We start from the raw sequence: 72,089 nt of genomic DNA, 5'->3' as shown, positions 1-72,089 counted from the left end.
AGATCAACAAACCCTTTATTATCATCTACACTACTCTCTCTCAAACACAAAAAATTAGGGTTAAGAAATATTTCCGATGGTCCTATTGTTGCCGGAACAAAAATATTAGAATCATTTCAAGAAAAATTTGAGGTTGGGAAACATGTAATTAAGTATGAAACTGGTAAAATTGCTAGGTTCGCTAATGGTTCTGTTGTTATTTCTATGGAAGAAACCAAGGTTTTATCTACTGTTACTTCTTCCAAAGGCGATGCAACCGGTGATTTCTTACCCTTAACGGTATGCATATTTCCTTATCGGCATTAGTTGTTCTAGTTTCATTTATGGTGTTTGCATAATGCATAAATTATTTGACGAAATTGCGAAAGTTGTTTATGGAGATGTCATGTTTTTTTTTTTGAAAAGGTTGATTATCAAGAGAAGCATTTTGCACAAGGGGTAATACCTACTACATTCATGAGGAGGGAGGGTGCTCCAAAAGAACGTGAACTTTTGTGTGGTCGTATAATTGATAGACCAATTAGACCGCTTTTTCCTGCTGGTTTTTTCAATGAGGTTCAGGTGTGTTCTGGCTGTCTCTCCACATTGTATCTTGTCTTTCGAGTTCTTTCAATTCTAAGCTTTCTGTGGTATGTCATTTCATTGTTGTATTCCTGTTTGTAGGTAATGGCAAGTGTTCTTTCTTCTGATGGAAAGCAAGACCCAGATGTAATGGCAGCTAATGCAACATCCGCAGCTCTTATGTTATCTGATATTCCTTGGGGTGGTCCTATTGGGGTTGTACGTATAGGGAGGGTCGATGGACAGTTAATTGTCAACCCTAGCATGGACGAGGTATCTCTCTAGATGAATCACCTTTCTTTTTTGTTGTTTCACCGGGTTGTACTCTAGGTAGTAACATGTTGGGAACTGCTTTGCATATGGATGAAGACATGTAGTGTTGCAATGTCGGTTTCAGTTTGGCCTATGCTTGCTTAAACCTTGTTTGCACAAATGTCTGTTCAGATTGTGACTTACTTCAATTGCATATATTGCAGCTTAATTTAAGTGATCTCAATTTGATTTATGCTTGCACTCAAGACAAGACTTTAATGATAGATGTACAAGCTCGTGAGATTTCAGAGAGAGACCTGGAAGCAGCTATGCGGCATGCGCATCCACAGGTAGGCCATAAGAAACTCTTATTGAGAATCACAAGAACGTCTCATCATTGTCTCTTAAGTTTTTATTAATGCATTTCTACTAAGAGGGTCGAGTTTTCAGGCGGTGAAGTATATTGAACCCCAAGTTAGATTGGCTGCAAAAGCTGGAAAGCAGAAGAAAGATTACAAATTATCCTTGGTAACGGAGAGGACACTAGAAAAAGTCAAGAACCTATCTGAAGCGCCAATCGAAGCTGTTTTTACTGATCCAAAATATGGGAAGGTGCAATCTTATCTTCTTCTTTGTCCTTCTAGAAATAAAAGTTTTGTTAGATTTTGAAGACCCTCCTGTCTTTATTTTACTTTCTGAGTAATGTTATCAGTACATAAATTGTTCAACCCGGAAATGGTAATATTTCATGGATACCTCAGTTCACAATTTTGGAAATGTTGGTAAAACAGCAGTTGTGAAAACTCATATGATTTTGCACTCAAAAGGCACCTATTGATGACCTTGAGGCATTAAAATTTTTCTTGGTTCGGCTAACTTTGTCTAGACAATTGAAGACTGTTGGATAGTCACTAGTACGTTTCATGAGAGTACATGATAGCAAACCTTATGTCAACTTGCAGTGTACTATTTGGACATCTATGACTTGTCATCTGTGTAACAACGTCATTTTGTTTTTCAAAATTTTCCTGTATCGAAACTTGTAGTCATGTCGGATGCAGCAACAGCTCTGCTAGCCGTTAAACTTTAGTATTCTTGCAGCTTAGTTCAATTAAAGCATGAAGAAATAGAAGAAAAAATATAGATAATGTTTTTTCTTGAATATAAGCCACTTTTATTTTCCTACGCACAATGTACATGACATGAACCTAACGCTAACTTCTGTGCTCCCTTATTTAGTATTTTTAGGTCGCTGTGCCAGACAACTCGTACCAGTTTCAGACCTCGACACGCTTAACCTAATCTTTGTTGTTTCTTGCAAAAGGCGCTTCTGTTGATTTCATACAGACATGTACAAAAGAGACCTTTATTCTTCAATTCGAAAGAATAGAGAATTTGGGGTTCCAATAATTTTCCCCTTACCCTATGCCCAAATGAGATGCTTTGTGGAATGCTTTTTATTTCAGTAATTGGCGCTAACTTAAAAAGTATTTACTGTTCTTCATCTCCTTAATATTACGTATTCTTACATCCAGTTTGAACGTGGAGAAGCATTGGATAAAATCACACAAGATGTGAAAAGGTTACTTCAAGAAGAATGTGACGAAGACAGCTTAAAAGTTCTTCCAAAGACAGTAGACACAGTGAGAAAGAAGGTAAGTTTTACCACCTTGTAAAGGTCACATGTGAATTAGGTTTGGTTTAATATCTTTACCACCCATTTGTTACTGGAACAATCTATCGTGAATATTTTCGCAATAATGCTGAATATTGTGTATCTGGTAATCTTATAACTTTAAGCATGTAAGTATACTTTCTCACATCTCTGGCATCCTCCTTTTGCTTTCACTTGTAACAGGGAAGCCTTTGAAACTTAATACATTGGCAAAAAGGTCTTGGGTTTGAATTAGTGTATGTGGTTCGACAAGACTTTTAGCATTATCCCCGTGCTCAAAAAGTCATGATAAGTGGACATAGAATGATCTCTCACTTGAACAACTGTATCTTAATTGCATGTCAAGTGGACCTTATTGTCAGAGTCTGATTTTTCCTGTCATCTCTGCTACTTTATTTGTCTATTTCATCCTATAGGTAGTTCGCAGACGGATTGTCAATGATGGACTTAGAGTTGATGGGAGAAATCTTGATGAAGTTAGGCCCGTTTATTGCGAAACTGGTAATTTACCAATATTACATGGATCATCAATTTTTTCTCGTGGAGATACTCAGGTGAACTACCTTCATTTCATCTCTCCTGTGTTGACATCTTAGATTGAAATTTTAATTGTAAATCAAAATCTTAGGTACTTTGCACCGTGACACTTGGAGCACCAGGAGATGCTCAACGCTTGGATTCTCTGGTTGGCCCCCCCAGAAAGCGCTTTATGCTTCACTATAGTTTTCCGCCCTTCTCTATTAATGAAGTCGGCAAACGAGGTGGCTTGAATAGGCGTGAAGTTGGGCACGGTAGGATCTTTCTTTTCTGAATACGTTTGGTATGCATAAAATTCTGTTAAACACTGCAAGACGTGGCCGAAAAGGTAACAAATTGTAGAAACTCACAACAGAGTCTGTATCTCGTCTGTTTGAAACCACTTATTGTGGTGCTTCCGACTGGGTTAACAATCTTGTTTGCGTCTGTGTGAAAACTTTTAAAATTGAGTTTTACTTTATAAGTGTGAAAGTCCCTACCCTTAGATTGTTCAATGTTCCTTTACTTTGAGACCGTAGATAATGGTTTTTGTGTCTCCTGTTTTCTCGCTGATTGGATTGTTAACAGCTAATTTAGTTTATGAAGAAAGATGGCAGAGCAAGTTTCCCGTGTTTCAGTTCCGCTGATGTTTTTGTTGCTTGTAGGAACTCTTGCGGAGAAAGCTTTGCTCGCTGTTTTACCTCCTGAAGATGAATTTCCCTATACTGTTCGTATTAATTCAGAAGTCATGGCTTCTGATGGTTCAACCTCTATGGCCACCGTGTGCGGAGGTAGTACCCTTCTCTTCTTTTTGTATGTCTCTTTTCTTTTATACATATACATGATATGTTGATATGGTTTACTGCTGTGATACATTAAAGGGAACCTGAGTTGCACTTAGTGTGGTGCTGAGTATGTATTCTCAGACTGGTTTTCTGTTCTCTGCAGGAAGCATGGCTTTAATGGATGCTGGTATACCACTACGTGAACATGTGGCAGGTGTTTCAGTGGGCCTAGTTAGTGAAGTTGACCCATCTACCGGATTGATAAAGGATTACCGCATTTTGACAGATATATTAGTAGGTGGTCTTGTTCCCAGTAAGAAGTGTTAGTTTTGTGGTTACAGCTTATCTGCAGAATGTTAAGTTTTTTAAGGATCTGTTTATGTCGACCTGAATGCTAGATATTTCAGAGTCTCTTGCTTTGGCTTTGGTTAATTTAAATTTGTTTTCCACAGAGTTGCTAATAGTGGCTTTCACATATGGGTTGATTAGGGTTTGGAAGATCATCTAGGAGATATGGACTTCAAAATTGCAGGCACACGCAAAGGAGTAACTGCAATTCAATTGGATATGAAACCTGCTGGAATTCCTTTAGATATCATCTGTGAATGCTTAGAGCCTGCATTAAAAGGTCGCCTTCAAATTCTTGACCACATGGAACGAGAGATTAATGCTCCCCGTACTCAAGATGATAGGAACTCACCGCGATTAGGTTGGTAGTTCATTTTTGAATGTATTTTTTTCAAGAAATCTATTAGAAATAGCAACATATAGTTTCAAGTTTATGTTGTAAGTGATTTGTGGATTACCACTGATTAGCTGTTGGTTGTAGTTAACCTGAAGTACGACAATGCTTCCCTTCAACGCTTAATCGGGCCGCAAGGTGCTCAAAGGAGAAAAATTGAAGAAGAGACAGGTATAATGTAATATGGCTTCTGAAGATTATCCTCGTACAAATTTGATTCGATTTTTTTATACAAAATCTTTAACCAACTTATTACAAGAGATATGGGATTTGTGATCCTTTTCTTTTGTTACTCCTCCTAGAAGGTTCTTGTTGAATTTGGTTTCAAACAAAGGGTTATATGCTTTGCCAATTTCTAATAGAATTTGGTGCATATTGTGTTTAATGTATGATTCTTGACCACATGCTGATGCTCTTTTTATTTCCTACACCGGTGATATGCATCATAAAAACACCGCCTTGTTTTATGCTGTACTTGGTATGTTAGGTGCACGGATTTCTGTCAGTGATGGAACTCTTACCATACTCGCCAAGAATCAAACAATTATGGAAAAAGCTCAAGAAAAGGTATTCCAATACTGATTATGTTCGTCGTATATGATACTAGGTTGCGGAATATGAATTTGATTTGCTGTGTTCAAATGACAAAAAATCAGCCGTGTCAATACGTATTTACACGGACACGCGTATTAATACTCCAATACTTCAAGATACAGCTCTGTTGGAAAACTGACTAAATTATTAAATATCAACAGCTGTCAAGATAAATCAATACCTTAATATTCGGGAACTTAGATATTTTACTTGATTCTATGAGAAATTTTAACTTTAGTAACAAAATATTAGTTCCAAATCTTCCACTGATCTTGCTCTAGACTTTCTCCCTTCTTATCCCGACTTCTTCTCTACAGTGAAGTTTATGTAATGCCTTTTGGACTAATCATACATATTATACGCATATATCTTTCAAATTCACTACCTTATATAGTTATATATCTATGTTAAACTATTAAATTATTATATTGTGTGTGTCGTGTCCACGTATTTTAGTTTTTAAGTTGTCGTGTCGAAGTAGCGTATTGGATACAAGACACCGACACCGACACCGTGTCCGTGTCATTGTAATACAGTTATTTATGAAAGTTAAGATGTTTATTTGATGCTTTTCTTAGAACTCTCTTTTTGTCAGGTCGATTTTATAATTGTAACACAGTTATTTATGAAAGTTAAGATGTTTATTTGATGCTTTTCTTAAAATTCTCTTTTTGTCAGGTCGATTTTATAATTGGACGCGAGATTGAAGTTGGAGGGATATATAAAGGTGTTGTAAGCTCAGTCAAAGAATATGGTGCTTTTGTTGAGTTTAATGGTGGTCAACAAGGATTGTTACATATCTCTGAGTTGTCATACGAACCGGTATGAGTTATGGAGGTTTTTCCTTCAGCTGTTCATATGGTTTTTGTGTTTTCAGTTTTTAGTTACTTCCAGTCGTCGTTCTTGCCGCCCTTTTCTCTTGTTGGAGATACACTTCTTTGCCCTTTTCTCTTGTTGGAGATACACTTCTTTCCTCGTCGTAGTTAACAATCCCTTAATACAGTTTCTGGCTTCAATGGCATTATGGCCTTCTTTTCAGCTCATATGTTTAAGTGTCTTAGCTAAGTCTGGATGTTGGCAATTTGACGTTTTTTCTTTTTTCCAGGTTACTCGGGTGTCTGATCTAGTATCTGTGGGCCAGCATCTTACATTAATGTGCATTGGTCAGGATGTCCGTGGTAATATAAAACTGTCTCTGAAGGCAACATCACCCCGAAATGAAGTGAAGAATGTAGGACTACAGGGTTCTTCAAATCCTACAAAACAAACACCTGCTGTCTGGGCTTCTGTTGGAGACATAATCGCCTGCCAAGAAAACTCAGAAATTGCCCTCGAGGATAACGAGGACCAAAATCAAGAAAGTTCTTCCTTATCGTCACCATCATTTGTAGTTCGAAGTGCCGCTGAGTGTGACGAATACGAAAGTTCATATGGTGCGGACAAAACATCTACTCTGCAAAACCAGGAGAGTTCAACAGCTCCTGATACCCAAAAATTTCTAGAGTTGGCATCGGTAAAATCTCCACAGAATCAAAATGGTGAACTTGAATCATTATTCTCCAATACATCTCTCTCCACCCTTAAAAAGCTTAACGGCTCAAAAGCCACCTCAAGAAAGCAGAAAGAGAAAACTGTTGATTCTTCTTTTGAACATAAACATGAAAATGAGAGCATAAGCAGCACCGGATCTGCAGTTAGTTCTTCTGGAAAAGGTAGTTTTTTCTCCTTAGCGTCATTATCATCTCTAATCCAAGTGGCTACAGAGCGTGACGAAGGCAGAAGTTCTTCTGGCGTGGATGAAACATCTGCACAGAAAATTGTGAATATTTCTGGAGCTCTTAAAATCCCTAAAAAGCGTAATGGCTCAAAAGTTATTTCACGAAAACTGAAAGAGAATACAGTTGGTTTGAACTCCTCCGTTAGTGCAGATTCTCTGAAGTTGGGTGACAAGGTTGCTGCCAAAGTTTTTCAGGTTCGTACACATGGGGTAATCTTTGATTTGGGAGGTGGAATTCGTGGAATGTACAAATTTGAGGTGCGTGTTTATTGGCATTTACAGCTTAGTATTTATTTGTTTGTTTTCAATATAGTTAGACCCTGATAGCTGATGCAAAATTTTGTGTGGCAAGTTGGGGTAGCACTTAGTACTCGACAGACTATTTCATAATTGGTTCTTTTTATGTGTGTATATGCACTTTATACATATGCATATTTTCTATCATGAGTACCTGAAGTTAAAAGAATAAGTTTTTTAATTTATTTTGCTGCAGTCTGATGGAAGGAAAGACTTTGAGGAAGGCCAAGAGGTGCTCGTCCAATGTTCTAGTTTCTCGGATAAGGGAATACCAGTAGTTTCTTTGTTCAAAGATGACTAACGGGACCATTTGGAACCTGGCAATTTCTTGCAGAAAATAGATTAGTTAAGCTAAGCTGTCTATGTTTATTAATAAAAGTAGTGTTGGAATCGGGCAGATAAATACATAATAAAAGTAGGGTGAATCTTGTTGACGAGGTTAATTTTTGAAAGATGTCAAGAGGAAGCTGAAAATCTAGATGGTGCTCTCTGTTGCTTTCAATTCGTTATAACGTTCATACATTATGGTTATGCATTGACATAAATCGAAGTAGAAAGACTTGTGTAAATGGTTGTTTCTCTTCTGTAAGCATGGTTTGTTATCGTCTCTTGTTGGTTGTAAAGCTTTAATTTGATCGTTACTATTGCACAATAGTTAATTAGTAAACCGTTATTTTTAGTTTATACCAGCCTCGTTTTGTAGTCTCACAGAGAAGGAAAGAAATTCAAAATGAGGTTTTCAACTAAACTATAAGATTTTACATTAAGAACCATACTGATCTGGATAATTGGTATACATGTACTTTCCATGTTTAAAATGGGGTCATAGCAGCTGGATGAAAAGAAGCATGAATAGCCTCATAAACCGTGATGCGATCATGTTATATATAGTAGCATCAAATTTTGTACAGCAGTTCCTGCATATATTTGACCTTCTTTTTGAGGTTATCTACTTATCTTGCATATAATAGGGATCCATCAAAGGCAGTCGCAACTGAATGGGAGGAGTTGGCATTGAATCGATAGCGCTGGTCTTCACTAAAATCATTCAGCTCCATCCTTTTCTCATCCATAAAAGGTGGATTTGCAGGTAACGGAAGCAGCTCATCTTTTTGTGAAAGCATATGTAGGATTGTTGACATTGACGGTCGCAACGAAGGTACTTCTTGTGAGCACAAAAGTGCCACTTGCACGACCCTCAATATACCCTCTTTGATTTCTTTTTTGTTATCATAGGCGTGCATTGTCAATTTTGGATCTATTATTTCCTCCACTCTTCCCAGCTGGAAATGCTTCCAAACCTGTCGCCAAAAAAGTTTTAATAAAAAAAAGTAGAATCGATTTTTGTTTGTCAGAACACTTCAAAGTTCAAACGCATGGCGCATGGACAGTGATGTATTTATTGTTTTTGAAACAAATGAGGAACTTACAGTTGTAACGAGGCTGTCAGAGTAGTCGGAAGTTTTGCCTCTGGTATTCTGCCTTCCAGTAACAATCTCTATCAAGAGCACCCCAAAGCTATAGACATCTGCCTTTTCTGTTAACTGCCCATGCGCTAGGTACTCTGGTGCCATATACCCACTGCAAATTCATAAGCACAACTTATACGCACCCTAAAGATCCTTTTCTTATGTGAACTCATATGAAGAAAAAAAAAATAGTTCCCTTTCTAGTTAGTTCCCTTCATAATGTACTAAAAAAAAAAATAGTTGCCTTTCTCTTTCTCTAGAATTTAAAGCTCAGTGAAAATGTGGCTCTTACAGGGTTCCTGCGATGGCAGTACTTATGTGGCGTTTATCTTCTTGGAAAGATCTTGCTAATCCAAAATCAGCAATTTTAGCTCGGAGCTTCGAATCCAACAAGATGTTGCTGCATTTTATATCTCTGTGTATGATCCTAATCTTTGCATTCTCATGAAGGTATACCAATCCTTCTGCTGTCCCAGTTATTATGTCAAATCTCTTTTCCCAGTTCAGTGTCATTCCTCTAATTGGATCTATCATTTCAAATAAACATAACAAAAAGTAAGAGCTCAAGGTCTCATAAGAAGCCAAGTCTACTGAGAATCTAACAAACGGATTCAGCAAGCAGCGACAGTACCATATTTACTAATGTCGATGATTATTACGCGAAAGAATTTGTTTAACTACCGAAGATAAAACGATCAAGACTCTTGTTTGGGAGGAATTCATAGACAAGAAGGCTTTCTGGTCCTGAACAGCTGCAACCCAACAATCTCACAAGATTCTTATGTTCTACACAACTAATAATGTGAACTTCGTTGTAGAAATCTGCTGCTCTGTGTTTATTGTTAAAGAAAAGTCTCTTCACTGCTATCTCTCTTCCGTCACCCAGAACTCCCTGTCACAAAAGCAAGTAGATAAAAAATACAGACTAATATTAAGATAAATTGATTAAAAGAATGGTCTTCCACTTGATCTTCCAAGCAGCTCAAATATAAAAGTCATTAGGGTCAAGGACGAGAAGCCTACTTTATTTGATGTAAATATCTTGGACATAAAGGAATGTTACCTTGTAAACAGTACCAAATCCTCCCTGCCCAAGTTTGTTGGCATTGTTGAAAGAGCCAGTAGCCTTCTCAAGGGTAGAGTACTTGAAATTCAGGCTACTGTTCACAAGACTTTTCACCATTTTAGCGGTATTATCTGAACCTGAAAAGCAAACAAAAAGAAGGAATAAATCATAGAAACTAATTGGAGTTAATCTTTTCTAAGCATGTTTAGAAATTGCTTAATGTGTACCTCGTCGTTTCCTTTGTATTCTTCTTCTCCTCCAAATGTACATTCCGACGACTACCCCTACCCCCACAACAGCCAACGAACTCAAAATCGAGATCACCAACACTCCTGGGCTTACTGCAAAGTCATCAGTAGATATCCAAAGTCATGTCAAGAGTGCAGTTTGGTTTTATGACATCATATCCCCTTAACTAATACAATGTGGAAACATTAACTACTTGTATAGTACCTTTCAAGCTTTCAGTTGTTTGTTCCTTGTTAAGGAAATCTATGTCTGAATACCTCATAAAGCATCCCGTCTTAAGTGCTCGTCCTTCTGACCAAGGCATACATCCCACCGTTAAGGCTGATGCTTCCTGCAGACATGCTTTGCATGAGCTAGGATTGAGAATTTTCCAGCAATCCGCAAGAACATAAACTGACTCATTTCTTGAAGACAATCCTTTCACTTCAGCCTTTGCATAACCACCATCTCGTATTGCAGCAGCAGTAGTATCAAGCACAGCCTTCGTCGCCAAATCCTGGAAATTTTGTCCCTTTTGAGTAGAATTCCCACAAACAGCCTTATCATTAGGACCCGTAAATTCGTCAAAGAAACTATAATTTTCTGCCCGCATAAAGCAGCCGTCAAGGAAGACCATTCCTCCGTTATATGGGTAACACTGTGGGAGAACAGTACGTGCTTCTGCATAGCATAGCGTACAATCAAGCGATGATAAGTCACCATAACATTGACCATATCCATAGTTACCATCAGGTCCTGTGCCAACAATAGCTTGTCCGTAGCCTTTTGTTTTGATTTGATCACTGATATTCGCCATTGCAGCAATGAAGTTGGGGACATATATGGTAGTGTAGTGTTATGTTCTAGTTGTGTCTCGCATCTGATTTCGACTGTTTCTGGTCTCGGTTTACTTAATGTAGTTTCTACTAATAGAGATATTATAAATAGCAAAGCAAAAAACAACCGTGCCATCTTTTCAATATATTTCCTGGGTTTCGACTTCCTTTCCTGTTTGAAATATGATCAAGTAAAGGATGTTATCTCTGTAAATTGTTATATCTAGTAGACAAAAGAGAACTCAAATTATATGGACAGTAATTCTCAAGCAAGTAAGGTGTGCTTAAGGCCATTCTACCATAGGGTTGCTCTCCATATTTCACCACTAGGAATCCCCACCACTGAGGGGTTTCTTAAACGACTGCTACCTCCAAGGGGTTTCTTGAACTAATCGAGTTAAGTCGACAGACATATTTTTGAACAAAGATAAAAAAGAGGATAAAGTATGGATTGTTGTCAATATAAGCATGACTAGTTATGAAGTATGAAAGGAATAATTTTGGTCTCTTTGTAGTTTTGAGTGGAGATGGTGAGGATATGTTGACACTTGAACAAAATGTGCATCTACTTAAGCGTTGATGGAAGCAGGTGAGCATTTAGACACTTTGTGGAGAGAGAGAGGGAGATGTGATTTTTGCTTTTTTGTACCTTACAATATTAAGATAAGTCTTGAGAAACTTGAATCCCTTTCTAAAGAAGGTTATTAAGAAGGTTATTATTCGGGCGTCATACTCAATTAGAGGGGCGTTATCTAATAGGACAAAAACGGGTCACCCATAAGTAATATCAAAAACCCCTTATCTCAAATAATGTTGTAATGATCAAATAACCCTTATGTAGTTAATTTTAATATAATTTAATTATTATCTAATTAAACTAAGAAGATGAATTTTGTTAATTCTCGGGCAAAGTTTTTGTGGGAAAAAAAACTAGAGAGAAGAGGAAAAAGAAAAAGATTGAAGATTTCTTTCAAAACCTAGATTTTTTTTGATTCACTCAACAAAAATGGATGAAACAAGTTATCAATTTGAGGTGGGTGAATCTTTGTATGATAGAGAAAACAAGTTTTACATTCCTCATGTTGGAGACCAAGAGATGGATGATTTGTTAGATGGTAGAGAGGGTTTAACATAAAGTGATGATGAATCTCAACCAATTGAAGAAATAAATCAACAAAGTCAAGAACCAATGGTTGAAAATCAACAAGTACACCTCTAAACTATCTCCCATGGGTTCAATTTCGCTCAAAACTAGCTTAAGTACGCAAAAAGTTTGAGATTTTTAGACTTTCATGGAAAATTACGGTTGGGTATAGCTTCGTTGCCAACCGTAATTTAGGTTTACGTCTAGGTTTTGGAAGAACTCCAAACCGTAACTGGTTTCCAATAGGACAAAATTGAATTACGGTTGGTAATATGTCATGCCAAATATTTCAGAAACCCAGACGTGGGAGAATACGTCTGGAAAAAATAAAGTCTTCTTTCATGTCATAAAATTCAACAACCATTTACTCTTTTTTGTTAACTTGACTGGGTTCGTTGACAAAACATTGCCACAACGAAAAAGGAAATGTATTCCCTCCGTCCCCAATATATAGGCGGAGTTGTAAAAATTTGTAATCCCATTAGACAGGTGGACTTTCAATTCCAAGATAGGTTTTTTCATATATTACCCTTATTTATTATAGGTAGTTATCACCATAATTAAGTTAATGTTTCTAATGTTGGAAATTGTACAAGGGGTAAAACAAGAAAGAAGACGGAAATGTAGGAAATCAAAAAAAATTCTTATTTTAAGAGAAACTCACTTCTCCGCCTATATATTGGGGACGAAGAGAGTACATTAAAAGTAAAACCGCGTGATTGGACTTTTAGACTTTAAAATAAAAAAGTAACATGTCGTACTAGCGACTTACCGATCATACACGGTATTATATATTCTCATTTGCATACGTTTTTTTTTGAAGCATATTTGCATACGTATAAGAGCAACACCAATGGGGATACATGACACCACTAAAATGGATGAGCAAATCCTCAAATAAAAGATTTTGTACATCGCGTCTCATATTAAACCGAACGAACTCAATGGAGATGATCGTCTCAATTTGAAACGTATTATTAAAACAAAAAAAATGGTAAAAATTAGTTAAGTTAGTTAAAACGATCCCACTTGAATTTAGTTAATATTTTTATAAGATTTTTTAAGAGGAAAAATATCGTTTGGTCCTTTTTTAGGTGGTCCCAAGTCTGTTTAATCCTTTGAGAAATCACCTTTTCCATTTGGTCCATAATTATTTAAAAACAAGTAGAGTGCACGTGCGTTGCGCATTGATAAAAAAAATGTCTTTTACATGACATTTCTGATACGAATTTGTGTAGCGTTTATCTTTCGGGGAATTTTTTTTCTAGCCCAATTTATTTTTTTTGTGTATCAAAAACCCACCATTAAAATTTAGCATATGACAAGTCCATAATTAATCATAATATGAATTGATTACAAAAGTAACCCTTCATCTAATAAGGAAATTAATTCTATTTAAAAATAAAAGCGGTTGTGATAAATTTTAATCCCTAAAATAATTCGTTGACCTCCCTAAAATAACTCATTTTACCTTATTTATCTCCCTAAAGATAGTAATATTTTTATCTAATAACTTCAAATCACTTAAATTACTCCTTTGACTTTCCCAAAATAACTTATTTTACACTACATGAAATCAGGGAATTTGTAACGTTGAAAAACGTTAGTATCTATATATTGTAACGTCAAAAAAACGTTGGAAATGTGCCGTTATTATTAGTGTTACAATAATTTTTCAACGGTTCATTTTCGTTACAATAAAATTTTATTAAATAACGGTTTCATCCGTTGGAATAAATACACCAACAGTTATCTAGTCAGCACAAGATTTATCTGATGTCATTTTGTTGTATCGGATAGCCGTTATTGTGTATGTCGTAACGGTTAGACTGTAACAGTTCGGTGTAATAGATACTGTAACGGAGATTTTGTGTGTAACGGTTGACTTATTGTCACCTGTCCTTTTCTTGTAACAGCTACAACAACGATTTTAATCGTTGTTTTAGTTGATTGTAACAGATAGTATTTAACAGTTATTGTAACGATTCATTACCGTGACAGATTAGTGTTAATCTGCAGTGTATATTGTTTCAAGCAGATTAACACTGGATGAAACCAGATTCGTTCAGGTTTAAAGATACATCTGCGGTTAATATAAGACTATTAGTATGTTGTGAATGGGCGTGCAGAGAAGAAGCAGAAGGACGATAAGTTGAGGAAGTTAACAAGGAACAACAAGCTGTGGAAAAATTACTTGATGAGCGGAATAAGACAAGCTGAAGAGAAGTTAATAAAGGAGTACTTTGTAACTGGAAAAGTAAGGTACGTATCCGCATCCTTTTGTTGTTTTTTTTTTTCATTCTACTTTTCTTATTTCTGTAAAATTACTGCTAAGTTTATACTAAATTATATGAACTTGTTTAAATGCAGCGACTGCATTTGGAAGTCCAATGGAGGTGTATGTATCAGTGGAGAACACATCCAGCAACTTGTTTTCAATCATCCATTGGTGAACACTATTTTGGAGTTCAAAATCGAAAAATGGAGACAATTGTTTCAATCTGGCGGTGATACCAAAGGATACTCCAAGTCAATCTTTCTCAGCGCGCTTGCATGGGTAAACATTTTGAATACTACATTTTAAAATGAATGAACTTAGGTCTGCAATTTGTTTTCATATAACTTTTAAGTTAGTGTAGGATGTACCTGGCTTGCATCTGTTGCTTGAAATATAATTCTCTCACTAGTGTAGGATAAAACTGAGTTTCATCTAGCTATTATATATAGGATGTAACTGGGTTTCATATGATACCTGCAGAAACTGGTTTTCATCTAGCATTAAAGACAGGATGTAATTGAGTTTCATCCATATAAAAAATATGGTTTAACTGGTTTTGATTCAAATTTGTATTCAGGCTGATGTCATTGCGGGAGATGAGCTGGACGCTGCAAAAATGATAAATGCTGAACTGCAAAAGATTGATGTCGAAATGCAACACTTGTTCATCCCAATGCTGAATGAGAAAGAACATTTCACATTGCTTCACCTTGACATCCATGGAAGAACTTGGACACACTACAATTCTCGTCTAGGTTCTTCAAACTAATTAAAAGAAGCTCAAATGATGGCGGAACGAATAAATCATCTCTTTCAAGTTCAAATTCAAAGTACTAGTATGGATAACGTTGATGTCGTCGTTCAATCAGATTGTCCACAACAGTGCGAAAGGTAGGTCGTTAACTCTTTGAACTGAGATTATAACATACAAACTGAAACGAAGTTTGAACCGACATTACATTTTTTTTCCAGATCGTTAAACTGACATTACATATTCATTTGTCTTGCAGTGATGATTAGATGATGTATGTTATCTACTACATGGAATGGGCAATGACAGACGGTTACTCCTTTGAAGGCAAAGATACTATTGGAGAGGAGATGGGCACAAGACGAATCAATCTGGCATATGAAATCCTAACTGATGAGAATAGCTGCTGGAAAGTTTGATGTGTTTAGGTTGTTTAGAATTTTTTTATTAATGTAGTTCATTTGGTAGTACTTTTTTTTTTGTTGAACTATGTCTTCGCATACAGTTGTGATCCGTGGATTCGTCTTAATTAAAATATGAACTTTTTTACTGAAAAATGCCTATACTTCAATTTCATGATGGTTGTGTTTGAATATGTTAGCCAGAAATGATTAAATTTGCAGGTTGAAAATGTAACCAGGCTTGGATGAAACTGGTTATATCCTAGCCCGTATAAAACTTCAATTTTTTTGTCAGATTGTAACCAGGCTTGGATGAAACTGGTTACATCAAAGCTTGTATAAAAACTGTTTTCAGAGTGTGCAGGTTGACAAAAAATAGTTTTTTCTGTCCATATGTGATGGATGAAATCCAGTTTCATCCTGGCCAAAAATCTCATTTTTTCCAGAATAGGCAGGATGAAACTGGTTACATCTTGTACAACTAAATTTGAATCTTCGCAAACATTCAAATTTTACAGTGAAAAACTGAAGGGAATGTACAATTAAACAATCAACATAAGACTAAAAGATATATACTATAAAAATGAAGAGAAATACTTGAAAAATTAATTCCATAAGATATATTTTTATGAACAAAAGAAACAATCCAAAGTAAATACTAGTTGCGAAAATATAATTCAAGGTAAATGAATCTTAAATGTGCAACAAGAGGCTGCAGAGAAGAATAAACTAATAAAGATATCTTAAATGGTAACAATACACAATGACAAGAAAGAACGGAGCTTCACATCACTGTCAACAACATTTCTTCTCCCCTCATAGTCAAATACAAACTGAATTGAGTCCGGTGAAATGTTATTCCAATAAGAATAGACACGCGCCTTCAACTCATCAACTGTTGACTTCGTAGTAACTTGGTATTGACACGCATCGGTACCCCGGATAACCATACAGAGAAAATGACGATCCATCTTCAAAAGGAATATATAAAAACAAATTTTCTGAATCTGGATGTATTCAATTGATAATATGTAAACAAATTAGCAGCAGTTACAAGCCTACAAGGATTCTCTATCAATTGTAGGATTACAGTCCGCTATCTCTCATCTTAGGTGCAAAGCACAGTCAACTATCTCTCATCTTAGGTGCAAGACTTTAAGAAGACATCAATGTGACCACTAAGACATAAGCTATCTCTCATCTTAGGTGCAAAACACAGATGAGGATTCTCTATCAATTGTAGGATTACAGTCATCTAGTAATCATACTCATCAAACCATTTAGAGCATTCTTCCATGCAAAAAATCAAGATTACTAATCCAAATCCTTACCCATAAAAGCAGTACATACTAATTCAGTTCACATCACAATTGAACACACAAACTTCACATCTGTGTATATTGCATTGAAAATCAGATCACTAAACCCTAGAAAACATGATTCGAGACAAACCCAAATAATGGAAAAATTGAAAAATTTACCAGTCACATAATCAACTAAACCCTGGATATTCAAAATCAACAACTAAAATAAAAAATTAACAAAGATTAATCATCAACAACTAAAAATTGCTTCAAAATCGACAGAGAAACTTCAATTGGACAAATTGAAACTTACCGATTCGACGCTATTATAGAAACTTCAATTGCTTCAAAACCAACTCAGAAACTTCGTTTAGATGAAACTCCAATTGATGAAACTTTGATTAGATGAAACTTCGATTCTACAAACGTATTAAACAATCGCTAATCATCATGATTGATAAATGAGATCTGAAGAAAAAAAACGAGCTCTGAATTGCCGATTTCTGCAGAGCTCTGCGGGAAGGGAAGAGGAGGTTCTGCAGAGCTCTGCGGGAAGGGAAGAGAAATAAATTCTCTTTGAAAAGAAGGGTTTAAAAGGTTAGGGGGTATTTTAGGTAAGAGACATTTTTTTTTTAATTTTCCTGGGCCAAATATCCAAATTGGTTATATAAACAGAATATTTCTGATTTTTGCCTATATAAACAGTATCAAAAGCTAATAATCTATATGACCCAGGAATTTTGTGTTTTGGTCTTTTTGACCAATTTTATGTTTTTTCTTTTGATATTGATTCTTTTAATTTTTAATCGAAAATCTTTATTTACATGTGAAACATAACGATAGATGACTAACAGTCCGGGCCAGTGAAAAAAATTACGATGCAAATTGTTTGGTTTGGTGGTAAATAAAAAACAACTTTGTTGCATCCATTTCGAAGTGTGCATCGAGAGGGGATCGGACGGCCTTAATGTCATTCTCTGCATTGGGATAGGGGTGGGGCATGAGTGGCCCCACCACCTTCTCGTGCAACGTTGGTGATTTTGTTTTCCGTGTGTACGTACCATTTTCGATAAAAAAAAAAAAACTACGATTAGCTGACTCCCGATGGTGGAAATCATCTCTCTTTCTACCCGGAAGCCACTTCGTTCCCACTCAAGTACTCAACAGAAGTGAGATAAAATTTGTTCACCAAGCTGTGCGCATGTGCCACACGTGGAATAGAGTAGTCAACTTCTAATTCAACTTTTTACTTAGCTTTTCTTTCAATTTCTGCTCGGTGCCTTTCTTTGCTCTCTCTCTCACCTCTCTTGCTGTCTAGTACAACTTCTGCCGTAGGATCAAGCAACTCCAACTTAAATAGTTTTCTTAATTCTTTAATTTTATGCCTAATTTCTTTTATTCTTAATTGTTCTTCCAACAGCAAAGGTACCCAAATCTCTTAATCTCAACTTTAATTTGATTGCATGAGTTATGAAGCTAAACAAAGATTAAATGGGTTATTTTACTTGAAGGCTTTTTTAATCTCTCTTTTTTTTCCATGTTATCTCAATCAAACAGTTGATTGGTTTTTCTTTAAACGTTTTTTTTTTCAATTTCCTCTCATTTTTTGAATTTCTAATTCTTAGTTTTTATCATTTCTCAATGGTTCTTTGCAGGGACGGATCCAGGAAAGATAAATTTCCTTTTAAGGCCCGGACTAGAAGTCTTGATCGAGCAAAAAAAATTGGCTTGTGGACTGGGAAGCCTACCCGGGCTAAAGCCCCCTTTAGCCTAACTGTAGGTCCGTCATTGGTTCTTTGTTTGCATATGAAACCTACTAAAATTTGAAGGTTTGTTTGATTGATTTTACAGGAGGAAAAGAAAACGAAGAAATGTTGATCTTAATAAAACTGCTACAAAAGTTGGGTGGGTGAGGGGAGGGGTGTGGAGAGCTTAGCTGGGTTCACGGATTTGGAAAACATCCGGATCCAATTGTCCGTCTTCTACACCCGCATTCCTAGTTCAAACCAAATTCTTTTCTTTTTTACTTTTCGTTCCATTATTCTCTGTAAATTCAGATTTCTTTCATCTGAACAGATATGAATATATGGTCATTGAATATGAGAACCCGTTAATGAAGTTTTCAATTCATCTTCTGTGACTTGATTTTGTTTATTGATTTGATCCAGTAGAGGAAATTTTGATTATGTTATTATTTTTCAATTCATCTCACGTGATTTATGTAAATACATAACCCAAATCCTGAGCGCAAGGTAAAGTAACCATGTCTGCATAAGATTTATCGGCGTTGTTGGTGACGATGGTAATGATGGGGTGTTGATGGGATTGAAGAGGAAATAGCAAAAAGAAAGAGTTGGGTTGGTTTTAAAAAAAACGGAGGGGTATTTTCGTCGAGTAACCAAAAATATCACACGGAATTTATTTCTGTGACAGGAATCTTTTATAGAATATTCCTATCATCCAACGGCCCTGTGTTAAAGAAGAGAGATCCAACAGCTGATCTCAGTTAACTCTTTGACTTTAATTAGTCTTGCTCTCATCAAAGGGGGGAGATATATTAAATGGACTAAAGTACCCTTCCGTGTTAATTCCTATTTATTTTTTGTAGCAGTTCATTGTGTCGGATGAACTCCGAAGTTTATTTCGGTTCGATGAACTCCGAAGTTCATTCCTTCAAATGAACACCTAATAAAACCAAACTAAATTTCTTACTTATTTTTTGTAGCAGTTCATTCTATCTGATGAACTCCGGAGTTTATTTCTTCAAATGAACACCTATTAAAACCTATATGGAAACAAAGTTCATTCTTCAAATGAATACCTGATAGAACCTATAAGAAAAAAGAGTTCATTCGACAAAATGAACACCTTTAAAATCTAACTATTTTAAACCTAGAAATGAGTTCATTCTTTACATGAAAGGACAAAAAAACACACACAAAAAAAAAACAGAGTTCATTCTTTACATGAACACACAAAAAAACAGAGTTCATCTTCAACACGAGTTCATTCTTTAGATGAACACCTAGTAATTCAAGATCTAAAAACCGAGTTCATTCTTTATATGAACACACACAAAAAAACATAAAAATCAAAGTTCATCTTTATCAAACACGCGTTCATCTTCAATACGAGTTCATTCTGTTTGATGAACTTCGTCGTCTTCATCATTCTTCATCTTCAACAGAGTTCATATTCATCTTCAATAACAACACGAGAAGCAACAAAGTTCATCTTCGTCTTCATCTTCAACAACAACACGAACAACAACATCAGCATATCCAAAAATCAAGAACAGAAGATCCAAAGTGTTGATGAAGAAAAAGAAAAAAATGAAGAAATCAAAGGATTTCAAGGTTCTTTTGTAGATCCGAAACTTACCCAAGCATGTGAAGATGATAAAGGTTCATCATCATCATATGTAGCAGCATAATCTTTAACATCATCAAAACAACAGCAAAACATCAAAAAAAAAACGCAAAACTTTATCGTATTCATCATCATCATCATCATCATCGTTCATCTTCTTCATCACTAGCAGAGAAAAAAATGGAGAGAAGAGAGAATCGTTCATCAACATCTTCATCTTCTTCATCACTAGCAGAAAAAAATGGAAAAAAGAGAGAAAATGAGAGAAACTAGATCTGAAACTAAAGAAGAGAGAGAAAGTGTATTTGAAAATAAGATATTTTCTAGGTTTTTTTTATATATATGTGATGTGATTTTCAATTGAGTTGTAGTAAGATGATTCGTTCACTTAGATTTTTTGAGAATTTGTTTTAAGACTTAATAAAGAAAATAAGGAAAAATATATATACACAATTTGTCACAAGATGAAGAGAGACCGGGACTCGGGATTCCACTGCTTTTCATATTGTTGTGGTTCAGTCATTAACTCTAGACAATATAGCTCAAACAAAAGAAGTTGTGACTCTAGTTCTTTGCCAAAAATAGATTTCGTAAAATATTATTTGTAAGTTAAAAGCATGACGCATCTAAAATAATTAAAACTAAGCATGCGGCATCTAACAAAATAACAAGTAATTAATAAAAATCATAGAGAAATTAAATCTATGCAAACAGTAAATAAAAGAATTAATTTATTTACCATAATCATGAAAAGTTGCTTCCTCCGATGTCCAGTGATAGGGTTTAGCTCATCATGTTGTAAACACACTCAAAGGATTTTTCCATTGCTCAAAAAGTGTTTACAATGGTGAAAATGAGGAAAAAAAATTAAAACCGGATTTGTAACAGTTATTTCTGTTACAAACCTAATTGTTACAGAGAACGATATGAATAAGGTGTCGCTGCCACTGTAGCATATAAGACTGTCTTGCGACTGTCGTATTCACTGTAGCATAAACGACTGCTTGTGTGGGTCAATGTTCTTCGTCTTCTAGGGTTTCTGCAGCAGCAGAACCAACTCTGCAACTCGATCAAACTCCTCTCTTTTCTTCCCCTAACTCTCCATAACCTCTCTGTGGTTCCTCAGGACTCTATATAACTCGACAGGACCCCGGATTACTCCTCATATTAATCAAGAATATATCCATGCAAGATTCGGGAATATTTCTTCCCTGATTTAATTCTTCACGCGTATACAGCTGCAAAACTCTCCTTGTTTATCTCTGACACGGCCTAACTGGTGGTTGGATCCTTCTAAGCACACGCAAAGAACAATAAAGCTTTGGAAAATCCGTGAAATACTTCTCTCGGATACGTGTTGCTCTGCATACTTCTCTTGGACAATTCAGCCCAATTTAGATGAATCTAACGACTACACCAACTCTGCTAAGCGTAACAGGCCCAAAATAATCCACTTGAGTGATTGAATCACTCCAGAAATCTCCAAAACCGAATCCATCAACACTCGGGTTTTGTTGAGCAAAACCCGTAACTCCCTGTCTCCCTCAATCTTGATGATTCAGCCAATTATGATCAAAATAATCAACCATACCACGCCTATGAAGCTCTAACGAGTCTTCCCAATCAATTTTAGCCGTTGAGTCTCACTGAATCGCGCAAAATCTCCAACCCTAATTCTGGTTGTTGAAACCAAATATTTCCCGCCAAAACTTAATTTTTGAAATGAAGAAGATGGTTATCCCATATCCAACGTCCTGGGTGTCGAATAACAAATGGGTGCTGTGGACAAAAATGGGTGTTGTGGACAAAAATGGGATACACATAGCCATGGGTGACACATAGCAAAAGTGGGGGTCCGTATAGCAAATGTCCTCCGGGGTGCACCGAGCAACTTTTCGAGCCGAATTTTCCAACAATATTTATTTCCAAAAAAATACCTACAAACACATAAAATACCATAATAAGGACAAAAACGAGCACTAACAATACGAAACATTAAGGACAAATTAGACACATAAATGCGTCTATCAAATACCCCCAAACTTATTATTTGCAAGTCCTCGAGCAAAATTAATAAAAAAAATAAAACCGAGTTAATCTCGGGAGGGTTTACCATAGGTGTACCCACAAAACCATTACTCCAGACCCTACCTATCTACGCAGAACCTTGGAAGGCACTAAAGAATCTCCTTGGTTGGCATACAATCACTGACTACAGGAGGAAGTACCCTGATGCGAAATTCTAATTGTTGTACACGAGTTTGCACTCAAGCATACTAAAATTCATATAATGTGACAGAGCTGTACTCAGATAGTTTCTGGACATCATAACCGGAGTCAACCAATCACATGGAAAGATTAAGAAGATGGATAAAGAAAAAGATGGTTTAAAGTGAACGGTGTTTCCCATATCTGTCTGAAGGCCTCTGCCAGGATGAACCTATCCTAACGGACTGAGATACCGGTCATACTAATATCAACACAACTGGCATATACAAGGGGACCAACGGTCGATAATCCTAACTCTAGGTCAACACAACTGGCATATACAAGGGCACCAGCGGTCGACTTTATTGAATTTATTCCGGTTGGTCTGGTGGTCTGGTCTTTTTTTTTATGGTATCTCAATCACCCTATTTCACCCTAGCAAAGGTAACAACTTGAATCGTGTGCCCCCTGTGGTTCCTCAGGACTCTATATAACTCGACAGGACCCCGGATTACTCCTCATATTAATCAAGAATATATCCATGCAAGATTCGGGAATATTTCTTCCCTGATTTAATTCTTCACGCGTATACAGCTGCAAAACTCTCCTTGTTTATCTCTGACACGGCCTAACTGGTGGTTGGATCCTTCTAAGCACACGCAAAGAACAATAAAGCTTTGGAAAATCCGTGAAATACTTCTCTCGGATACGTGTTGCTCTGCATACTTCTCTTGGACAATTCAGCCCAATTTAGATGAATCTAACGACTACACCAACTCTGCTAAGCGTAACAGGCCCAAAATAATCCACTTGAGTGATTGAATCACTCCAGAAATCTCCAAAACCGAATCCATCAACACTCGGGTTTTGTTGAGCAAAACCCGTAACTCCCTGTCTCCCTCAATCTTGATGATTCAGCCAATTATGATCAAAATAATCAACCATACCACGCCTATGAAGCTCTAACGAGTCTTCCCAATCAATTTTAGCCGTTGAGTCTCACTGAATCGCGCAAAATCTCCAACCCTAATTCTGGTTGTTGAAACCAAATATTTCCCGCCAAAACTTAATTTTTGAAATGAAGAAGATGGTTATCCCATATCCAACGTCCTGGGTGTCGAATAACAAATGGGTGCTGTGGACAAAAATGGGTGTTGTGGACAAAAATGGGATACACATAGCCATGGGTGACACATAGCAAAAGTGGGGGTCCGTATAGCAAATGTCCTCCGGGGTGCACCGAGCAACTTTTCGAGCCGAATTTTCCAACAATATTTATTTCCAAAAAAATACCTACAAACACATAAAATACCATAATAAGGACAAAAACGAGCACTAACAATACGAAACATTAAGGACAAATTAGACACATAAATGCGTCTATCAAATACCCCCAAACTTATTATTTGCAAGTCCTCGAGCAAAATTAATAAAAAAAATAAAACCGAGTTAATCTCGGGAGGGTTTACCATAGGTGTACCCACAAAACCATTACTCCAGACCCTACCTATCTACGCAGAACCTTGGAAGGCACTAAAGAATCTCCTTGGTTGGCATACAATCACTGACTACAGGAGGAAGTACCCTGATGCGAAATTCTAATTGTTGTACACGAGTTTGCACTCAAGCATACTAAAATTCATATAATGTGACAGATCTCTACTCAGATAGTTTCTGGACATCATAACCGGAGTCAACCAATCACATGGAAAGATTAAGAAGATGGATAAAGAAAAAGATGGTTTAAAGTGAACGGTGTTTCCCATATCTGTCTGAAGGCCTCTGCCAGGATGAACCTATCCTAACGGACTGAGATACCGGTCATACTAATATCAACACAACTGGCATATACAAGGGGACCAACGGTCGATAATCCTAACTCTAGGTCAACACAACTGGCATATACAAGGGCACCAGCGGTCGACTTTATTGAATTTATTCCGGTTGGTCTGGTGGTCTGGTCTTTTTTTTTATGGTATCTCAATCACCCTATTTCACCCTAGCAAAGGTAACAACTTGAATCGTGTGCCCCACCAAATCACTTAAAAAAAATAAAAACAGAAGGATTAGGATTCAACGAGATATGGCGAAACTACCATGTTTTGTTTTTTTTTTTAATTCTAACACCTGAGCTCTGTGCTTTTATGAATAGACTCTTTAGATGTTTCCATCTAATCAGATTGGTTCCTCAACTCCTACAACCAAGATGTTTCCATCCACTTAGATAGGTTAGTGCTATCATTAATAGGCATAAATTTCTAGGCTCTGGAGTTTATTTATACTGCAACTAAAAAGTTTCTCCCATACCCCCAAACTTAAATCTAACATTGTTCTAAAGATAAAATTAAAAGCATGAACAAGGAGAAACTGTTACCACTTGAAGCAAAAGAGTTAAGGAAAGATATTACCGTGTTGCATGAGCATGGGTTACCTCCAAGAAGTGCTAAGTTTAAAGTCTTCAGCCAGACATCGGAAGGAATTAGTCACCTCATAGAATCATATAGAAGTAGTCGGAATAACTATGGGTCATATGGATCAAAAAGTATTACCCACAAGAAGAGGAAACTGCAACAGACCAAAAAGATACCGAATATACCCTTGTTTAAGACAACTACATCTAGTTGTGGCTCAGGTTCAGGTTCTATAACTGGGTCTAGATAACAGGCTTTCATCGGTTGGATTTCCTCAAAGCTAAGATCCGGTTCAGGTATTAGAGTCTGGAAAACTCAACTAAGAACTTAGAAGCACATAACAACAACCTGAATAATTGGGGATCCTCTAAGTCAATTAAATTTGACTCACACATCTGACCACAATGAAAGAGGTGGTCTTCCTTAAGAAAATGTGTCGACCCTAATATCCTAAAGTGATTAGGTTTAATTTCAAAACTTAATAACCGACACATCTTAAAATCAAAAGTTCCCACAATTGGAAGAAAAGTTTTTGGTGGGAAAACAAAGTCAATCTTGGTATCATAGCCTGGGTTAACCACATCAACCAGAGGATGGGTTTCTAACAACTGAGCTTCTTTTTGGACATCATTAGGTTCGGGAAAACGTGTATGAAGATAATATTGTAAGATGGTTGAGGCACAAATGTCAAGTCCTACAAGAGGGTACTTTCTAAGAGTTAAAGCACACGGAGAATGATAATCACCCCCAAACTTAGAGTTTTCTGTGTCTCTAGAAAGACTAGTCACAACTTCCTTAATTTCTAGGTCATCAAATTCCTGGAAATGGTCAATAGATTCTTCTAAGTTGGGTTCATCCTCACTCATTTCTACGAGTTTATCATCTTCTAAGACTAGTGTTTATAAATCGGTAGATTCTAAAACAGTATTCTCAGGGTAAACTCTTTCCTCTAAACCATCATCACAATCATATAAAGGATTATCAGAGAAAGTTTCATATAAAGGCTCATCAACTAAGGTTTTAATCATAGTTACCTCCTCCGATTCACTGATAGGCACATCAAATAATGGATTATCCAACATACTGCAGGCTAAAGGGTCATGAACTACATCGTCTAAAACGGTGGTATCTCTAGTCAAATCCACATCCTTTTGAATAGGTGAATAATTATTAACGTTATTTGGATTTGTACTAGAAATAACACGATCATTATAAATCTCAACCGGAGTAACAAATTCCTGATCACTATGCCTACATATTTCATGTTCTTCATCAATACTATCCTCATCATAATCATCACTATAATAACATGAAAATGATCGAACCTTATAGAAACAAGTAGTGTTACCAATTCTAACCTCGTCATCTTGATTATGTGAATAAAAACTATCCTTATTTTCGAGGGTGGTATTGGGAAAACTACACTGGAAATTAAGACTATCCTGAGCAAGTTTTTCCACAATCCTATTTGTACTCTCAGTAAATTGCTTGAGGGTCTCTTCTAGAGATATCTTAGTTGACCGCTCTATGGACTCTTCTGGGAGAAGAATATTATAAGTATCTTTCATAAATAACTTCCGTGCTGACTTATTGAAACTCTTGAGAGACTCTTCTAGAGAAATAGAAGGATTGTTTTGCTCGTATGACCTGTGGGTATGTGGATAGTAATTGGGCTCAAAATGGTATGGACCATAACCTTCAAAGGTTTCGCGTTCCCAATCATTATTCACACTATGGTCATAAAAAGGATAATGTCTAAGCTGCTCAGTCGGATACTCATTGTATTGGCTATTATAATACCAATTCGACATCCTAACTGCAAGGGAATCCTAAACAAACACAAAGAAGGCTGACTCGACCACAACAAGCCTATTTTATCTTGAAAACAAAAAGCATGATGGCTCCACTTAGATTGTTTCTAGACCAGCTTCTAATCCTTCGAAAGGTAATTCGTTACAATTTGAGCAAACCCCTCTGGAATCAATCCGAGTCAAAGTAAGTTGAATAGAGGCGAGGGAAGCTGCGTAGAGCTTTGATACCCAGGGCCTCACCGCATTACAAGGCGGCGCAGTCACGCATTCAACTCACAGAAACCATCATGAACTTCGAAGTATGCTTAAAAGAATAACCAATATTTTTCGAATGACTTTCCTATTAAGCTCGTTACCCTATCGGTCTCGTTCTAGTCCAAATTTTAAGGCTTAGGTTCGCGTAGGTTACGTGTTCCTAAGGCGGGCAAGAAGGAAACGGTGATGAAATCCGAGTCCTTATCTTGATTTGGCCAGGCCTTGCCCTTTACTAGAAAATTAAATCCGATTTCAGGTCCTCAACATATAAGCATACAAAATCATCCAGTAAACCCGCTGACAGGGGATTCGCGGGTGTTTAGAATTCTTACCTCCCGTTCCAGACGGGGGATGAACCGTTGAAGTCGACTCGGGCCACGACTCCTATGTCATGTACGAACCCGAGGGGCAGACGATATCGTAATCGTCGTCCTTCTCTGCACACAGTTTATATTTAAAACTACCCTTCCGTAGGGTTTAAAAAAAAAGTCCAATGTCCAAAATAAAAAAAATGTCCAAAAATAAAATTACAAAAATAAAAACCTTAATTACAGTTTCTAAAAATAAAATAAAATTATTTACAAAATTCTTCTTCACTCCTTTTGGATTCTCTTTCTTTCTTTTTGGCTTCGCTTTTTTTCAGCACTTTCTCCCCTTTTCTTTAGCTCAGTTCCAAATCTGAAAGCAAACAAAAATACCAAAACGTAAAAAAAACAAATAAAAAAAACCTAAAAACAAATTTATAAACAAATCCGCGTCGGCGGCGCCAAAAATTGATGTATTTTCAATTGATTGTAGTAAGATGATTCGTTCACTCAGATTTGTTGAGAATTTGTTTTAAGACTTAATAAAGAAAATAAGGAAAAATATATATACAAAATTTGTCACAAGATGAAGAGAGACCGGGACTCGGGATTCCACTACTTTTCATATTGTTGTGGTTCAGTCATTAACTTAGACAATATAGCTCAAACAAAAGAAGTTGTGACTCTAGTTCTTTGCCAAAAATAGATTTCGTAAAATATTATTTGTAAGTTAAAAGCATGACGCATCTAAGTAATTAAAACTAAGCATGCGGCATCTAACAAAATAACAAGTAATTAATAAAATCATAAAGCAATTAAATCTATGCAAAAAGTCAATAAAAGAATTAATTTATTTACCACAATCATGAAAAGTTGCTTCCTCCGTGTCCCAGTGAGGGTTTAGCTCATCATGTTGGAAACACACTCAAAGGATTTTTCATTGCTCAAAAGTGTTTACAATGGTGAAAATGAGGAAAAACAATTAAAACCGGATTTGTAACAGTTATTTCTGTTACAAACCTAATTGTTACAGAGAACGATATGAATAAGGTGTCGCTGCCACTGTAGCATATAAGACTGTCTTGCGACTGTCGTATTCACTGTAGCATAAACGACTGCTTGTGTGGGTCAATGTTCTTCGTCTTCTAGGGTTTCTGCAGCAGCAGAACCAACTCTGCAACTCGATCAAACTCCTCTCTTTTCTTCCCCTAACTCTCCATAACCTCTCTGTGGTTCCCAGGACTCTATATAACTCGACAGGACCCCGGATTACTACTCCTCTAATATTAATCAAGAATATATCCATGCAAGATTCGGGAATATTTCTTCCCTGATTTAATTCTTCACGCGTATACAGCTGCAAAACTCTCCTTGTTTATCTCTGACACGGCCTAACTGGTGGTGGATCCTTCTAAGCACACGCAAAGAACAAAAAGCTTGGGAAAATCCGTGAAATACTTCTCTCGGATACGTGTTGCTCTGCACTTCTCTTGGACAATTCAGCCCAATTTAGATGAATCTAACGACTATACCAACTCTGTCTAAGCGTAACAGGCCCAAACTAATCCACTTGAGTGATTGAATCACTCCAGAAATCTCCAAAACCGAATCCATCAACACTCGGGTTTTGTTGAGCAAAACCCGTAACTCCCTGTCTCCCTCAATCTTGATGATTCAGCCAATTATGATCAAAATAATCAACCATACCACGCCTGTGAAGCTCTAACGAGTCTTCCCAATCAATTTTAGCCGTTGAGTCTCACTGAATCGCGCAAAATCTCCAACCCTAATTCTGGTTGTTGAAACCAAATATTTCCCGCCAAAACTTAATTTTTGAAATGAAGAAGATGGTTAGCCCATATCCAACGTCCTGGGTGCCGAATAACAAATGGGTGTGTGGACAAAAATGGGTGTTGTGGACAAAAATGGGCTACACATAGCCGTGGGTGACACATAGCAAAAGTGGGGGTCCGTATAGCAAATGTCCTCCGGGGTGCACCGAGCAACTTTTCGAGCCGAATTTTCCAACAATATTTATTTCCAAAAAAATACCTACAAACACACAAAATACCATAATAAGGACAAAAACGAGCACTAACAATACGAAACATTAAGGACAAATTAGACACATAAATGCGTCTATCAAATACCCCCAAACTTATTATTTGCTAGTCCTCGAGCAAAATTAATAAAAAAAATAAAACCGAGTTAATCTCGGGAGGGTTTACCAGAGGTGTACCCACAAAACCATTACTCCAGACCCTACCTATCTACGCAGAACCTTGGAAGGCACTAAAGAATCTCCTTGGTTGGCATACAATCACTGACTACAGGAGGAAGTACCCTGATGCGAAATTCTAATTGTTGTACACGAGTTTGCACTCAAGCATACTAAAATTCATATAATGTGACAGATCTCTACTCAGATAGTTTCTGGACATCATAACCGGAGTCAACCAATCACATGGAAAGATTAAGAAGATGGATAAAGAAAAAGATGGTTTAAAGTGAACGGTGTTTCCCATATCTGTCTGAAGGCCTCTGCCAGGATGAACCTATCCTAACGGACTGAGATACCGGTCATACTAATATCAACACAACTGGCATATACAAGGGGACCACGGTCGATAATCCTAACTCTAGGTCAACACAACTGGCATATACAAGGGCACCAGCGGTCGACTTTATTGAATTTATTCCGGTTGGTCTGATGGTCTGGTCTTTTTTTTATGGTATCTCAATCACCCTATTTCACCCTAGCAAAGGTAACAACTTGAATCGTGTGCCCCACCAAATCACTTAAAAAAAAAAACAGAAGGATTAGGATTCAACGAGATATGGCGAAACTACCATGTTTTTTTTTAATACACCTGAGCTCTGTGCTTTTATGAATAGACTCTTTAGATGTTTCCATCTAATCAGATTGGTTCCTCAACTCCTACAACCAAGATGTTTCCATCCACTTAGATAGGTTAGTGCTATCCTTAATAGGCATAAATTTCTAGGCTCTGGAGTTTATTTATACTGCAACTAAAAAGTTTCTCCCATACCCCCAAACTTAAATCTAACATGTTCTAAAGATAAAATTAAAAGCATGAACAAGGAGAAACTGTTACCACTTGAAGCAAAAGAGTTAAGGAAAGATATTACCGTGTTGCATGAGCATGGGTTACCTCCCAAGAAGTGCTAAGTTTAAAGTCTTCAGCCAGACATCGGAAGGAATTAGTCACCTCATAGAATCATATAGAAGTAGTCGGAATAATGTGGGTCATCTGGATCAAAAAGTATTACCCACAAGAAGAGGAAACTGCAACAGACCAAAAAGATACCGAACATACCCTTGTTTAAGACAACTACATCTAGTTGTGGCTCAGGTTCAGGTTCTATAACTGGGTCTAGATAACAGGTTTTCATCGGTTGGATTTCCTCAAAGCTAAGATCCGGTTCAGGTATTAGAGTCTGGAAAACTCAACTAAGAACTTAGAAGCACATAACAACAACCTGAATAATTGGGGATCCTCTAAGTCAATTAGATTTGACTCACACAGCTGACCACAATGAAAGAGGTGGTCTTCCTTAAGAAAATGTGTCGACCCTAATATCCTAAAGTGATTAGGTTTAGTCTCAAAACTTAATAACCGACACATCTTAAAATCAAAAGTTCCCACAATTGGAAGAAAAGTTTTTGGTGGGAAAACAAAGTCAATCTTGGTATCATAGCCTGGGTTAACCACATCAACCAGAGGATGGGTTTCTAACAACTGAGCTTCTTTCTGGACATCATTAGGTTCGGGAAAACGTGTATGAAGATAATCTTGTAAGATGGTTGAGGCACAAATGTCAAGTCCTACAGGAGGGTACTTTCTAAGAGTTAAAGCACACGGAGAATGATAATCACCCCCAAACTTAGAGTTTTGTGTCTCTAGAAAGACTAGTCACAACTTCCCTAATTTCTAGGTCATCAGATTCCTGGAAATGGTCAATAGATTCTTCTAAGTTGGGTTCATCCTCACTCATTTCTACGAGTTTATCATCTTCTAAGACTAGTGTTTCTAAATCGCTAGATTCTAAAACAGTATTCTCAGGGTAAACTCTTTCCTCTAAACCATCATCACAATCATATAAAGGATTATCAGAGAAAGTTTCATATAAAGGCTCATCAACTAAGGTTTTAATCATAGTTACCTCCTCCGATTCACTGATAGGCACATCAAATAATGGATTATCCAACATACTGCAGGCTAAAGGATCATGAACTACATCGTCTAAAACGGTGGTATCTCTAGTCAAATCCACATCCTTTTGAATAGGTGAATAATTATTAAAATTATTTGGATTTGTACTAGAAATAACACGATCATTATAAAGCTCAACCGGAGTAACAAATTCCTGATCACTATGCCTACATATTTCATGTTCTTCATCAATACTATCCTCATAATCATCACTATAATAACATGAAAATGATCGAACCTTATCAAAACAAGTAGTGTTACCAATTCTAACCTCGTCATCTTGATTATGTGAATAAAAACTATCCTTATTTTCGAGGGTGGTATTGGGAAAACTACACTGGAATTAAGACTATCCTGAGCAAGTTTTTCCACAATCCTATTTGTATTCTCAGTAAATTGCTTGAGGGTCTCTTCTAGAGATATCTTAGTTGACCGCTCTAGGACTCTTCTGGGAGAAGAATATTATAAGTCTTTCATAAATAACTTCCGTGCTGACTCATTGAAACTCTTGAGAGACTCTTCTAGAGAAATAGAAGGATTGTTTTGCTCGTATGACCTGTGGGTATGTGGATAGTAATTGGGCTCAAAATGGTATGGACCATAACCTTCAAAGGTTTCGCGTTCCCAATCACTATTCACACTATGGTCATAAAAAGGATAATGTCTAAGCTGCTCAGTCGGATACTCATTGTATTGGCTATTATAATACCAGTTCGACATCCTAACTGCAAGGGAATTCTAAACAAACACAAGAAGGCTGACTCGACCACAACAAGCCTATTTTATCTAGCAAACAAAAAGCATGATGGCTCCACTTAGATTGTTTCTAGACCAGCTTCTAATCCTTCGAAAGGGAATTCGTTACAATTTGAGCAAACCCCTCTGGAATCAATCCGAGTCAAAGTAAGTTGAATAGAGGCGAGGGAAGCTGCGTAGAGCTTTGATACCCAAGGCCTCACCGCATTACAAGGCGGCGCAGTCACGCATTCAACTCACAGAAACCATCATGAACTTCAAAGTATGCTTAAAAGAATAACCAATATTTTTCGAATGACTTTCCTATTAAGCTCGTTACCCTATCGGTCTCGTTCTAGTCCAAATTTTAAGGCTTAGGTTCGCGTAGGTTACGTGTTCCTAAGGCGGGCAAGAAGGAAACGGTGATGAAATCCGAGTCCTTATCTTGATTTGGCCAGGCCTTGCCCTTTACTAGAAAATTAAATCCGATTTCAGGTCCTCAACATATAAGCATACAAAATCATCCAGTAAACCCGCTGACAGGGGATTCGCGGGTGTTTAGAATTCTTACCTCCCGTTCCAGACGGGGGATGAACCGTTGAAGTCGACTCGGACCACGACTCCTATGTCATGTACGAACCCGAGGGGGCGAGGCGATATCGTAATCGCCGTCCTTCTCTGCAAACAGTTTATTTAAAAGTACCCTTCCGTATGTTTTTTTTTTAAAAAAAAAGTCCAATGTCCAAAAATAAAAATAAAAATGTCCAAAAATAAAACTTTACAAAAATAAAAAACTTAATTACAGTTTCTAAAAAAATAAAATAAAAATTATTTACAAAATCTTCTTCTTCACTCCTTTTGGATTTCTCTTTTCTTTCCTTTTTTGGGCTTCGCCTTTCTTTTCAGCACTTCTCTTTTTCTTTAGCTTAGCTCCAAATCTGAAAGCAAACAAAAGTACCAAAACGCGTAAAAAAAAAAACAAATAAAATAAAACCTAAAAACAAATCCGCGTCGGCGGTGCCAAAAATTGATGTGATTTTCAATTGAGTTGTAGTAAGATGATTCGTTCACTCAGATTTGTTGAGAATTTGTTTTAAGACTTAATAAATAAAATAAGAAAAAAAATATATATACGCAATTTGTCACAAGATGAAGAGAGACCGGGACTCGGGATTCCACTGCTTTTCATATTGTTGTGGTTCAGTCATTAACTGTAGACAATATAGCTCAAACAAAAGAAGTTGTGACTCTAGTTATTTGCCAAAAATAGATTTCGTAAAATATTATTTGTAAGTTAAAAGCATGACGCATCTAAAGTAATTAAAACTAAGCATGCGGCATCTAAGAAAATAACAAGTAATTAATAGAAATCATAAAGCAATTAAATCTATGCAAAAAGTCAATAGAAGAATTAATTCATTTACCACAATCATGAAAAGTTGCTTCCTCCGTTGTCCCAGTGATAGGGTTTATCTCATCATGTTGGAAACACACTCAAAGGATTTTTCCATTGCTCAAAAAGTGTTTACAATGGTGAAAATGAGGAAAAACAATTAAAACCGGATTTGTAACAGTTATTTCTGTTACAAACCTAATTGTTACAGAGAACGATATGAATAAGGTGTCGCTGCCACTGTAGCATATAAGACTGTCTTGCGACTGTCGTATTCACTGTAGCATAAACGACTGCTTGTGTGAGTCAATGTTCTTCGTTTTCTGGGGTTTCTGCAGCAGCAGAACCAATTCTGCAACTCGATCAAACTCCTCTCTTTTATTCCCCTAACTCTCCATAACCTCTCTGTGGTTCCCCAGAACTCTATATATACTCGACAGGACCCCGGATCACTCCTCATAACTCCAATATATCCGGCTGTTAATCAAGAATATATCCATGCAAGATTCGGGAATATTTCTTCCCTGATTTAATTCTTCACGCGTATACAGCTGCAAAATTCTCCTTGTTTATCTCTGACACGGCCTAACTGGTGGCTGGATCCTTCTAAGCACACGCAAAGAACAACAAAGCTTGGGAAATCCGTGAAATACTTCTCTCGGATACGTGTTGCTCTGCATACTTCTCTTGGAAAATTCAACCCAATTTAGATGAATCTAACGACTATACCAACTCTGTCTAAGCGTAACAGGCCCATACTAATCCACTTGAGTGATTGAATCACTCCAGAAATCTCCAAAACCGAATCCATCAACACTCGGGTTTTGTTGAGCAAAACCCGTAACTCCCTGTCTCCCTCAATCTTGATGATTCAGCCAATTATGGTCAAAATAATCAACCATACCACGCCTATGAAGCTCTAACGAGTCTTCCCAATCAATTTTAACCGTTGAGTCTCACTGAATCGCGCAAAATCTCCAACCCTAATTCTGGTTGTTGAAACCAAATATTTCCTGCCAAAACTTAATTTTTGAAATGAAGAAGATGGTTATCCCATATCCAACGTCCTGGGTGCCGAATAACAAATGGGTGTTGTGGACAAAAATGGGTGTTGTGGACAAAAATGGGCTACACATAGCCGTGGGTGACACATAGCAAAAGTGGGGGTCCGTATAACAAATGTCCTCAGGGGTGCACCGAGCAACTTTTCGAGCCGAATTTTCCAACAATATTTATTTCCAAAAAAATACCTACAAACACATAAAATACCATAATAAGGACAAAAACGAGCACTACCAATACGAAACATTAAGGACAAAATAGACACATAAATGCGTCTATCAATATGGTCCAAAAGGATATTTCTGTCCCTATCAAATGATATTTACATCATGCATGACGTCATCCTAAGACCAAATTATAATTTCTAGGACCAAATAGTAAAATATATTTTGAAAATGGACCAAACAGACAGTTGACTAAGTCAATTGGACTAAACTCTATAACATATTATTTCTAGGACCTATTGGTATTTCCTTTTTTTTAATAATCGGGTCCCACTTGATTTTTTATTTAATATAGAAACGGGTCCCATTAGATTTTAGAAAATATTTGTTTGTATAAAAACGGTCCCAATAGTTTAATTTGTCCATTCATTTGATGTTTACCACTGCACAAAGTTAAGTTTGCCCGTTCACGTGGACAGGTAAACAACCAAATTAGATGTGTCGCATTGGACTTGCTTTAAGCAGGTGTGATTTAGTTTTGTGAATCTTCGGTCTGAAGCAAATTATAACTGGTCAGATTAGGGTATTTCCAAATTAATTGGTGTATACCTAATTTTAAATGGACTCTTTTATAGGGTTAAGGGGGTAACAAAATCGGTGAAGTTACAAAAATACCTTATCCATTATAATTAAAACTAAAACTTAACCCAATTCATCTTCTCATCTTCCCTCTTATCCTCTACCACACCGAGTTACCGATCACACCACCTTTGTTAGAGCACTGCTCGGTCGAACTCGGAAGCGTTGCTATCTCAAGCTTGTTTGTCAAGTTTAGTTGCCAAAACTATAACTCTTGATTTCTAGTCTACTTATAGCTAAGAGCTTCTCCAATGGTGTTTTGTGTGTTTCCTAGGTGGAATCACAAACAAGACATCCTTATTTTAATGTTAACTTTAGGGGAAAAAAATAATTCATCTCCAATGGTGTTAGTTGTGATCTTTTTTTAATTAAATGTAAATTTTATTTTTAGTAATATTAAAATTTTATTAGAACTAAAAATGGTTATTTAATATATTTGAATTAATTTTAGTTAAGTAAAAGCTTACTAGGATAGCTTGACATTGTCAAGGTGAATGTCTAAAACTTAACATTCACCTTGACAATGTCTAACAAAAATTAAGCCATGTCATCTTCACATTGATTTAAGAAATTGGGTTGGAGAAGAATTTTAGAGAAAATCAATATGTATCCTATGTGGACTTTGACATTTATCATCACATACATTCCATTGGAGAAGCTCTAAGTCTCGGACTAGGATAGAAAGTATAGTTGAGCTCTAGAATCCACGACGTTCATCATACAAAGACGAAGAAATACTCAAAGAACTGGTGGAACTTCATCGACTAAAAGGTATGTGGATACTTGAACTTATCTATCACTCAAAAGTCTATCTACTCTATCTCTTATCTTGAGACAAAAGTCGTATTGCTATATAGACTTCGATTATACACATTTGTTATTTCGATCCCAGTTTATCTCGCTTATCTATTTCTCAAAATATGTGTTGGTAAGCTTTCGCTTTGGCCAAGTTCATCTTTACAAGTGACGAAAGTCATGTTGATTGTTTCAATCTTTTGAAAATCGCTTTGATGAAAAATAGTGTGTGAATAACCGTTATATAACATCCTCTAAGAATGTTTCAATGATTGAAATAGAGAATTTAGAGTATGTAACCATCTTTGGATATAAGCATATAGTGTGTTCGCACATTAGTGTATAAGTCCAAAACCGGGAACCAAATGTATGCATACTTGTGTGTGTACTAAATGGTTGATGGAGAGTGGGTAAGTATGCGTACCCGTACGCATACTGGCGGAAGTTCACGACCGTGAATTTCTGCTGAGTTTGGAAATCAAAACCAACTCAATCCGGTTACCTAAGTATGCCTACCCGTACGCATACTGGCGGAAAGTTCACGTCAGTGAATTTCTGCTGAGTTTGAAAATCAAAACAAACTCAAATCCGGTTACTTAAGTACGCATACCCGTACGCATACTTAAGTGTGTTACTTTCTAAAATTGGTTTGTTCATGAACTAAAATATTTATATAATAAGGAATGTAATTTGCAAACCGTGGCTATAATGTTTATGAATCGATTCGAGTAAATCAAAACCGATTTTGCTTCGATTGTGTCTTATATACTTCTATAAGATATAAGCAATTGAACAACTCTCTAACTAGTTCATGTGAGTCATTTGGACTAGTTATGGTGAAGATGAATATGGTTGATACGAAAGTGCTCATATGGCTGACCATTTGGTTAACTACTGTTGAACCAACTAGGTGTACACGTTTAGGTACGGTTACACAAACCTAAATGAACGTGCATTTCATTTGTGTATAACAAGCTAAGATTCGATCTAATGGTTGAAAGATATTAGCTTGAATCTAATCAGGTTTTCATCTAACGGTGAATATTGAATGCTTTGTTATCAAGGTAGCATCGATTGCAAATCCAGATTTGAAGACTATATAAAGGAGAACTCTAGAAATTGGGAAACCTAATTCCCACACATCTTGTGTGATACTAGTTGTATAAGATAGAGTCGATTCTCCTTTAACCTTAGGTTTCTATCGAGACCATGTAGGTTAACAACTTGAAGACTTCATTGAGATTGTGAAGCCAGGCCCAACTATTTTCTCTGTAGTTGCATGATCTAATCTTGCATCTTCTATCATGATTGAGTACTATCTTCTTTAAGATTGGCTTGAGATTTATTATCTGATAGGCAAGATAAAAAGTAATCACAAACATCTTCGTCTCATCGTTTGTGTTTCCACAATATCTTGTTTCGCTACCATACGGTTAAGATTATTGTAAGGTGATTGATATTTATAGGTTTTTCTTCGGGAATATAAGTCTGGAATATAAATTGGTTCATGTTCACCTTGATTTATTAAAAGACGGAACAAAACTCACAGGTTTATCCGTGGGAGACAGATTTATCTATACAATAGACTTTTCTGTGTGATACAGATTTGTTTATCAAGTCTTCGACTTTGGGTCGTAGCAACTCTTAGTTTTGGGTGAGATCAGCTAACGGAATCAAGTGGGTAGAGTCCTGATGGTATTCAGAGATGTAAGGAGCGCAAATGTACCTTGATCACGAGCTACAATGACAACATCATCTTTCCACTTGAGGTTAGTGATATTTGACTTGAACTATTTTATTCCCTAACGTATCTTTCAAGTCGTGCATATTGAAAACATAACTGCGAAGCATGAATGATTATACTCTAGTTAGACGTAGTATTAAGGAATACAATACGAAGTATAACGCTTATCTTTTGAACTTCGTATATAAGACATCGACATAATCGATTGAATGTCATTATGATTATGTATGGGTATGAGGTGAAGATTTCATCCTAGGAAACAATGTTTTACATTCGTTTAAAGGAAGTAAATTCATGAACTTGTTTCGTGAATCGAAAGGGAAATCGCTAGGCTTATTGGTATTGTTATTCATTGCATATCTTTCGAACTACCAATATGTGTGATTAGTATAACCGCTCATGACTTGTTTATGTTCTTGGTAAAACTATTCACAAGGCCTAAATTTTGTATTGGTATAACTTTTATTAGTGAAACCGATCTTAAGTAATCACCTGAGATGGTATGATCGATTTGTTGTAATTGGTATGACTAACTCTAGGCAAAGGGGAACCGATACTAGTAAGAGGTGAAACCGATCACAAGAGGGGAATCGATCCTTGTATGAGGTGCATCAAGTTTCTAGTTATTGGGAACTGATCCTATGAACATATGCAACACGTTTTTAGAAATTGGGAACCGATCCTATGGACATGTGCAACAAATACAAGTTAGATACCATATATATGTGGGAACTAATCCTAGTACCTAGTCAACCGAATTTTAGAAAGCTAGTGTGACTAATTCCAGTACCCACATGGAGGTAAAACCGAAACTTGTTTTGGTAGAACCGTGAACCCCATGTTTGGTGATTGAGTGTTCTTAATCAATCACATAGTTCTTGAAAGTCAGATGAACCAATTCTAAACTTGTTTGGAAGTGTGGCAAATCGGTTTCAAGATTGTAAGTATGAAAGAGGACTTACAAAGTAAAGATGTCGACATACTTTGAACATGTGCAATAATGTTTATCTTCTATTGTTCAAAGATATTCCTTAATAGCTAAAGGAAAATCCCGGATCGAAAAATAAATTGAGAATCTTTTAATTAAGGTTTTTAATTTTATTTTTGGAAAATGAAAATTGATAATGTGCATTTACTAGTTGGAGATTTTCGGTCAATGTTTGGACAAAACATTTCCAGGAATTATGGAAACCGAATTTGGAAATATATTGCATATCTTGAGAATATTTTCGGTTTTGGAAATTCCTTGGTGCCCAAACTTCCTTGGTCTATAAATATCAAAGTTTGCATTTCGAGCAAAATAATCCTCAGAGCCAGCAAAACTACCTAGTTGTGTTGTTACTGGTGGAGCCGCCTATTCGGAGAGGAAAGTAACTTAATTAGGCGAAATCTCTTACGGCCGCTCGGTTTAAAAACTTCCTTGGGGTTGAGAAGATCTGTTAGTACCACTGGTGGGAAACTAGATAATTGCGGTTTATTATTAGTTTTCGATTGATTTGATTGACTAACGGTTGTTGAAATTCGATTGCACCTAGTTTTTTTATGCTTGAGAATCTTCTCTTCTGATATAAGATTCACTCAAACTAGATCGAAGTTTTGACGGGGATCTTTAGACTGTTTGTAGATCTAAAGACGTCTTGTGATAATCCATTGTTAACAGACTCCGTTCTGTGCGTGATTGATCACAAGAGATTTAAGTTGATTGTGTACAGCTATTTATTGAAGATCTAAGAAGATTTGAAGACGAAGAAGATTTCTGATTTGGGTTCATAATCTTTGGTGTGCACAATACTTGTTTCGGTTAAAGAGGATCCAACTATATTCAGTTTATCCTTTTAGTAGACTGGATTGATTAGTTGGGTGGATCGACATCAATACAATTCTTTGTGATTCAAAGTATTGATTGAAAAATCTTGACAATTTCTTTGGTAGTTGTTATTAGATAGATCTAAGGACCTGACAAAGGAGTTTATTGGGATAAACGGAAGAGCCTTTTGTCGAACTCACATCACTTGGCTGAAAAAAGTTGTTACCAAACAGATTTGTTGTTCCTTTACTGTTTGGAATATGAACCAAAGGAATTGTTCCAAGTACGTGACTTATTACAAGTTGGAGGCGTGGAAATACATACGGAACTAGGTGAACTATAGGTTTAGCTGCTTGGTTTCAACTATACGAAGTTGGTTTGATTTTTTATAGCGGCTTAATCCTGAGAGTATTCAATTCTGGACAAGGTCCCAGGGTTTTTCTGCATTTGCGGTTTCCTCGTTAACAAAATCTTGTTGTGTCATTTACTTTTAATTTCCGCATTATAATTATTTTATTATAATTAAAGTAAATTGCACTTTGTACGTTAACAGGGCACTTGATATTGATCCCATTGGTTTCGGTTATTTCCATGCCTTTTATCAAGTGATCACTTTGTTGTTGTATTGTCTCGATTCCATATCCATAGACAATCACACAAAGTGTATTGATTTTCTCCACTTGCCTTTGATATTTAATTCACGAGTTAGGCCAGTCCGGACTAACCCTATTGAAAAAGTAGGGGTACAACAACCACACCCAACAATTCGATTAGCAATCTGTATGGACAAACTCCAATATACTTTCTAGAGAATCAACTAGACAATCAGACTCAATCTAGATAAAAGTATATCAAAGAGTTTATATCTCAATCTCTCGATTTGATCTTTACTCAAGCAAATAGAAATCTGCGAGTCTTTATCAAAGAGAGATAACTTGGATGGTACCAAAGACCAATATCCAAGTGTCAATCAATTTAAATCAACAACCAAAAGGTCGGATATTCTAATTGATTGAACAACGCACAACTTGTGATATTTCAATTATATAAACAAATATAATGCGGAATAGAAATAACACAGACACCAGAATTTTGTTAACGAGGAAACCGCAAATGAAGAAAAACCCCGGGACCTAGTCCAGATTGAACACGCACTATAAGATCTGGACTGTAGTTGAACCCCAATCAATCTCACACTAATCCAAGGTACAATTATGCTCCTACGCCTCTGATCCCAGCAGGATGCTACGTACTTGATTCCCTTAGATGATCTCACCCACAACTAAGAGTTGCTACGAACCAAAGTCGAAGACTTTAATAAACAAATTTGTATCACACAGAAAAGTCTACGGTAATAGATAAATCCGTCTCCCACGAATATACCTACGAGTTTTGTTCCGTCTTTTGATAAATCAAGGTGAACATGAACCAATTAATAAACCGGTCTTATATTCCCGAGGAACAGCCTAGTATTATTGATCACCTCACAATAATCTTAATCGACGCTGCGAAAAAAGATATTGTGGAATCACAAACGATGAGACGAAGTGTTTGTGATTACTTTTCTATCTTTCCTATCGGAGATATAAAATCTCGAGCCAATTATTACAATCGTACTCGTAACGATAGAAGATGCAAGATCAGATCACACAACTACAAGAAAAGTAGTATCGGTCTGGCTTCACAATCCCAATGAATTCTTTAAGTCGTTAACCTGGTTTAGAAGAAGAAACCAAAGGTTAAAGGAGAATCGACTCTAGCTATGCAACTAGTATCACACGTAAGGTGTGGGGATTAGGTTTCCCAGTTGCTAGAGTTCTCCCTTATATAGTTTTCAAATCAGGGTTTGCAATCAATTTTAGCTTGGTAACAAAGCATTCAATATTCACCGTCAGATGAAAACCTGATTAGATTCAAGCTAATATTTCTCAATCGTTGGATCGAAAACTTAGCTTGTTACACACAAATGAAATGTCCAATTTTGGGTTTACGAACCGTTCCCAAACATTAAAATTTGTTGGTTCAACAATAGTTAACCAAATGGTTAGCTATATGATTACTTTCATATCAACCATATTCTTCTTCACCATAACTAGTTCAAATGACTCAAATGAACTTTATAGCCACGGTTTGCAAAAGCATTCCTTATTTTAAATAAACATGAGTTCAAGAACAACCGGTTTTAGATATAACCTGCTCAAGTTCGCGGACTGGGTTCGCAGACTTAAGATCATGGAAGGAGTTCACAAACTCCAGCAGAAATTCTCGGGTCAAGAACTTCCGCCAGTTCGCGGACTTGGCTCACGCCACTTCCATTTCTCTTGATCAACAAATTTCGCAAACTTTGGTTCAAAGAATAAGGATTTATACATATATGTGTTTCCACAACAATGCTTATATCCTACCAATGGTTATGTAATCTAAACTATCATTTCAATCATTGAAACATTCTCAGAGGACGGATATAGCCGTTATTCACAGAACATTTTTCGTCAGAGAAATTTTCAAAGTGATTGAAACATAACATGACTTTCGTCACTAGGTAAAGTTGAATTCAGCTAAAGCAAAAGCTTACCAACATATATTTCGATAAATAGATAGGCGAGATAAATTCGGGTCGAAATAGCAAATGTGCATAATGAAAGTCTATATATCAAAACGAATTTTGTCTCAAGAGTAGGAGATAGAATAGATAGACTTTTTAGTGACAGATAAGTTCAAGTCTCCACATACCTTTTAGTCGATGAAGATCCACCAGTTATTTGAGTAGTCCTTCGTCTTGTATGATGATTTCCATGGAGTTCTTGAGCTCAACTACACTTTCTATCCTAGTCCGAGACCTTTATCTATGTAGGCTAGAAATCAAGACTTATAGTTTTGATCACTAACATTGACAAACATGCTTGAGATAGCAACGCATGCGAGTTCGACCGAGCAATGCTCTAACAATCTCCCCCTTTGTCAATTTTAGTGGCAAAACTATTAATACATATGGAATACAAAAAATAAATAAATTAACTTTTGTAGCTCCTATTCCACATGCCTAATCTTCAATATTACTCGAAATCTTCGTCACTTCCAAGTACTCCAATGATCCCAAAGGTTGTAAGTTTAGCATCATCGTTGTTGAAAATCCGTAGCTATAACAATAAGAAAACAATAGTTCTCAATCATTGTTATACAGTGTCATAGTATCATCGTCAAAGTCCAATTGTATCACAACTTCAACAACAATACTATGGTGATATGTATCACTCCCCCTTACATAATGATCCGAAAACCATATGTATTTGTAGTGTGAACTACATATTAATTCTCCCCATTTTTGTCAATAAAATTGGCAAAGGTACAAGAACGGGATCGTAATGAAATTTCCGAAAGAGACATTTCTTGACCAAAAGAAAGCAAAAATATCAACTTGTTCTTTAGATGAAATCATAAAGTCGAAGCTAAATGCATTCATCAAGGAGTTTGTAAAGATACAAGATAACCCCTATAATATTCCACAGCTGCACTCCCCACAAAGATATGACAATTAAGCGCAAGTTCAAAAGAACTCTCCCCCATTAAATGTCATTCCCGAAAGAACAACAAGAGCGACCTTAATTTCGAAAGAAAAGAAGGATTTCTTTGGACATAAAAAATCACATACAAGTATGAATTTGAATCCAAAAAGTTCAATTAAATTAACCACAAGAGAGCCCATGATTAATTTAATCGACAAATGCTCAAACATAAGTGAACTTATGGAGACTTAAAAACTACAATTAGGTTAATCACAAGAGGACCCGTAACTAATCTAATTGAAATACACAACCAAATTAATCACAAAAGTAATCAATTTAATAGGTCATGCTCGACATAAGAAAACTTACGGAGCAACAACTAAATAACCAAATAAGATGATTAACTTAGTTGAAAATGCTCGACATAAAGTACCTCACGGAACAACAACATAGCTAATCAAAAATAATCAACTTGGTTGTTTAATGCTCAACATAAGACACTTTACGGAGCCTCACAGTAATACATAAAATATGGATCAGGGAAGATCAATTACTGCGGAATACTCAAGGATTCGTTCTATTTCCATCACTATTTTCACAATGACATACAATAGACATAATCCTTGCAAACAAAATATTTTAACCTATCTTCCATAAAAGATTGACAATATAAGCTTAACTTTTGTATTTTTCAAAAGTCCGTTCATTCTTTTATCAATACATGCATATCGACATACGAAAGACTTTACTTTTGACAAGATATGGGACAATCATAGTTCACGGACGTAAACACACATATCCCGTAACAATATTGCAATATATAAAGATTAATACTGCAAAAATCATCTTCCAAACAAATTTAGAATTTAACCAAATAAATCTAAAAACATGAAGATGAAAACGTTGGACATAACTATGTGTGATCACAATAACGGCTATTCCAAACACTAGTTATTCTTCTAATGAAAACAAGAAAAATAGAAGATTTACTATACAAAGAAACTCCTATAGGGAACATGATCTGAAAAATACTAGATCCGGTAAGCAACCAGAGATTGAACATGGACGAGCTCATCAGATGCTTTCTTCAGTTCGTTTTTCAAAAACTCAAGATTCCTTGTTGCAATTCCGAGTTGTTCACGAACGTCTTCAAAATCTTGAAGAAGATTTCCTACCAGTTGTGATGATATTTGAACTGGTAGTTTGTTTTCATGATCAATGGCATGAAGGCATGTTATGAAAACAGGATTCTCATGAAACTCGATAGTCTTCCCTTCTTTGACTTCATCATCTTCGTTTATTCCATTCATGGTGCACACCAAATTGGTAAAACCCTTTGACCTTTCAAAACAATGTAACACGGGATGACACCCAAGTATACAAATACGTTCCACAGAAAACCCTAGGAAACTTGTACACGTTCGCGTGGGCCAGGAGTTCATGCACGGGTGATCACGGTCTTAAGATGTGACCAAAAAAAGAATGGAGTTCGAAAGTCATGATAAATAGTTGAGAACCAACTATTTAGAGGAAGTACACGCAAACAAGGAAGAAAAATTCTCAAGGACAAAAGATCATGATTATCTACAAGAGAGAAACTGGGGCGAAGCTCAACAGAATTTAAAGATAAAAAAGGAATAAGAAGAAAAAAGAAATACAACCTCGACAACACTTCTCAAGACACACTTCTTGAGAACAATGAGCATCCTTCTTAAATTAAAAGAGGGATGTTGTATTGGGCAATCATGGTGTATTAGGTTGAGCATTTTGCTCATAAATTTTGACTTCTTCTTTTTCTCCCTCAGAAGGATTTAGAGACAGATCACATGACATAGTTGAAGGAGTTTTATTAAGAGAGGAACTAGGAGTACCTGAGTCAATCGCTTTCCATGATTTTTTGATACCCCGTTTGAGTCTGTTTATGCTTACCTTTAGTTTTGAGACTCGATTATTGATATGTAAGCAATCTGGAGCTGAACTCTTGGAATTGCGGCCTTCTCCAGGGAGAGACAAAAAACTTGACTTTTCCTTCTTTCTCCTATGTCTTTTCCTCTTTTCAGAGTTATTTAAGAAGTCAGTTACTCTTCGACCATTCTTCCTTCTACCATTTTTCGTTTCAAAAGCACAAGTAAGAAAATACTTATCATAGTAGTTTTCTTGATTGTCGAAAGTGCATTTTACTCCAATAATGTGAGAGAGCGGTTTGATAACTTCTTTATACATCCATGCAATCATGTTGTGAAGTTTTTCATTCCTTAACGAAACTGACATCTTCGCTCAGAATGTCCTTTCTTTCCACAGAAATAGCACTTAAAAGATTTATTCTTAACCGTTCTCGTGTGAGTAGATTTGGAAGAAGTAGACTCCTTGTTTTTAGGTGCATTACCAGCTGCGAAAGTTTTTTCACATGAAGAATTATCAATAGCCTTAACAAAGTTGATCTTACCAGTTTTTGGAGCGTCTATTTCTTTATAGCCCAGACCACGTGTATCACGATGTTCTTTACATGCTCCAATCATAGAGGACAATTTTGTAGAGCTAGAATTGAATCTTCTCAGACTCTCTTCCAGTGATTTCACTTTATCAAGAGCAACTGCAAGGTCAGGCTCCAAGGATTTTTTTTTGGCAATAAGACTAAGTTCTTTGTCATCAAAACATTTTTGTTAAGATTCATATCTTGCTTCAGATTCTGCAAGTTTCTCTTCCAACAAGAAGTATTTTTGATAAAGGTTATCACATTCAAGTGACTTCATACGAAGGTTTTCCTCAGAATCCTTGAGGATCGATTCGTTAGAACGATTCGAAAAATAAACACCTGCTTAACATCTTCTCAACTTCTTGTTTTCTCGACAGAGAGGAGTCAGAAGAGGTGAGACATGAGAAGTTGTAATGTTCTTCATATTTCACGAATCCATAAAATTCATATACTCTGAGACTTCCTCATCAACATCTCTATCAATATCTGAATCACCTTCATCAGAAAGTTCATCCAACTGTTCTTCTAGGAGAGTTTCCCAATCAACAGTTTTTACATCAAGAGAATGTTTAGATATTGACTTAGATATGACAGTTCTCTCAAGTGAATTCAATCTTTTAGAAAGATCCGGTAATTTCTGAACTGGTATGTTATTAGAGATAACACCTCTGTCCATAGAGTCAGATCGCTACAAACACAGACTTGTAAGGTCTTAAACGTGTTTGCCTGCTCTGATACCAATTGAAAAAGTGGGAGCACAACAACCACACCCAACAATTCGATTAGCAATCTGTATGGACAAACTCCAATATACTTTCTAGAGAATCAACTAGACAATCAGACTCAATCTAGATAAAAGTATATCAAAGAGTTTATATCTCAATCTCTCGATTTGGTCTTTACTCAAGCAAATAGAAATCTGCGAGTCTTTATCAAAGAGAGATAACTTGGATGGTACCAAAGACCAATATCCAAGTGTCAATCAATTTAAATCAACAACCAAAAGGTCGGATATTCTAATTGATTGAACAACGCATAACTTGTGATATTTCAATTATATACACAAATATAATGCAGAATAGAAATAACACAGACACTAGAATTGTGTTAACGAGGAAACCGCAAATGCAGAAAAAACCCGGGACCTAGTCCAGATTGAACACACACTGTATTAAGCCGCTACATACACTAGCCTACTCCAAATTAACTTCGGTCTGGACTGTAGTTGAACCCCAATAAATCTCACACTGATCCAAGGTACAGTTATGCTCCTATGTCTCTGATCCCAGCTGTAGATACCGTCGAAATCCGTTACGATCTCTAAATATTCAAAATGGAAATCACGTGGAAATTATTATTATACGAAGACGCCACCCAACTTAGGGAGTTGGGACCCAAAATAAACACTGGTCCAAAACAGAGAAAAAGTACGGGAATCAAGATACGGGCTAGGAAGGTGTGAGACACCTAGCTCTTCCAATCCGAAAATTGGCCTCTACTTTATAATTGGGACTTTAGGATTCTTGACCGTTAGAATAAATATGAGATAATAAATCCATGAAACTATATAATACCAAAAACATTAAATGTGCGTGCCTAATCCAAAAGCTAAACCTGCTCTCAAAACAAAATCAAATTAATATTATTATAGCATAAATAATCACCGATTATTGTTATTATTATTGATGAAAAAAACTAAAACCATTCAAGATGACAAATCAAGAATATTATTATTATTTATTATTGTGATTAACATAAGAGAAATATATTAATCAAACACCAATAACATGTTTCAAGAAAATCTTGTATTAACACGAACGACTACCTTGCATATATCCACAGTACCCTTATTCACTCTAGCTTAAGCATCCAAACCAATCACAGAGATATTATGAGTTTACTCAAGCATGAGATAAAAATAAAATCAAGAGTTCGAAACCACCCACTAATTATCAATCACTGTTCAAACGTGTTATGGCTAGTGTAAATTTCTTATTAGTGCATGTGATAATGAAATATTCAAATCAAACTTGATTAGATGAAACGTATGCAAAGGCTTGACATAAACTGATATAAGACAAAACGATGCAAAGATTTCGGCACGTGATGGAGGCAATAGTGATCAATTTTCCATTCAAGATGCAAACAAATTACATATCAAACAAATGACTCACACAATTAATTAAATGGAAATCGTCGCAAACCTGTTTTCGCCTCCAAAGCTTTAAAAATGCTACTTAGATTATGTGAATCCAACAATCTATTTGCCTTTGAAATCGTATCCGAACACCACTGGCACCTTTAACAATCCATTATTTCACCGAGGGATGGTCATGGGGCGGGTATCTTGTATCCCAGTCACTGCCCCGTTCAAAAAAAAAAAAACCACACCCTCTCCGTTACCCGCTTGATCTGGGACTGGACGGGTATGGGAAATATCCGTACGGGGCGGATTTTTTACGGGTTACCCATAACATTAAACTCAAATATGACGAGTTAATTTAATAATCATACCTAAGTTCAACCAATAATAATAATAATAATTTAAAATTTAAAACTCATAAATTCATCGTAAAACAAGCAAAGAAAAACAAATTGGTCTATAAACGAGCATCACTCATTTTAGTTCTTAATTATTTCTTATCAAGTATCTTCCTCCATGTTGATCACCTCATCGTCTGCTTCAGTTTCTTCCCAAAATGTTTCACCATCGAATTTTGATCCACCTAGCCAAAATAAGAAAGTGTATCATATAACCATAATGATGTATTAAATGTAAAAAAAAAAATATTTCAATAAAAAGAGAATTTCATTACCATTCAGCATATCCCATAGTCAGTCTTGAGCGCACATCAAAGCTTCCAACGTTTTTGGATGAAGTCTGTTACGTTGGACACTCACAAATCTACCTCCGGTACTAAAAGCTGATTCGGAAGCTACCGTTGAAACCGAAATCGCTAAAACATCTCTAGCCATACACTGCAAGACTGGATATTTAATCCCATTTGTCTTCCACCAAGCTAGTATGTCAAAATTACCAATCCTAGGTAAAAGATCTTCTTCTAAGTAATTGGTTAATTCTGACTTAACACTACTAGTAGGAGCAATATTAGAGACAAACATATCAAACTTTTCCAAAGGATCTACGTCATCGTTAAAACCATGCATCTCTGAAGTGAAAGACAAATCATTTTGGCTAACAGCTGTTTCAGCAAATTTTACTTTCAGTTCATACTCCGTCGGCAAATCAACGCATAAATCGCGTACTCGATCAATTTCGATTTTTGAAAAAGGTTGACCATAAATTTGTGGAAAATAAAACTCAATCAATTTCATCTTAAACCTTGGATCTAACATAATTGCTACGGCCATTACTCCATTGATCACAAACCAATACTCTTCAAACTTCTCTATCATTTCATATGTCATTTCCTTAATCACACCAACTTTAGATTTTTTCCACTCATTTAATGACAATCTAATATCACAAAAACTTGGAAAGAAAAGGTTGGTGGTAGGATATTTTACTCCGGAAAACTTCTCTGTGAAGGTATAAAATATCTTATACTTTTATCTTTTCTTTTCTTTTATAATATAATATAATATAATTTCTTAGTTTAAATATAATATAAATAATTAATGATATCTTATACTTTTACCTTTTCTTTTCTTTTATAATATAATATAATATCTTAGTTTAAATATAATATAAATAATTAATAAAAATATAAAATCCTAAAATGGGAACGTACGGGGCGGGTATGGGGCGGGGACCTAGAATCCCATCCCCGCCCCATCCCCGCTTCACTAATTTCGGGTATTACATACCCAACCCCAATCCCGTTTGTACGGGTAAAACCCTATCCAATAGGGGCGGATACCCACGGGAATGGGTTTGGGTGGGGCAAATAACCATCCCTAATTTCACCCAAAATTTCTCCCCTGGATTTCTGCCGAAATTTTGCCTCCAACTGATTTCTACGGAATTTTTCCTTCCCCTAAACACCAAAACTAGCTCCCTATTTATAATTTTTCTCAAAAATCATAGCCACATGTTTAAATGACGTCGATCTTATGGCTCACATTAAAACCCTAAATATTATTATTTATTTTAAAAATATTATTATCATTTTCATAAAATCATCCGGTATTATTACCAAAGTCTAAAGATATTCATTTAAACATAGGATCTTCATATAATGGAAAGACTTGGGAACAAATCAACTAAAATGTCAAAAAGATGTCGACATTTGATTGGGGTGGAAGCTAACTTATGAGGCTTGTACTAGACAACGAATATCTCAAAAATGGATATGAACCTGGTGGACTTGGTGGACGTCTAACTTAGACTAGTGGGCGTCAGTGTGTGGACTATCATTTTTGCTCAAGTCTAACTTAGTGGACGGACCTATTGCAAGACCTGCTAATTTGACAATGGCCTCTAATTTAGCTTGAAACCCATTTTGAGGCATACTCATTTTTTTTAAGGCATACTCATCCATTATATTATCTAAGATGGGTTTATAAGGGGTGTCTAAAGGTAGTCTAATTACCTATATATCTCTAAATAATTTCAACTTGTCATAATTCCCTTATCCTCAAAGACCTAAAATTAAAAATGAAAAATAAACTTTAAACTTAAACATCTTGGATTCCAATTCAATAAAGAAATTAATCAAACAAAGGAAACACGAATCGAAGTGAGCGATGTTGGAATGCGAAATCCAAATCTCAATTGCTCTTAGATGTATTTTAGAATGTATGCGTAACAAACCCATCTTGTTTTTGAGTGATTTTATTTTGTTTGATCGGTAGAATATGATTTCAAAGATGAAATTAGGGTTTTCTGAAGATCAGTTCGGCTGATCTTGCAATATCAATTTTGAGCCGAACTTAGTGTATGATTTAGAGAAACACTATGTTCGGCTAATGCGACTTTACAATATTTTCAGCTGAACCTCAATTTTCCAGCCGAACCTCCATTTTCCAGCCGAAGCTCAATTTTTCAAGCCGAACCTAGTGGATGATTCAGTTTCTGAGTGAAGTTCGGCTGATAACTTTTGATCCGAACCTCTATTTTTTGAAATTATACCTAGGTTCGGCTGACAAGTCAAAAGTTATCAGCCGAACTGTTCATCTGGTCAGCAGATCTGGGTTTTAAAAGTTCAATTTTTTGGCATATTCAACTTATAAAAGGAAATTAAACCTCGATAGAAGTATACCTCTGATTTGAATCACACATTTTGGTCATTTCTAATCACTAAAATCTCAAAAGTCAAAACCCAAGCTTTTTTTCTTCACTTCTTCTTCTTCCTCTCAAAAATCCCAACTCTTTCACATAAATTTGATTTTTCTACTAATTCACCACTAATAATTTAATGTTTAATCAATCCTTCAAATTCATAATTAATCAATTCTAATCATAATCATTTACACGAATTATATAAGGGTAGTTATTCCATTATCAAAAATGGTGGATGAGGGGTGATGTTATTTTTTATTTAGCGCCCCTATTTTGGCATTATCTAGTATGCCTCAAAAAAATCTAGTATACCTCAAAATAGGTTTCTTTAGCTTTACTAGTATAGGCACAATGGGCTTTTATTAATTGTAAAGATATCATGGCTTTTAGACTCAAATTGGACTTCCCATCTAGACCATTTCGGATACGATTTCGCGGCAACTTTCGTGACTGTGCAAAATTGGGGTGTCTACAGTTGTCCCTCTTTGACAAAGGTTTACGTGCAACTGAATGCCATAGACATACACACCAATTTTGCACATTTATTTTGTTGGATTCCTCACTTATAATTATCCGGGATGACACTAGAAAGTTCACCCGAATTATTTTTAAGTATTTTAATTTTGCACGAGTACACATCTGCATGATAGAGATCACGACGAAGCGGTACTCATGGCATTTCAGCTGTAACGAAAACAGGCCGCGCTTTATTACATTGATTCCTCTAACAACATGCTACAACATCACATCAATTGCATCGTCTGACTAGTGGCTCTTCAATCTTTAAGACTTTGCTCAAATATTTTCATCATCTCTTGTCCTTTCTACGATCCGTATGGAGCCTTAGATAAATAATTTGCTCCGAGCATTCTTGATTGCCACAATCCTTATGTAGAAAGTAAGCCTCACTTTTCCTTTGAGCTTTGCATCCAAAGTCTAGAGAAACCATGTAATTGATGACCTTGCAAAAGAGTTATTAGTAGCACATGTTCCTAATAAATACTAAATTATTATTTTTTATTTTTTTATGAAGAAACAAATCCTAGAACAAAAGGTGAAAAACAAAATACTCAATATATACAAAGGTTTAGGAATCCTGACCTGCCACGTGTCTGATAGATGCCACCAAAAATATTACCTTCCCCATCCAAATTTTCAAATCTGTCAATCCTCCCAGCTATAATTAACTTCATCAATTGGCTTCAAACTGTAAAACGATTCAGGATTTTGCTGCTTTCCAAGGATGACGCTCGATGCTTCAAATCTTCAATTTTCTTCACACGACTCTTCTTTTCCTTTATCTCTTTTAAGTGCTACTCAATTTTCCCAAGCGGTTGTTTAATAACCATTTTTTACTCATTTTTTTTCTTTTTTTTTTCTTTTTTTTTTCGTTTTCATTTTCAATTTTTTTTTCAATTTTTTTTCTTTTTTCATTTTCATTTTCATTTTTTTCTTCTTTTTTCAATTTTTTTTTTCGAACCTACCCGTTTGGACGTCCGTTGCTCATAGAACTTTAGGAGATGACGTACAAGACTAATGATGACATACAGACAAACATATCTCTCTCTATGACTTCAAACCAAACACTACAAAGACGAAGACGTATTCGACTGATGTGGGCCCCATATGATACGGCGATGACCCTCTTGATGGACTGACTCAATAATAATCCTCGATTTTTTTATTTTTGTATTTTTTTTCTGACTGACTCAATGACACTGAAATAATAATTCTTGATTTTTTTTCTTTTCTTGACGGAATCAGTAGGACTGAAAATAATAGTTCTTGATTTTTTTTCTTCTGACTGACTCAATAAGACTGAAAATAATAATTCTTGTTTTTTTTTTCTTTTTTTTTTGATTGACTGACTAATGGGGCCAAACACGGTGATGACTCTGCCCCTACTGACACTATGAGAGAGATATTGGACTCCTAAAAAAATTCTCCTTAAGTTTTATAAGCGTTCGTCGCCCTTAAATAGATTTGAGCACTTACCTAGGTATGGTATTTCTTGGGTTGACTAACAGTTGCTGGGCCTGGATCATGTTGACTGCCCTGATCAAATGGTTGAACAATTCTTCTATTTTGTATGATTCTCAGATCTTCTCGACATTCTGCTTGCTTCATCTTCTTGAACCCTGTGTCTGAAAAATTATTCATTACCTTCTGATTAACTGCATTCTTGAACCTTATGCTGGGAAAATCATACAGTGCCTTCTGATTAAACCTTATGCTGGAAAAATCACTCATTGCCTTCTGATTAAACCTTATGAACCTTTTGTTGGAAAAATCATTTGTTGTCTTCGGATTAATATCTTTCTTGAACTTTGTGCTGGGAAAATTATTGATTACCTTATGATTATTAATTGCTTCCTTGAACCTTATGCACCGATTATTATTCATTGTCTTATGACCATTCTCTTTCTTGAACCTTCTGCTGGGAAAATCATTCACTTCCTTTTGATTAATTGTTTTCTTGAACTTTATGCTGGGAATATCATTCTTTGCATTCTGATTAGTTGCTCCATCATTTTTCAAATTTAATAACATTGTAAGAAATTGTTTACTTAGGTGGAGGATTCATCGTCTTGCCTTTATTTGGTGGAAAAATCTCATCTTCATGTGTTTTGAATCTCTCTTCCTTCTTATCATTGGTCTTCAACATCTATTGTGGCCTTAACTGCAGTGGTTTCTTTTCTACTAAATTTACTACTTCTATCTTCTGTTTTGGTACATTCTTGCATTGTATCCACATTTTGGTCGTATCCATCTTCTTTCTATGAGGTGCCCTTAAAGATTGATTTTCCTTGTTTTGATTGACAAACTTTACTTCTTTGGCCGGTTCGGGTTTTTCTTTTTGGTGGTTCCACAGTACCCACGGCTTGTCAGTGTTCTCAAACACTTTATTTATACCAAGTATATGTTCTCCAAAATATTTTTCCTGCAAACAAAATCTTTTTGGGTTTTTAGTTTTTCATCATTTTTTTTTTTTTGGATTTTTTGAAATATTGGAAATAAAAGACGACTTATTTACAGATTCAGGTGGTGTACCCTTAATCGGTCGGATTAACTCAATAGAATGAGTTAGAGACTTACCTGACTCATCCTCTATTGTTCTTACCACTTTTTCTTTATCCTCTTCTCTTACAGACTTCAACCTGGGTGATGGTTGTGTAGGAGGCATTGTATTTTTATCCCTGAGATGAGGTGGCTTGTAAATGGGTCTGCTTCTTGCTACATTTTGAACTTCATCACTACCGTCACTTTTGACCGGATCCTCCCACCTAAATGAAGATTGATTTGTTGCATGCACTGGATCAGGCAAGATATCTGAGAGGTATACTGGACTTGCGGGTGGTTGATTGGAACAAGACAAGATCTTTGAAATATGCACAGATCTAACAGGTGCATCTCGCTTTGGTCGAAGGTCGGAGATATACACAGGCTTTGCTGGGAAATGGTTGGAATGTGGCACGTTCCTCGGTTGCTCAACTCCATAATAATTAATGTGAACAGGTCGATTGACAGCAGATTCTTGCTTGTAGATTGTGTCGGCTGAATTTGTCTGGTTTTCTACCAAGACAAAATTGACCTTGGGTTCCCTTTGATGATAGGGTATTAGGTGGTTTGCCTCTGCAAAATTCCTCTGAGAACGTCCATATCTTCCCTGATTCCAGTTCTGGCTCTGCCCCTAGTGTGGTCCTTCGGGTACTGCAATTACTGATGCAACTGTCATGGTATTCACTTGATTTTCTTCCATAAATGTTGTTCATCCATTATTATTATTCCCATTAGAGTTCTCCAGATTGGTAAAAATTATCATTCTGCCCGTGTCTAATGCATTTTGAATCTGTGAACCCGCCTTCCATAAAGAGTGTAATGTTGGATGGTAAGATGATATCCGCCGGTTCCAATATTCATGGTTCAAACAACTCATTATAATATCTACCATCTCTTCTTCGGTTAATATCTCATCGATCTCTAATGCCTTGGTCCTCCATAGTGGAAAGAACTCCGTAAATGACTCAGTGGGTCCTTGTTTAACCGCCTCTAAGTGTTTCCGAGTAAATTGAATTTCAGGGACCAACATAAACCGTCTCACAAACATATTGACCATATCCTGCCATGTCGAAACTAGACTTGGGTCTGTCTTCATCAGCAAATTTAAGGCCAGCCCGGTCAAACTTCTTTGGAACAATTGGACTAACAACCCATCATTAATACCTAATAGTTTCAAGTACCCAACATACATGCGAATATGAGTTTTCGGGCACCCAGTTCCATCATATCTGTCCATATACGGAAATTTGAATCCATGAGGTAAACGAATATCGGGATAATGATATAGCCCATGTACATCTATTGTATCCCCATCAATTTTCTGTAGAGTCCTCTCGATCTCTTTGAGCCTCTGAGCTGACTGTCTTTCGTGTGTTGTAATCTTTGCCATTTTATCGAAATTTTCATTTTTAACTTCCTCAAAAATGTCTTCTTCAAAATTATTTTCTTTTAACCTCTTTATTATTATGGTTAATTTTATCATCCCCCATTTCAGACCCATCATGTTTTCCTATGGACTTAGCAATGCCCTTGAGAATAAACTTCTTGGTCTCGGCTTCCAATTCTGTGAACTTGGTATCCAACATCTTTTGGAATTGTTCGCGCAACCATGACAATGCCCCAGTGTCGATATTCATTTCGGATTCTATAGTCATGTTCCTGTTTCAAAGGAAACAAAAAAGATATATGGTAACACAAGGGTGCTTATGTCTCAGAATTTGTGCAACAATGAATGCAGTTTACAATTAATGCACGTGCATGCAGGTTTCACTAACTCTTGGGTAGGCTTGGGCTACCTTAGCAAAATATACCTCAGACGTAGTTAGACTATTCTTCTTTGGTACTGGGCTAAGGCTTGTGGTGGTTCAACTGGTAACTCCCATAAGGCCCAAGGCACGGGTTCAACTTACTAGCCACTTGTTTTCCTAAGAATCGGACGTCTGACGATGCAAAATGGAATGCAATTGTGCAAATGAGTGTGTACACGTGTGTGTGTGCAAATAACGAGTAGTGTAAAACCAAAACCCTAAAATCCCAATTATTTTTCGAGTAAGATTCACAAAGTCCCCAGTGAAGTCGCCACTGTAGATACCGTCGAAATCCGTTACGATCTCTAAATATCCAAAATGGGAATCAGGTGGAAATTATTATTATACGAATCCGCCACCCAACTTAGGGAGTTGGGACCCAAAATAAACATTGGTCCAAAACAGAGAAAGAATCCGGGAATCAAGATACGGGTTAGGAATGTGTGAGGCACCTATCCCGTTCAATCCGAAAATTGGCCTCTACTTTATAATTGAGATTTTAGGATTCTTGACCGTTAGAATAAATATGAGATAATAAATCCATGAAACTATATAATACCAAAAACATTAAATGTACGCGCCTAATCCAAAAGCTAAACCTGCTCTCAAAACAAAACCAAATTAATATTATTATAGCAGAAATAATCACGGATTATTATTATTATTGATGAAAAAAACTAAAACCATTCAAGGATGACAAATTAAGAATATTATTATTATTTATTATTGTGATTAACATAAGAGAAATATATTAATCAAACACCAATAACATGTTTCAAGAAAATCCTGTATTAACACGAACGACTACCTTGCATATATCCACAGTACCCTTATTCACTCTAGCTTAAGCATCCAAACCAATCACAGAGATATTATGAGTTTACTCAAGCATGAGATAAAAATAAAATCAAGAGTTCGAAACCACCCACTAATTATCAATCACTGTTCAAACGTGTTATGGCTAGTGTAAATTTCTTATTAGTGCATGTGATAACGAAATATTCAAATCAAACTTGATTAGATGAAACGTATGCAAAGGCTTGACATAAACTGATATAAGACAAAACGATGCAAAGATTTCGGCACGTGATGGAGGCAATAGTGATCAATTTTCCATTCAAGATGCAAACAAATTACATATCAAACAAATGACTCACACAATTAATTAAATGGAAATCGTCGCAAACCTGTTTTCGCCTCCAAAGCTTTAAAAATGTTACTTAGATTATGTGACTCCAACAATCTATTTGCCTTTGAAATCGTATAACAATCAATTATTTCACCCAAAATTTCTCCCCTGGATTTCTACCGAAATTTTGCCTCCAACTGATTTCTACGGAATATTTCCATCCCCTAAACACCAAAACTAGCTCCATATTTATAATTTTTATCAAAACCATAGCCACATGATTAAATGACGTCGATCTTATGGCTCACATTAAAACCCTAAATATTATTACTCATTTTAAAAATATTATTATCATTTTCATAAAATCACCGGTATTATTACCAAAGTCTAAAAATATTCATTTAAACATAGGATCTTCATATAATGGGAAGACTTGGGAACAAATCAACTAAAATGTCAAAAAGATGTCGACATGTGATTGGGATGGAAGCTAACTTATGAGGCTTGTACTAGACAACGAATATCTCAAAAAGAAACCTATTTTGAGGCAAACTAGATTTTTTTGAGGCATACTAGATAATGTCAAAATAGGGTCACTAAATAAAAAATAGCATCACCCCTCATCCACCATTTTTGATAATGACATAACTACCCTTATATAATTAGTGTAAATGATTATGATTAGAATTGATTAATTATGTATTTTAAGGATTGATTAAACATTAAATTATTAGTGGTGAATTAGTAGAAAAATCAAATTTATGTGAGAGAGTTGGGATTTTTGAGAGGAAGAAGAAGAAGTGAAGAAAAAAATCTTGGGTTTTGACTTTTGGATTTTAGTGATTAGAAGTGACCAAAATGTGTGATTCAAATTAGAGGTAAACTTCTATCGAGGTTTAATTTCCTCTTATAAGTTGAATCTGCCAAAAAATTGAATTTTTAAAACCCAGATCTGCTGACCAGAACTTGTCAGCCGAACCTAGGTATAATTTCAAAAAAACAGAGGTTCGGCTCAAAAGGTATCAGCCGAACTTCACTCAGAAACTGAATCATCCACTAGGTTCGGCTTGAAAAATTGAGGTTCGGCTGGAAAATTGAGGTTCTGCTGGAAAATTGAGGTTCGGCTGAAAATATTGTAAAGTCGCATTAGCCGAACATAGTGTTTCTCTAAATCATACACTAAGTTCGGCTCAAAATTGATACTGCAAGATCAGCCGAACTGATCTTCTGAAAACCCTAATTTCATCTTTGAAATCATATTCTACCGATCAAACAAAATAAAATCAATCAAAAACAAGATGGGTTTGTTACGCATACATTCTAAAATACATCTAAGAGCAATTGAGATTTGGATTTCGCAGTCCAACATCACTCACTTCGGTTCGTGTTTCCTTTGTTTGATTAATTTCTTTATTGAATTGGAGTCCTAGATGTTTAAGTTTAAAGTTTATTTTGATTTTTAATTTTAGGTTTTTGAGGATAAGGGAACTATGACAAATTGAAATTATTTAGGAATATATAGGTAATTACACGATCTTTAAACACCCCTTATGAACCCACTCTAGATAATATAATGGATGGGTATGCCTCAAAATAAAATGAGTATGCCTCAAAATAGGTTTCCTCAAAAATGGATATGAACCTGGTGGACTTGGTGGACGTCTAACTTAGACTAGTGGGCGTCAGTTTGTGGACTATCATTTTTGCTCAAGTCTAACTTAGTGGACGGTTTGCAAGACCTGCTAATTTGACAATAGCCTCTACTAGTATGGGCACAATGGGCTTTTATTAATTGTAAAGATATCATGGCTTTTAGACTCAAATTGGACTTCCCATCTAGACCATTTCGGATACGATCTCGAGGCAACTTTCGTGATTGTGCAAAATTGGGGTGTCTACAGTTTTCCCTCTTTGACAAAAGTTTACGTGCAACTGAATGTCATAGACATATACATCAATTTTGCACATTTATTTTGTTGGATTCCTCACTTATAATTATCCGGGATGACAATAGAAAGTTCACCCGAATTATTTTTAAGTATTTTAATTTTGCACGAGTACACATCTGCATGATAGAGATCACGACGAAGCGGTACTCATGGCATTTCAGCTGTAACGAAAACAGGCCGCGTTTTATTACATTGATTCCTTTAACAACATGCTACAACATCACATCAATTACATCGTCTGACTAGTGGCTCTTTAATCTTTAAGACTTTGCTCAAATATTTTCATCATCTCTTGTCCCTTCTACGATCCGTACGGAGCCTTAGATAAATAATTTGCTCCGAGCATTCTTGATTGCCCAAATCCTTATGTAGAAAGTAAGCCTCACTTTTCCTTTGAGCTTTGCATCCAATGTCTAGAGAAACCCTGTAATTGATGACCTTGCAAAAAGAGTTATTAGTAGCACATGTTCCTAATAAATACTAAATTATTATTTATTTTTTTATTTTTATTTTTTTTATGAAGAAACAAATCTTAGAACAAAAGGTGAAAAACAAAATACTCAATATATACAAAGGTTTAGGAATCCTGACCTGCCACGTGTCTGATAGATGCCACCAAACATATTACCGTCCCCATCCAAATTTTCAAATCTGTCAATCCTCCCAGCTATAATTAACTTCATCAATTGGCTTCAAACTGTAAAACGATTCAGGATTTTGCTGCTTTCCAGGGATGACGCTCGATTCTTCATATCTTCAATTTTCTTCACACGACTCTTCTTTTCCTTTATCTCTTTTAAGTGCTACTCAATTTTCCCAAGTGGTTGTTTAATAACCATTTTTTTTCTCTTTTTTTTTCTTTTTTTTTTCTTTTTATTTTCGTTTTCATTTTCAATTTTTTTTTCAATTGTTTTCCTTTTTTCATTTTCATTTTCATTTTTTTTCTTCTTTTCTCAATTTTTTTTCTTCGAACCTACCCGTTTGGAAGTCCGTTGCTCATAGAACTTTAGGAGATGACGTACAAGACTAATGATGGCATACACACAAACATATCTCTCTTTATGACTTCAAACCAAACACTACAAAGACGGAGACGTATTCGACTGATGTGGGCCCCATATGATACGGCGGTGGCCCTTTTGATGGACTGACTCAATAATAATCCTCGATTTTTTTATTTTTTTCTGACTGACTCAATGACACTGAAATAATAATTCTTGATTTTTTTTCTTTTCTTGACGGAATCAGTTGGACTGAAAATAATAATTCTTGATTTTTTTTTCTGACTGACTCAATAAGACTGAAAATAATAATTCTTGTTTTTTTTTTGATTGACTAACTAATGGGGCCAAACACGGTGATGACTTTGCCCCTACTGACGCTATGAGAGAGATATTGGACTCCTAAAAGAACTCTCCTTAAGTTTTATAAGCGTTCGTCGCCCTTAAATAGATTTGAGAACTTACCTAGGTATGGTATTTCTTGGGTTGACTAACACTTGCTGGGCCTGGATCATGTTGACTGCCCCGATCAAATGGTTGAACAATTCTTCTATTTTGTATGATTCTCAGATCTTCTCGACATTCTGCTTGCTTCATCTTCTTGAACCCTGTGTCCAAAAAAATTATTCATTACCTTCTGATTAAATGCATTCTTGAACCTTATGCTGGGAAAATCATACATTGCCTTCTGATTAAACCTTATGCTGGGAATATCACTCATTGCCTTCTAATTAAATCTTATGAACCTATTGTTGGAAAAATCATTTGTTGTCTTCGGATTAATATCTTTCTTGAACTTTGTGATGGGAAAATTATTGATTACCTTATGATTATTAATTGCTTCCTTGAACCTTATGCACCGATTATTATTCATTGTCTTATGATCATTCTCTTTCTTGAACCTTCTGCTGGGAAAATCATTCACTTCCTTTTGATTAATTGTTTTTTTGAACTTTATGCTGAGAATATCATTCTTTGCATTCTGATTAGTTGCTCCATCATTTTTCAAATTTAATAACATTGAAAGAAATTGTTTCCTTAGGTAGAGGATTCATCGTCTTGCCTTTATTTGATGGAAAAATCTCATCTTCATGTGTTTTGAATCTCTCTTCCTTCTTATCATTGGTCTTCAACATCCATTGTGGCCTTAACTGCAATGGTTTATTTTCTACTAAATCCACTACTTATATCTTCTGTTTTGGCACATTCTTGCATTTTATCCACATTGTGGTCGTATCCATCTTCTTTCTCTGAGGTGCCCTTAAAGGTTGATTTTCCTTGTTTCGATTGACAAACTTTAGTTCTTTGGGCGGTTCGGGTTTTTCTTTTTGGTGGTTCCACAGTCCCAATGGCTTTTCAGTGTTCTCAAACACTTTATTTATACCAAGTATATTGTTCTCCAAAATATTTTTCCTGCAAACAATTTTTTTTTTGGGTTTTTAGTTTTTCATCATTTTTTTTTTTTGGATTTTTTGAAATATAGGAAATAAAAGACGACTTATTTACAGATTCAGGTGGTGTACCCTTAATCGGTCGGATTAACTCAATAGAATGAGTTAGAGACTCTCTATTGTTCTTACCACCTTTTCTTTGTCCTCTTCTCTTACAGACTTCAACCTGGGTGATGGTTGTGTAGGAGGCATTGTATTTTTATCCCTGAGATGAGGTGGATTGTAAATGGGTCTGCTTCTTGCTACATTTTGAACTTCATCACTACCGTCACTTTTGACCGGATCCACCCACCTAAATGAATATTGATTTGTTGCATGCACTGGATCAGGCAAGATATCTGAGAGGTATACTGGACTTGCAGGTGGTTGACCGGAACAAGACAAGATCTCTGAAATATGCACAGGGCTAACAGGTGCATCTCGCTTTGGTAGAAGGTCCGAGATATACACAGGATTTGCTGGGAAATAGTTGGAATGTGGCACGTTCCTCGATTGCTCAACTCCATAATAATTAATGTGAACAGGTCGATTGACAACAGATTCTTGCTTGTAGATTGTGTCGGCTGAATTTGTATGGTTTTCTGCCAAGACAAAATTGACCTTGGGTTCCCTTTGATGATAGGGTATTGGGTGGTTTGCCTCTGCAAAAATCCTCTGAGAACGTCCATATCTTCCCTGATTCCAGTTCTGGCTCTGCCCCTGGTGTGGTCCTTCGGGTACTACAATTATTGATGCAACGATCATGGTATTCACTTGATTTTCTTCCATAAATGTTGTTCCTCCATTATTATTGTTCCCATTAGAGTTCTCCGGATTGGTCAACGTTATCATTTTGCCCGTGTTTAATGCATTTTGAATCTGTGAACCCGCCTTCCATAAAGAGTGTAATGTTGGATGGTAAGATGATATCAGCCGGTTCCAATATTCATGGTTCAAATAGTTCATTATAATATCTACCATCTCTTCTTCGGTTAATATCTCATCGATCTCTAATGCCTTGGTCCTCCATCGTGGAAAGAACTCCGTAAATGACTCAGTGGGTCCTTGTTTAACCGCTTCTAAGTGTTTCCGAGTAAATTGAATTTCAGGGACCAACATAAACCGTCTCACAAACATATTGACCATATCCTGCCATGTCGAAACTAGACTTGGGTCTTTCTTCATCAGCCACTTTAAGGCCATCCCGGTCAAACTTCTTTGGAACAATTGGACTAACAACCCATCATTAATACCTAATAGTTTCAAGTACCCAATATACATGCGAATATGGTTTTTCGGGCACCCAGTTCCATCATATCTGTCCATATCCGGAAATTTGAATCCAGGAGGTAAACGAATATCGGGATAAGGATATAGCCCATGTACATCTATTGTATCCCCATCAATTTTCTGTAGAGTCCTCTCGATCTCTTTGAGCCTCTGAGCTAACTGTCTTTCTTGTGTTGTAATCTTTGCCATTTTATCGAAATTTTCATTTTTAACTTCCTCAAAAATGTATTCTTCAAAATTATTTTCTTTAACCTTTTTATTATTATGGTTAATTTTATCATCCCCCATTTCAGGCCCATCATGTTTTCCTATGGATTTAGCAATGGCCTTGAGAGTAAACTTCTTGGTCTCGGCTTCCAATTCTGTGAATTTGGTATCCAACATCTTTTGGAATTGTTCGCGCAACCATGACAATGCCCCAGTGTCGATATTCATTTCGGATTCTATAGTCATGTTCCTGTTTCAAAGGAAACAAAAAAGATATATGGTAACACAAGGGTGTTTATGTCTCGGATTTTGTGCAACAATGAATGCAGTTTACAATTAATGCACGTGCATGCAGGTTTCACTAACTCTTGGGTAGGCTTGGGCTACCTTAGCAAAATATACCTCAGACGTCGTTAGACTAGTCTTCTTTGGAACTGGGCTAAGGCTTGTGGTGGTTCAGCTGGTAACTCCCATAAGGTCCAAGACACGGGTTCAGCTTACTAGCCACTTGTTTTCCTAAGAATCAGACGTCTGACGATGCAAAATGGAAAGCAATTGTGCAAATGGGTGCGTGCACGTGTGTGTGTGCAAATACCGAGTAGTGTAAATTCAAAACCCTAAAATCCCAATTATTTTTCGAGTTAGAGTCTCAAAGTCCCCAGTGAAGTCGCCACTGTAGATACCGTCGAAATCCGTTACGATCTCTAAATATCCAAAATGGAAATCACGTGGAAATTATTATTATACGAAGCCGCCACCCAACTTAGGGAGTTGGGACCCAAAATAAACACTGGTCCAAAATAGAGAAAAAATCCGAGAATCAAGATACGGGCTAGGAAGGTGTGAGGCACCTAACCCGTCCAATCCGAAAATTGACCTCTACTTTATAATTGGGACTTTAGAATTCTTGACCGTTAGACTAAATATGAGATAATAAATCCATGAAACTATATAATACCAAAAACATTAAATGTGCGCGCCTAATCCAAAAGCTAAACCTGCTCTCAAAACAAAACCAAATTAATATTATTATAGCAAAAATAATCACCGATTATTATTATTATCATTGATGAAAAAAACTAAAACCATTGAAGGATGATAAATAAACAAAACCAAATTAATATTATTATAGAAAAAATAATCACCGATTATTATTATTATTATTGATGAAAAAAACTAAAACCATTCAAGGATGATAAATCAAGAATATTATTATTATTTATTATTGTGATTACATAAAAGAAATATATTAATCAAACACCAATAACATGTTTCAAGAAAATCTTGTATGATCGCACCACTGCAGTTGCTCTAAACACCAAAACTAGCTCCCTATTTATAATTTTTCTCAAAACCATAGCCACATGATTAAATGACGTCGATCTTATGGTTCACATTAAAACCCTAAATATTATTACTCATTTTTTTCTTTAAATTATTATTCGTTTTTGGATGGATATTATTACATGAAACTAGTTGGAAGCGCCTAACAAGCTAAGCTCCAACGACATACTATTACATTAATTGAACAGGTTGTTGTGCTAACCTACCAGCGAGCCTCATGGATAACCTAGCCAAGAGAGCCGAAACGGCGGGAAGGGGCTGAGATTGTGTCACAAAGGGGCAAACTAACAGTACCTTCCATGTTATTTCCTGTAATATTACGTCATTGGGGACTCGAACCTGGGACCTTCTGGAACGCATTAAACTTTGGGGAACGGGGATGACCAGCTAAGCTAGGGGCCCGTTCTAAATATTATTATCATTTTCATAAAATCATCGGGTATTATTATCAAAGTCTAAAGATATTCATTTAAACATGGGATCTTCATATAATGGAAAGACTTGGGAACAAATCAACTAAAATGTCAAAAAGATGTCGACATTTGATTGGAAGCTAGGCTTGTACTAGACAACGAATATCTCAAAAATGGATATGAACCTGGTGGACTTGGTGGACGTCTAACTTAGACTAGTGGGCGTCAGTTTGTGAACTATCGTTTTTGCTCAAGTCTAACTTAGTGGACGGACCTATTGCAAGACCTGCTAATTTGACAATGGCCTCTAATTTAGCTTTACTAGTATAGGCACAATGGGCTTTTATTAATTGTAAAGATATCATGGCTTTTAGACTCAAATTGGACTTCCCATCTAGACCATTTCGTATACGATCTCGCGGCAACTTTCGTGGCTGTGCAAATTTGGGGTGTCTACACCAGCAGGATGCTACGTACCTGATTTCTTTAGCTGATCTCACCCGCAACTAAGAGTTGGTATGACCCAAAGTCGAAGACTTTAATAAACAAATTTGTATCACATAGAAAAGTCTACGATAATAGATAAATCCGTCTCCCACAAATATACCTACGAGTTTTGTTCTGTCTTTTGATAAATCAAGGTGAACAGGAACCAATCAATAAATCGGTCTTATATTCTCGAAGAACAACCTAGTATTATTGATCACCTCATAATAATCTTAATCGACGCAGCGAAAAAAGATATCGTGGAATCACAAACGATGAGACGAAGTGTTTGTGATTACTTTTCTATTCTGCCTATCGGAGATATAAAATCTCGAGCCAATTATTACAACCGTACTCGTAACGATAGAAGATGCAAGATCAGATCACACAACTACAAGAAAAGTAGTATCGGTCTGGCTTCACAATCCCAATGAAGTCTTTAAGTCGTTATCGTGGTTTAGAAGAAGAAACCAAAGGTTAACGGAGAATCGACTCTAGCTATGCAACTAGTATCACACGTAAGGTGTGGGGATTAGGTTTCCTAGTTGCTAGATTTCTCCCTTATATAGTTTTCAAATTAGGGTTTGCAATCAATGTTAGCTTGGTAACAAAGCATTCAATATTCACCGTTAGATGAAAACCTGATTAGATTCAAGCTAACATTTCTCAACCGTTAGATCGAAAACTTAGCTTGTTACACACAAATGAAATGTCCAATTTTGGGTTTACGAATCGTTCCCAAACATTAACATTTGTTGGTTCAACAATAGTTAACCAAATGGTTAGCCATATGATTACTTTCATATCAACCATATTCTTCTTCACCATAACTAGTTCAAATGACTCAAATGAACTAGTTAGAGAGTTGTTCAATTGCTTAGATCTTATGTAACTACACAAGACACAATCGAAACAAAAACGGTTTGATTCACTCGAATCGGTTCATTAACTTTATAGCCACGGTTTGCAAAAGCATTCCTTAGTTTAAATAAACATGAGTTCAAGAACAACCGGTTTTAGATATAACCTGCTCAAGTTCGCGGACTGGGTTCGTGGACTTAAGCTCATGGAAGGAGTTCACAAACTCCAGCAGAAATTCTCGGGTCGAGAACTTCAGCCAGTTCGCAGACTTGGCTCATGCCACTTCCATTTCTCTTGATCAACAAAGTTCGCAAACTTTGGTTCAAGGAATAAGGACTTATACATATATGTGTTTCCACAACAATGGTTATATCCTACCAATGGTTATGTAATATAAACTCTCATTTCAATCATTCAAACATTCTCAGAGGACGGATATAGCCGTTATTCACAGACCATTTTTCGTCGGAACAATTTTCAAAGTGATTGAAACATAACATGACTTTCGTCACTAGGTAAAGATGAATTCGGGTAAAGCGAAAGCTTACCAACACATATTTCGAGAAATAGATAGGCGAGATAAACTCGGCTCGAAATAGCAAATGTGCATAATGAAAGTCTATATATCAAAACGACTTTTGTCTCAAGAGTAGGAGATAGAATAGATAGACTTTTGAGTGACAGATACGTTCAAGTCTCCACATACCTTTTAGTCGATGAAGATCCACCAGTTCCTTGAGTAGTCCTTCGTCTTGTATGATGATTTCCACGGAGTTCTTGAGCTCAAATACACTTTCTATCCTAGTCCGAGACCTTTAGCTATGTAGGCTATAAATCAAGACTTATAGTTTTGATCACTAACATTGACAAACATGCTTGAGATAGAAACGCATGCGAGTTCGACCGAGCAATGCTCTAACAATCTCCCCCTTTGTCAATTTTAGTGGAAAAACTATTAATACATATGGAATACAAAAAATAAATTAATTAACTTTTGTAGCTCTTATTCCACATGCTTAATCTTCAAAATTACTCGAAATTTTCGTCATTTCCAAGTACTCCAATTATCCCAAAGGTTGTAAGTTTAGCATCATCGTTGTTGAAAATCCGTAGCTATAACAATAAGAAAACAATAGTTCTCAATCATTGTTATACAGTGTCATAATATCATTACACAGCGTCAAAGTCCAATTGTATCACAACTTCAACAACAATACTATGGTGATATGTATCATTCCCCCTTAGTCAATACTCCATCTCACATGGAAACCACTCCCCTTTACATAATGATCCGAAAACCATATGTATTTGTAGTGTGAACTACATATTAATTCTCCCCCTTTTTGTCAATAAAATTGGCAAAGGTACAATAATGGGATCCTAATGAAATTTCCGAAAGAGACATTTCTTGACCAAAAGAAAGCAAAAATATCAACTTGTTCTTTAGATGCAATCATAAAGCCGAAGCTAAATGCATCCATCAAGGAGTTTATAAATATACAAAATAACCCCTAAAATATTCCACAGCCGCACTCCCCACAAAGATATGGCAATTAAGTGCAAGTTCAAAAGAACTCTCCCCCATTAAATGTCATTCCCTAAAGAAAAATAAGAGCGACCTTAATTTCGAAATAAAATAAGGATTTATTTGGACATAACAAATCACATAAAAGTATGAATTTGAATCCAAAAAGTTCAATTAAATTAACCACAAGAGAACCCATGATTAATTTAATCGACAAATGCTCAAACATATGTGAACTTATGGAGACTTAAAAAATAAAATTAGGTTAATCACAAGAGAACCCATAATTAATCTAATTGAAATACACAACCAAATTAATCACAAAGGTAATCAATTTAATTGGTAATGCTCGACATAAGAAAACTTACTGAGCAACAACTAAATAACCAAATAAGATGATTAACTTAGTTGAAAATGTTCGACATAAAGTAACTCACGGAACAACAGCATAGCTAATAAAAAATAATCAACTTGGTTGTTTAACGCTCAACGTAAGACACTTTACGGAGCCTCACAGTAATACATAAAATATGGATCAGGGAAGATCAATTACTGCGGAATACTCAATGATTCATTCTATTTTCCATCACTATTTGCACAATGACATACAATAGACATAATCCTTGCAAACAAAAGATTTTAACCTATCTTTCATCAAAGATTGACAATATAGGCTTAACTTTTGTATTTGTCAAAAGTCCATTCATTTTTTTTATCAATACATGCATATCGACATACGAAATACTTTACTTTTGACAAGATATGGGACAATCATAGTTCACGGACGTAAACACACATATCCCATAACAATATTGCAATATATAAAGATTAATACTTCAAAAATCATCTTCCAAACAAATTTAGAATTTAACCAAATAAATCTAAAAACATGAAGATGAAAACGTTGGACATAGCTATGCGTAATCACAATAACGGTTATTCCAAACACTAGTTATTCTTGTAATGAAAACAAGAAAAATAGAAGATTTACTAGACAAAAAAACTCATATAGAGAACTTGATCTGAAAAACACTAGATCCGGTAAGCAACCAGAGATTGAACATGGACGAGCTCATCAGATGCTTTCTTCAGTTCGTTTTTCAAAAACTCAAGATTCTTTGTTGCAATTCCGAGTTGTTCACGAACGACTTCAAAATCTTGAAGAAGATTTTCTACCAGTTATGATGATATTTGAACTGGTAGTTTGTTTTCATGATCAATGGCATGAAGGCATGTTATGAAAACAGGATTCTCATGAAACTCGATAGTCTTCCCTTCTTTGACTTCATCATCTTCGTTTCTTCCATTCATTGTGCACACCAAATTGGTAAAACCCTTTGACCTTTCAGAACAATGTAACACGGGATGACACCCAAGTATATTAATACGTTCCAAGGAAAACCCTAGGAAACTTGTACACGGTCGCGTGGGCCGGGAGTTCGTGCATGGGTGATCACGGTCTTAAGATGTGACCAAAAGAAGAATGGAGTTCGAAAGTCATGATAAATAGTTGAGAACCAACTATTTAGAGGAAGTACACGCAAACAAGGAAAAAAAATTCTCAAGGACAAAAGATCATGATTATCTACAAAAGAGAAACTGGAGCGAAGCTCAACAGAATTTAAAGATCAAAAAGGAATAAGAAGAAAAAAGAAATACAACCTCGACAACACTTCTCAAGACACACTTCTTGAGAACAATGAGCATCCTTCTTAAATTAAAAGAGGGATGCTTTATTGGGCAATCATGGTGTATTAGGATGAGCATTTTGCTCATCAATTTTGACTTCTTCTTTTTCTCCTTCAGAAGGATTTAGAGACAAATCACATGACATAGTTGAAGGAGTTTTATTAAGAGAGGAAGTAGGAGTACCTGAGTCAATCGCTTTCCATGATTTTTTGATGCCCCGTTTGAGTCTGTTTATGCTTACCTTTAGTTTTGAGATCGATTATTGATATGTAAGCAATCTGGAGCTGAACTCTTGGAATTGCGGCCTTCTCCAGAGATAGACAAGAAACTTGACTTTTCTTTCTTTCTCCTATGTCTTTTTATCTTTTCAGAGTTATTTAAGAAGTCAGTTACTCTTCGACCATTCTTCCTTCTACCATTTTGTGTTTCAAAAGCATAATTAAGAAAAGACTTATCATAGTAGTTTTCTTGATTGTCGAAAGTGCCTTTTACTCCAATAATGTGAGAGAGCGATTTGATAACTTCTTTAGACATCCATGCAAGCATGTTGTGAAGTTTTTCATTCCTTAAACGAAACTGACATCTTCGCTCAGAATGTCCTTTCTTTCCGCAGAAATAACACTTAAAGGATTTATTCTTAACCGTTCTCATGTGAGTAGATTTGGAAGAAGTAGACTCCTTGTTTTTAGGTGCATTACCAGCTGCGAAAGTTTTTTCACATGAAGAATTATCAATAGCCTTAACAAAGTTGATCTTACCAGTTTTTGGAGCGTCTATTCCTTTATAGCCCAGACCACGTGTATCACGATGTTCTTTACATGCTCCAATCATAGAATACAATTTTGTAGAGCTAGAATTGAATCTTCTCAGACTCTCTTCCAGTGATTTCACTTTATCAAGAGCAACTGCAAGGTTAGTCTCCAAGGATTTTTTTTTTTGGCAAGAAGAATAAATTCTTTGTCATCAAAACATTTTTGTTGAGATTCATATCTTGCTTCAGATTCTGCAGGTTTCTCTTCCAGCAAGAGGTATTTTTGATAAAGGTTATCACATTCAAGTGACTTCATACGAAGGTTTTCCTCAGAATCCTTGAGGATCGATTCGTTAGAACGATTCGAAAAATAGACACCTGCGTAACATCTTCTCAACTTCTTGTTTTCTCGACAGAGAGGAGTTAGAAGAGGTGAGACATGAGAAGTTGTAATCTTCTTCATACTCCACGAATCCATAAACTTCATATACTCTGAGACTTCCTCATCAACTTCTCTATCAATATCTGAATCACCTTCATCAGAATGTTCATCCAACTGTTCTTCTAGAAGAGTTTCCCAATCAACAGTTTTTACATCAAGAGAATGTTTAGATATTGACTTAGATGTGACAGTTCTTTCAGGTGAATCCAAGCTTTTAGAAAGATCTGGTAATTTATGAACTGGTACGTTATTAGAGATAGCACCTCTGTCCATAGAGTCGGATCGCTACAAACACAGACTTGTAAGGTCTTAAACGTGTTTGCCTGCTCTAATACCAATTGAAAAAGCGGGGGTACAATAACCACACCCAACAATACGATTAGCAATCTGTATGGACCAATATACTTTCTAGAGAATCAACTAGACAGTCAGACTCAATCTAGATAAAAGTATATCAAAGAGTTTATATCTCAATCTTTCGATTTGATCTTTACTCAAGCAAATAGAAATCTGCGAGTCTTTATCAAAGAGAGATAACTTGGATGGTACCAAAAGACCAATATCCAAGTGTCAATCAATTTAAATCAACAACCAAAAGGTCGGATATTCTAATTGATTGAACAACGCACAACTTGTGATATTTCAATTATATAAACAAATATAATGCAGAATAGAAATAACACAGACACTAGAATTGTGTTAACGAGGAAACCGCAAATGCAGAAAAACCCCGGGACCTAGTCCAGATTGAACACGCATTGTATTAAGCCGCTACATACACTAGCCTACTCTAAATTAACTTCGGTCTGGACTGTAGTTGAACCCCAATCAATCTCACACTGATCCAAGGTACATTTATGCTCCTACGCCTCTGATCCCAGCAGGATGCTACGTACTTGATTCCCTTAGCTGATCTCACCCACAACTAAGAGTTGCTACGACCTAAAATCGAAGACTTTAATAAACAAATCTGTATCACATAGAAAAATCTACGTTAATAGATAAATCCATCTCCCACGAATATACCTACGAGTTTTGTTCCGTCTTTTGATAAATCAAGGTGAACAGGAACCAATCAATAAACTGGTCTTATATTCCCGAAGAACATCCTAGAATTATTGATCACCTCACAATAATCTGAATCGACGCAGCGAAAAAAGATATTGTGGAATCACAAACGATGAGACGAAGTGTTTGTGATTACTTTTCTATCTTGCCTATCAGAGATATAAAGTCTCGAGCCAATTATTACAATCGTACTCGTAACGATAGAAGATGCAAGATCAGATCACACAACTACAAGAAAAGTAGTATCGGTCTGGCTTCACAATCCCAGTTGCTAGAGTTCTCTCTTATATAGTTTTCAAAGCAGGGTTTGCAATCAATGTTAGCTTGGTAACAAAGCATTCAATATTCACCATTAGATGAAAACCTGATTAGATTCAAGCTAATATTTCTCAACCATTGGATCGAAAACTTAGATTGTTACACACAAATGAAATGTCCAATTTTGGGTTTACGAACCGTTCCCAAACACTAACATTTGTTGGTTCAACAATAGTTAACCAAATGGTTAGCCAAATGATTACTTTCATATCAACCATATTCTTCTTCACCATAACTAATTAAAATGACTCAAATGAACTAGTTAGAGAGTTGTTCAATTGCTTAGATCTTATGTAACTACACAAGACACAATTGAAACAAAAACGGTTTGATTCACTCGAATCGGTTCATGAACTTTATAGCCACAGTTGGCAAAAACATTCTTTAGTTTAAATAAACATGAGTTCAAGAACAACCGGTTTTAGATATAACCTGCTCAAGGTCGCGGACTTAGTTCGCGGACTTGGCTCACGCCACTTCCATTT

At 36.1% G+C, this 72,089-nt stretch overlaps 3 protein-coding genes across 3 annotated transcripts in view; 1 reads left to right on the top strand and 2 right to left on the bottom strand.

Moving 5' to 3' along the window:
- LOC113300130 (polyribonucleotide nucleotidyltransferase 2, mitochondrial-like) overlaps window positions 1–7,888 on the top strand; it is an 8,108-nt gene extending 220 nt beyond the window's left edge. Inside the window, exons 1-16 of the mRNA XM_026549315.1 lie at window positions 1–279; window positions 406–561; window positions 664–834; window positions 1,038–1,163; window positions 1,264–1,425; window positions 2,349–2,468; window positions 2,905–3,042; window positions 3,117–3,279; window positions 3,670–3,795; window positions 3,953–4,083; window positions 4,279–4,498; window positions 4,619–4,702; window positions 5,019–5,098; window positions 5,804–5,947; window positions 6,231–7,160; window positions 7,396–7,888. The exon at window positions 1–279 is cut by the window's left edge and continues 220 nt beyond it. Of these exons, the coding sequence (XP_026405100.1) occupies window positions 1–279; window positions 406–561; window positions 664–834; window positions 1,038–1,163; window positions 1,264–1,425; window positions 2,349–2,468; window positions 2,905–3,042; window positions 3,117–3,279; window positions 3,670–3,795; window positions 3,953–4,083; window positions 4,279–4,498; window positions 4,619–4,702; window positions 5,019–5,098; window positions 5,804–5,947; window positions 6,231–7,160; window positions 7,396–7,500 (3,135 nt within the window). The 3' untranslated portion in view covers window positions 7,501–7,888. The remainder of the gene's footprint in view (window positions 280–405; window positions 562–663; window positions 835–1,037; window positions 1,164–1,263; window positions 1,426–2,348; window positions 2,469–2,904; window positions 3,043–3,116; window positions 3,280–3,669; window positions 3,796–3,952; window positions 4,084–4,278; window positions 4,499–4,618; window positions 4,703–5,018; window positions 5,099–5,803; window positions 5,948–6,230; window positions 7,161–7,395) is intronic.
- Window positions 7,889–7,895: 7 nt separating this feature from the next.
- LOC113300131 (cysteine-rich receptor-like protein kinase 2) lies at window positions 7,896–10,959 on the bottom strand. The gene is made up of 7 exons (XM_026549316.1): window positions 10,188–10,959; window positions 9,962–10,075; window positions 9,732–9,871; window positions 9,350–9,560; window positions 8,961–9,195; window positions 8,630–8,780; window positions 7,896–8,500 (listed from the first exon to the last, which is right to left on the bottom strand). Exons 1-7 carry the CDS (start codon window positions 10,777–10,779, stop codon window positions 8,153–8,155), a joined length of 1,791 nt encoding a protein of 596 aa, XP_026405101.1. The 5' UTR covers window positions 10,780–10,959; the 3' UTR covers window positions 7,896–8,152.
- Window positions 10,960–54,602: 43,643 nt separating this feature from the next.
- Window positions 54,603–55,283, bottom strand: LOC113296331. The gene has a single exon (XM_026544638.1). The coding sequence runs from the start codon at window positions 55,281–55,283 to the stop codon at window positions 54,603–54,605; it is 681 nt and encodes a 226-aa protein (XP_026400423.1).
- Between the last annotated feature and the right edge of the window lie 16,806 nt (window positions 55,284–72,089).

Source organism: Papaver somniferum, chromosome 7, assembly GCF_003573695.1.
Source record: "Papaver somniferum cultivar HN1 chromosome 7, ASM357369v1, whole genome shotgun sequence".
NCBI lineage: Eukaryota > Viridiplantae > Streptophyta > Magnoliopsida > Ranunculales > Papaveraceae > Papaver > Papaver somniferum.
This window is presented reverse-complemented; position numbering and strand designations above follow the sequence as displayed.

What these genes read in the sequence shown, in the direction of transcription:
- LOC113300131 (XM_026549316.1), bottom strand. Translation starts at nt 10,779, where the DNA reads ATGGCGAATATCAGTGATCAAATCAAAACAAAAGGCTACGGACAAGCT. An exon ending in AATACAAAGGAAACGACGAG is followed by an intron (nt 9,872 to 9,961) that starts GTACACATTAAG and finishes TTTGCTTTTCAG; the next exon opens with GTTCAGATAATACCGCTAAA. An exon ending in CTGACAGCCTCGTTACAACT is followed by an intron (nt 8,501 to 8,629) that starts GTAAGTTCCTCA and finishes TTTTGGCGACAG; the next exon opens with GTTTGGAAGCATTTCCAGCT.
- LOC113296331 (XM_026544638.1), bottom strand. Translation starts at nt 55,283, where the DNA reads ATGGCAAAGATTACAACACACGAAAGACAGTCAGCTCAGAGGCTCAAA.